Source organism: Corylus avellana, chromosome ca1 (genome assembly GCF_901000735.1).
Source record: "Corylus avellana chromosome ca1, CavTom2PMs-1.0".
NCBI lineage: Eukaryota > Viridiplantae > Streptophyta > Magnoliopsida > Fagales > Betulaceae > Corylus > Corylus avellana.
The window spans coordinates 50,608,747-50,674,627 of record NC_081541.1 but is presented as its reverse complement, the minus strand read 5'-3'; the positions used below and the strand labels follow the sequence as shown (position 1 = coordinate 50,674,627).

Below are 65,881 nucleotides of genomic sequence, written 5' to 3'. Positions count from 1 at the left end.
TTTGACCTTCAAAAGCGCTTTGAATTTTTTTTACCAAACGAGTGTTCTTCTTTTTTTCAAATGAACTTTTAGGGTATTAAACGCACTTTTGAGGTCCATAAACGTAATCTTAAACAAGTCCTAAGAAATCTTAAGTTGTGCAGGAACAAATCAGTACACTTGAACTTACCTTTCTTGGCTTTACAGGGACATCCAACAAAATCTCTGATTCTAAGAGCAATTCATGCATTAAAGACCCACTCCAGCAACCAGCTGCAATTATAACAGCCTTCTTACTGTACAAGGTATTTTTGGAAGTAAGAACAGCTTCAACCCCCTCATGGCTACCAGACCTGAGTATGAAAGAATATGTAGTTAGCCGAACAATTGGTATCACCTTCATATTGCGTTTTTCACAAGTAATTCTAAAGTCGTTCTTGTGTTCTTCGTAAGGTTTTTCAATGGTGATTTTAGAAGTAATATCATTTTTAGAGTGACACAATAGGGACTTATAACATTACTCTACTCATGGCAATAGTTTCAAATGCATGTCATAATGTGACAACAAACCTTAATAAACATGTTACTGGGTCATGATAGAACTCTGCATATCTGCCTTACGATGCAAAATGTCTGTTGGCCTACATATTAACCATATTATCTCAATAAAAAAACAAGAAAATGTTTGGTATATAGTTAAAAGTACAAAAATAACTAACCTTTTCAATAAATGCAACAGTAAGTTGAGCATCCAATTGGCAGTCATCAGGAAGAAAAGCAGCACTACTATCTTCTCCAACCATAAGGGCAGGTTCCTTTTGAAGCAAATCATGGCCAGACAGGTACTCTGCTTGCAATCCAGCTTCGGATAACTGCTGCACTCTCCTTTTTAATAAATCTGAATCTCCAGGAGTTCTACCAATTAATAGGCTTCCTACAAATTTGAGTACCATATTGTTGTTACTATGCACAACAATGATGAACAATATAGAATCGAAAAGAGAGAGTCGAAACACAGATTTAACGTGGTTTGGCAATGTACTTACGTCTACAGAGAGTGCGGCTGTATTTTGCTATTAATGATTCAGGGTTACATCATTACATATATATATATATATAGAAAAATTATAAACCCTAATTGTACCGACGTATTTTGAAAATCCCCAAAACTCCCGCTCCATGAACGTCGCTATTGTTCACTCTGCTCCCGACTACTTGGCCTTCCACTGGTGTTCTAATATGAGCCACTAGTTCCAACAAAAAGTAAGGTAGGTTGGTCATTCCCTGATCCACACCTTATCTGTCCTATGAATGTTTAGGTAATGTTTGCACCATGGATGATGTTTAAGTGAAGAATTATTAAAATCACATGTCAAAATAAAAAGAAAAGAGTAAAATAAATTTTCCCAGCATTTATGATATTTTTACCATTCGACAAGGTTTAGATATTAATTTATTTTATAGGTAAACAGAATTGACATTGAGAAAAAAAAAAAAAAATCAAAATAGTAAAAATTTCAAAGGCCTATGCATAGAATGGCCTATCCAATCTGAATTGTGTACAACAATCTAAACTCCATTCCCAAAGTGAAGAGTACTTTAAATACCTGTCTTCTTCCAACCCAACACTTCAAGAGGATTCAACCCTTGTTCATGTATGCTCTCTGCCAACAATTCCCACAATTCATGACTTCTCATTGCCAGCTCCCATTTTTCACTTCCTGGTGTTTTGTGTACCCTCCATATATAGCCCTGCCCTAGAACCGGCTCAAATGCCAAACCAAAGATGGAGATATCCTACTACCAATTAGATATTGGGAAGGGAGGCAAAAAAAAAAAACAAAAAGACTCACAAACAGAATAAACGTACTAAACACTTAAAATTCTCATACAATGACATAAGTGGTACACATTTTCCTCTATGAAATGAAAGTTATGAGATAGTTTAAGAAAAATTTAGAAACACAGTAACCATACGAGTACACCATAGAAATATGGAGCATTTGCATCCTTTTAGAGAAGTCTACAAACATGGGAAAAGGTAGTTAAAGTAGTGAGTGACCTTTAAATTTAGACACTTGCAAAGGGTATCAAATTTGGAGTCTTTAAAAAAATGGGTAATTACATTTTCCCCCATTAACTACAATACATTGTCACTTTGCCCCCATGAACTGACAACCCTACTACCTGACCCTATCAAATTACCATTTTGTGCCCAAAACCCCATTTCCGTCAGTCAAAGGCATTAACTCAGATAGTCAACCTGTCATGTGCGTCCCACATGCCATCTTAAAATTTTTTATCCCACTTTTGCCTATAGTAGGGTTGTCAGTTTATGGAAGCAAAATGACAATGCGTTGTAGTTGATGGGGAATTTCAATATGGCATGTGGGGCGCACGTGACGGGTTGACCGTTTGAGTTAACGCCTTTGACTGACGGAATTGGAGTTTTGGGCACAAAATTGTAGTTTAATAAGGCTGGACATTAGGGTTGTCAACTCATGGGGGCAAAGTAACAATGCGTTGTAATTGATGGGAGAAAATGTAATTACCCCTTAAAAAATTTAAGCCAACCTTTTATCCCTAAAGGTGTAAAAACCATGACCTTTTATCACAAAAGCCACAATTTTATTGCAAGACCTTTTTCAAAAGGTCTTGCAAATATCACCCAACCTTTTATCCCAAAAGGATGTACAAACTAAGACCTTTCTTAAACAATCTTTTGCTTAATTTTCTATGCAATCCTAAAGATAAAGTTTTCGAGTTGTCAAATGCACATATTTTTTTTTTTTGTAAATGCTCAATCATCTCAAATTTTCAATACAACTCTTCAACTTTACCCTCTCAATACAATGCTTATACAACAAACTTCTGATAGATTCATGGTCATCACCGCTTTAAAATACGTTTTGTCAAGAAGGATGCGAATATACATATAAGCACATCTTAAGCCTCAAGCAATGTGGGACACCACACTAAACCTACGGGTTTTGATCTAAATTAAGCATTCACACTTATTACATATTCAAGGTGATCGGACTCTATCATTTTTATACTCACATATATATACTCAACACATACCTATATATTTATATGTGTTACGATCATAGTGTTCAATATGAGTTAAATCTGATTTTAACTATGTCTTGAACACATTTTTCTTGCAAGCCAATTTTTAATGGTGAGTTTTACCAAAGTTTGTTACAATATATATATATATACAAGCACATAAAGAATATAAGGAAGTGGTTCTCTTGTTCTTTCCTTTTTCCACATTTGCTCGATAAACAAACAGAGCACAAGGTGAAAGATCAGGATAAAGGATCCGAGAGAGTAGGCTTTACCTGCACCAGTGGCACCGGAACAAGGGACAGCCTTGTCGACCACGGCGACAGACAGGTCCGACCCGATCAGGAACTGCCGGGCGATAGTCAACCCGATGATTCCAGCTCCGATGATCACCACATCAAAAGTACGAGAAGACGCGGATATCACGGCTTCGGGTCGGTTTATTCCGGTGGACATCGAAATGGTCCAATGGAGCCAAACAAGCTTGTGGTTGACCCAAAGGCGAAGCTACCAAACTGTATCCTTGGAGATGAGACGACGCCGTTGGTGCAGGCCGGGGTTGGGATATGGGCGGTACGTTGTCGTCGAAGCCATTTTATAGCTACTTCAGTCAACTCTGCTCATCAGCTTCAATAGTAATATTTTATCACGTAAAAAGCTGCTGAGAGCACCGAGTACGAGTGTACTCCTCAAGCAAAATGTCTAACATGCCCCCGGATATATCTATTATTACTAATTTTTTTCATGGGCATGTTTGGGTGTGCATTTGAGGGATTTAAAAATGCGTTTAACACTCGAAAAATTCGTTTTGAAAAGAAAAAGTAACATTTTGGTAAAAGAAATTGAAAGCGATTTTTAAGTGTCCAAAAAGCTAAAAAATAGCTAAAACGCAATTTTGGCATAAACTTAAAAATAAAGCTTTTACTATAAAGCATTTTTTTTGACTTAAAAGCTTTATTTCTTAAACTCAATCCCAAACGGACTATAAACGATAAACGTCTTATTGTTTGGACAAATAAATCTCATAAAAACTTTCTTACTTGATGCTTGAATTGATAGCAACAAGTGTAGTAAATTGTTAGGGATTCGAATCCCTACCTAATGGGCTTTTTATTTAAAAATAAATAAAATCTCAAAAAAAAAAAAAATTACTTTATTTGAGAGTTGATTTTTTAAAAAATGACCATGAAAAATTCATGTTAGCAACAAGCGTAGTAAATTGTTAGGGATTCGAATCCCTACCTAATGGGCTTTTTTTTCTTTTTTTTTTAAATAAAATCTCCAAAAAAAAAAAAAAAAGATTACTTTATTTGAGAGTTGATTTTTTAAAAAACGGCCATGAAAAATTCATATTTTCACACAAAAGTTAAAGATGATGTGTTTTAAAAATACGCACGATTTTAAAGGCCCTGAAATATTGGTTGGTAACTAAAGTTTCCTCTTTTTTTTTTTTTTTTTTTTTTTTTTTTCAAGAGTGGGTTTGATAACTATGAGAGATCGAGAAAGGGAAATTGCTAAACATTGGCAGCACACTTTGTAAATAGAAATGCTATAAATCACACTTTTATTTTATTTTTATCTTATTTTGTTTATGTGACACTACCAAGTCATTAACAAAGTGTGATAAAAATGAAGTGTATAACATTACTCATTTGCATAACAACATTAATCTACTTGATTAAGTAAGTTGTATTTAGGAGGGAAGGGGAATCCTAATTTGTGATTAATATGTTGTATAACATTGATCTCGTATAAAACGGAAACATATCCTCTCAATTTCAAGTGAAATGGAAACGATTCCTTTAGTATATTTAAGAGGTCAATATTATTCATTAATTTTGGACAAATTTATTTTCTTAAATGCACTAAATAAATTATCTCCATTTCATTTCTTTCTCTGGGAGAACATGGTAATGAAATTCGATAATCAAGAAATGAAGTTTAATAAAATGGTTAGGCTACATAGGTGGTCCATAGGTCATTAGGATGTGTTCCATCCATGGGAAATGACTCGACTTATCCAATTAGGCTTTGGTCTCATCAAAGTATGACCTCCCCAATCCTTTTGGAATAAGAGACAGTTTGTATATGCCATCTATTGGCCATTGATGTAAGACAATGCACAATAGATTTCCAAATATCAATAGCAGCCAAATTGGAGTGGAGGCCAACACTAAGATAAAAGTATAAACATTACCCTAGCTTCAGGTGCGGAAAAAATTTGTTCTCTTTGTAGATTAGTTATGATGATTTTTTTTTGTTTGTTTTTTCATTCTAGTTAGGCGATTCATGTTGTATACTTTCGGTATACTTAAGAGCGCTTTACGCTTTTAATAAGATTAGTTATTACTTAAAAAAACAAAAAAAAACAAAAAAAAACAAACAAACAAAGTTTAAGGTGTGAAAATAATAAGGTAATTGAGGAATCTTGAAATTGGGTCAAATCATACTTAACCCAAACTTGGCCTACTTCCTGAAGTTCATGCCATCCATGGTCCAAGCTCAGTCTGATAAATATGAGCTGCTATCTGCAGTTGAACTGCTACAGAATCAAGGCCAAGGAAAAAAAAAAAAAAAACTTCTGCAGAAGGTTATAGGTAAAAATATGCAGCTATTAGTGCACTTGAGAGCTGGACAGACAGATATAGCTTTTATGCAGATCCTATACTACGATTGAAAGCTGAGGAGAGTAAAGAACTTGGATGGAGAGGACTTGAAAAGTGGGCAAAAAAGTTTATTTTTTTTTATTTTTTTTAATTTCCTCCTACAACTTCCTCATTGATGTCCCAATTAAAGGATTTTGCTTATCACCTATATATCTTTTCCCCTCCCCTTTTGGACATCTCCTCCCTATCACAGTATTACGGGGTAATTTTATTCAATTCCACACTAGAAGTTCCAAAACAGAGAAAGTAAAAAGAACAAAGTTTCTTCCAAACTAGATCAGAGGAAATTCTTCCAACCAAATCTATTAAATTGACATCTGTCTCAAATACACATGAAATATAAAAAATAAAATAAAATAAAATAAAGGGCTTCCAAAACAAAATTGTACAGGCACATTGTCTGGGCAGTGGACACCAAAATTTAAGAACGGGCAATGAGGAAGAAATACATGAGAAACTCCAGCAAATAAAAAGTATTACATGAAGAAATATATAAAAATAGCAAGATCTCATGGCACAGGCATTCACGAACCATTACTTTCATTTGCTTTTTGAGGTTCCCAACAGTTGGAAGCCTATAAACCCACTTCCCATTGGTGACTGAAGTTGATCTCCGAATGGAAAAAGAACAAGTTGTTGCTCTTTGAGATTAAGTTAAAGTAGAATTAATCTCAGGTCAATGTTGATCTGTTGTTCAAGAAACAGAACACCATATATCAAAGTTCATCCAAGTTAATAACCAAGTCACTAAACCAGTAAACTTCTAATGGATTTGTTCCAGAATCAGTTTTCCTAAGGCAATCAGGCTCTTCCAAAGCTTTTTCTAATGACTCAGCCAAATCTGCCTCCCATATACCTAAACTACAAACTCTCTTGTAGGTTGCATAACAAGCTGCTCTTAGGCCTTCCGAGACCAACTCCCTCAAAGATCCACAAATCTCTTTGCTATTCATTACATTGAGAAAAGTTTTAGATAAACCAGGTTTCCAAAATACGACAATGGCACAGCTCTTATCCACTAACCGAACATCAAATTCTTCAGAGAAAACGTCATGTGACCCTTGGAGCAAGCTTTTCAGTATTCCAGCAGTCATCGTACGCTTAAATCCCCACAAGAAAACCAAATGCTCACAACTCACTTTTCTTGTATTGTTAGTCCAAATACTAATGTCCCCATCAGTTGATTCTTGAGGGCTCATGGAGCATGGATTTAAAATGTTTGCATACTCCTCAAGGGCGGGAACCAAACTTTTGTTACCAGATTCAGTTGGTGCAATTTGCAAAATGGAACAGAGCTTTGCAAACAAATGAGCGATGCGTAGAACATTATGCCCATGAATCTTACCGTCATTCGCAGTATCTGATAAACATAAAATTGGTATACAGAATTCAGGTCTGCTCTGAGGTAAATGACCATGATGCAGTGATGTAAATGACCATGATGTGGTTACTAACAGTCTCACAAGCATGAGATTAAGGTCGAGTAGTTTATAACTAGTATTTTTACAAAAGAAAATTTCTATTTGGAACATAAACTTGGTGTTTATTTTTATGAAGTACCGATACCGATGCTGGATGCAGATACGTTAAGATACGGACATGAAAAGAAATCAATTCGTGAACATTAGTTAATTAGTATATGAATAAAATATTTTGAATATAAATACAAAGGCTTAAAATATGTATAAGTAATTAATCTGTTATAGATGTTATAAATAACAAAACAAACCCATCTATGTTTGACATTCATTGCATTTGAAAATTTTGAAAGGAAATGAATTAGCCAAAAGAACAAAGAAGCAACAGATCAGCAAAACAGAAATAAACAAGTTGTTTGCATTATTGCAGCAATAGTTTAAGCCTGCATACCCTTAGCCAAAAGACTGAAAAAGAAAAGAGAAAAAAATTGAGCCTGCCTATGTGTGTATGAGTGCATGTATGTGTTTGTGTTTTAGGCCTGAGAAAGAGTGACCGACCTTGGTGCAGAGTTTCCATATCGATGGGTGCAAAAAAATGATCCTTTAAGTAGGAAATAGCTGTAGGTATATTGGTAACTTTTCTCAAAGGGCCAATTTCCTTCATCAGTTGCTGGACATCAAGTATATGTGGGAAAACCAAGTGCAAGGAGCACATAAATTCATCAACATTAGGAGGTAAAGGAGTGAGGAACTTCGAATGAATAAATGTAAAATCTGCATGAAGCAACAAAATACTGTAAGATGAAGAATTAAAGAAAGCAAGTCATGGTTATTAGTGTTTGAAGGTATTGAAAATTATTTATATAGAGATACACCATTAAGGGAATTGTGGGAGACAACAGGTCTGTGTGAAGCAGAAATCAAGTCGATCACCTCTCGAAAGCCACGGACTTTCTTGGTTTGTTCTTCTTGAAGATTTTGAAGCTCATTCTGTCAATCAAAACCTCAATTACATAGCTTAGTAGAAGCTTCACCATGCATTTAATAACCAAAAAAAATTGATTCTACTTGCTACCTGAAGTAAAACCTTGTCCTCTTTTGAACTTGTCAAAATGACACGAACTGCCTGGGTTGCTCCACCCTTCGCTGGGATTATTAAAGGAACAAGGTCATCAGAGAACTCTTCCAACATCTGTAGCCAACCCAGAAAAAATATTCCACATGCAGCCCCAAATGAAAATCAAAATCCGCACTAATTATACCAGCACTAAGGGAGAGAAAACCTCAGCATCACTTCAACCAACGGATATAAAACTTTATTAGATCAATCTACCTCTAGCACGAGCTGCACTTGACGTTCGCTGCAAACATCAATATTCATGCATGGTCTTGATCCATACTCTTCAGTCCCTAAGACCAGCTTTCTTAGGGAACTCAATAGAGGCTCTGCAAATTACAAGTAAATGCACCAAGGAATAAAATTGAACATGAGTTACTAGATGCTGAAAGAAATAATCAAAGTAGGAGCATTATCCTTACCATCTCTGTTTCCACTAGAATCTTTGCATGCATTTCTCCAATACTTAACCCGTGATTTAATCCTCTCAATGAATACTGAATCAGCAACACTAGGTGTAGAAGAAGATTTCACAACATGAGTGATGGGAATTGGATTCCTCATCTGAAGTATGGCTGCAGACTCTTGTGCCCTAGATAAATATGATATTCCTGTCACAAGAAAATTAACCTTTTCGTTCAGCTTGGTATAGGACATTTCATGAGATATTAGCCCCAAAACCTAAATAGCATTTTATCTGCCTTTGGTTACAATATCCTTAGTAAAATCATCAGCATCTGCCACTTGCACCATATCCTTAACTACACACTTCTTTTATTGAAGATAATATTATGAGTAATGCTATTTAGTAGATTATCATTCAGCTGTCATTCACCTGAGATAGTGTGCCACTGAAAATTAGCCTTTGTAATTTTTTTTTTAAAATGATCATCCAAGAGCTGATTTTTGCTGTCAAATCATCAAGTTGTATGGCAATTGGCAGTACTCTAATATTATTAGACAAGATTATGGTCTGAGATTAAAAATTTTAAATCTTTGGAGTTCTATATAACTATAAGGCTCACCATCGTATATGCAGGCATTAAAATCAAAACCTTCTCGAGCCATGGACGTCAGATATGACGTTTGACATGAAAAACTATAAGATGGCATCCCTATCTTCAGTTCATCCCTAGGAAACAAATGGAAGTTATATCTGCACCAGAAGCAAGAAAATAACGTCATCAATCAAGTTTTGTGTATAAGAAGGCTGTTTGAATCTTAGGATTCAAAGTTTTCTCCTTTTTATGGCCTTATTTCCACACCCACAAATTGGTTTGGAGGTCAGGTGACATTTCTCTTTTATTTTATTTTTTTTTCCTTTTCCCAAATGTTCTCGGAAACCAAACAGAACGCAAAGAAGAAACAAGAAATTGATTGGACATGTAGCACCAAGCAGGGCAGGACAAGCGGTGATGAAGCTGAGGACTTTTCATTTTGTTTGTTATTTTCCCACATTTTCTTGCAAACAAAACAGAACATAAGGATAAGTACGACTCACGGGTGAGCAAGTAGCTTGGAGTCTCTAATGGAGAAGGGGCAGACGGCGAACTGGAGGAGCTGGAAGCGCTCGGCGGCGCGCTTGGCCTTGGCGTAGGCGGTGTGGGACGTGTCGAAGGGGAGGAACCGGTGCCACGGCGCGGACACGGAGCCGGTCCTCTGCAGCGACACGGCGATGAAGTCGGAGTGGGCGATGTGGGTCTTGATCTCCGAGAGAGATTCCTCGAAGTTTGTCTTCGTCACTTGCTTTACGCTCCATTTCTTGTGGGATTTTGTGCAGAGGCAGCGTCTCTGCGGCAGCAGAGAAAGCAGAGCTGCCATGGCTGGTCGCCACTCTCTTGGACTCAACAGACTACGGTGCGCAATATTGCCTTTGTGACTTTCCAAAGGAAATGTCTTATTTCAACATTTATTGCAAAATGCGTCGTAATTCCAAAGGCTAATATATATATATCACAAAGACCGATCAATTTTTTATTTTCATTGTTAAAAATAATTAAAGATTAATTTAAATTATTATACCAGCATTATGAGATAATTATGAAATATATAAAATTATTTCTTTTGTTTAATATTTTAAGAGCATATATGAGACTCATATCATACCGATTAACTTCACGTGTTTTAAGTAACTTTTTATATTAATCACTTAAAATAAGCTTCTTAAAATTTGACACGTAAATTGGTATAACATAATAACATATATATGATAGCATTACTCACATTTTAACGATAGTAAAAGAAAAATGACAAAATTTTCCTTCAAATCTAGTTAATTTAGTATATTAGATTGATGAGTTCATCACACTTTTATAGTTTTATTTCACTTCAACGTGACACTGCCAATCGGCCTTTGTTTCAACAAAAAAAATAATAAAAATAAAAATTCAAGGTTGATTGACGATGCCAATTCAACAAAGTGAGATAAAAATCGGATAAGAGTGAGATGTATAGCATTACTCTGACATGTATCTAAAATGCATACGATTATCATATACTTTATAAAAACTGAAAAAATATTTGGGGTAATTCAATTGCTTTTATGATTAACATATATTTTAAACAAGTGTCAATTAAATAGATTAAATTGAAAGAAATTATTCTAATCCAATTTGAAAGAAAAGCTTATCTGAAAAATTATTAGGAATCAAGCAATTCCCAATGAAGGATTTTTTTTTAAAAAAATCTCAACTTTTAAATTAAAGATTGAAATTTAATTAAAAGTTATTATTTTTGAAATATGAATAAATATGATAATTGTTATAAAGAGTGTCACTCGGATTTCGGGTCATAAAAACCAATGATTTTTTTTTTTTAATTATTTTTTAAATATCATATTCCTTCGTTTAAGCCACATCCAACATATTGAGAGACATTATCAACTTAATTAATTGATACCCATAATAAAACTGTTCAATCAAAATTTATCAGAATAAATTTTCTATGATATATTGAAGGGGAAAAAAGAATCAGAATAGAAAGACTCCTCTCTCATCTGCGTCTCTCCCACACATGAAACTTATGTGCTGCAAGCACTCAACTATAATTTACATATTTCTTGCTCATAAAAGTAAATTAAATTAAAAAAAAAAAAATTGCATATTTCTCTCATATTGGTTTTCCAGCCAATGCCACACAAAAAATTGAATAATTCAAATTAAGGTGCAATTCCAATGGAAGTTTCAATAATCAGAAGATCTGACCTTTATGGTTAAAAGGGTCAGATTGTTATCATACACTTGTGTATACCTGCAGAGAAAACAAAGAGTAATTTAGTAGCAAGTCATATGGGTCTTTTCAGTAATGTATTGAGCACTTGGCTGAAAACCATTGCTTTGAAAATGTGTAGAAACAGAAAGAAAACCATCCATTTACTGCAATGATTATGAAACATAGTTCTTTCATGTCAACATACTATCCCAAAGTTCTTGAAGGGGAAGGAAAAATGAAAATAGAAAAAAGAAAGGGAAATGGAAGTACCCAGCAACATTTCCATTTGAAGTTCAAGGCCTCCATTCATCCCCAATCTTCTATGCAACTGATCTCATCCATCTTCACTCCCAGTGTATGGAAAACACATATCATGATCACCACTGCAGAAAAGTGAATAGAAATGCTTATCCAGTGATCAGAAACCACATTTTAGAAAGATATCAACTAAGTCAAAAGCATGTACATTGTCTTATGAAAAATAACAGTGGGAAGGAGTTTTTAAGTAGAAAACAGTCTAGAAGCAATCCTGTCTACTTATAAAACCTCTACGTGGCTGTAAGAAGAGATCCGTGGGATAGCTTGGGGGGATGACGGGAATCCATATTTCTTTCCCATCATCATCTACATCACCGGCCATTCTTTGTATGTGAAGGAGATATTTCTTTCCTTCTGTTTCTTTTCTTTTTCTTCCTCTATTTCACTAGTGGAAATACAAAGAGACCATAATGTACTTGCTGAATTTAGTTCCATCTAAATCTGTTTTCAAGATACCTGTCGAGCTATCTTGAAATATATATATATATATACAGAAAAAAAAAAGAGCATCTAGAATCTTATGATAATTGTGGAACCAAACAGTATAGATCCCAACTATTTTCACATTCTTTCATTTTATTTGCAATCCAATAAAACATTGAGTGAAAACAATACAAAGCAACGTAAAGTTTCTTGACAGGCACTTAAGTTATTATGAACAATCAAAGTTGGAGATCTACCTGAAAATAAGTGCCAGATATCCCCTGGAAGTAAGGTTCTTGTGGTGTAATTGATCATGCTTCCAGCATCATGGCCATCACTTTTTCAAAATTGTTTGATAAAGTTTTCTGAAAAGTGTGTTATAGTGTTTGAGAGGAGAAGAGTTTTTGAGATGGTTAGAGAAACATAGCCTAGAGCTTTTAGCCCTTCATGACAATACATGTATAGAAACCAATAATACGTACGTCCAGAAACCAGGGATTCAAATTTAAATTTACATAAAATATGCTGCTTTATTTCATAGTAACACATAGTCTAGTTTGAAGTCAAATGCTGAGATGCCAAGAGGATGAGTTCGTTACTAGTCCAGCAGAACTAGTCAAATGCTCGACAACAGTATCCTACCAGTACAAAGAAGAGTAAAACACTTACTCTACTCTAGAAATGGAGCTCTATTTAATTGAAGGGATGGAGGCATGGAGCAAGCAAAAGCACAAAACTAATTGCTATGGGCCTCAAACTAAACTCCATTTGCTGTGTGGCACAGAACTAAATAACATTAGCAATAAACGCATTCTTACCTAAAAAATGTAAGACTCGGTACAATCAAATAAATCAAGGTTCAAGCATCCTTACTAACACCCTAGAAAAGCAGTAAGTGTAAACAGAACAAGGATCAGAAAACCATGAGGGTTGGACAACTCAACAAAATGCTCCTGAGTTTTGGCTGAAGACAATCAAAAGGATGAAACAGACTGTAACTTAGACAGGTTAACGATTCAAATGTCCAACAGTTCAGTCTATTTTGGTTTTATAACAATGGCCTAACTTGCAAGCACCTAGGTTCTGCATTAACACCGAATCTGACCAGCAAATTATAACCCAAATACTTTTATAATAAATTAGGCCAGTAAGCATCTATGACACTCATGATCACCAAACTATCAACTACTTTTATAACAGACAACAATGAAAGATGCTTACCTTCTAGTGAATAGACAAAGAAGCAAATATGATTATCAGAAACTTTCTTTAAGTTGACAAGCTATTCAGACAATGGTAATCTAAACTGGTTCCCAATCCAATGTCCAAGAGCTTAGGAAAGCTTATAATACCTAGGCAAATTCAGGTTAGAAGCACGGGTTACTTAATTGTTGCACCTAGTTAACAAAGAGTATGTATTCACATTTGAGCATAACATACATTTCTATTTAACAACCTTTGACATGCAGCTCACAAATTAATTTCAAAAGAAGGAACATTTAAAAACATCCACTCCAATAGCCAATGGACATAAAACTACCAAAATTCTAAACTCAAAAAGATTATTCTACAATAACTCCGTATCAGCCAAACTTTGAAATAAATCTTTTATGAATATAAGCTGCCAGTAGCAATTAGGGAAACAAACAATCTTAACTCATAGAAATATTTCTGAACGAATCAAATCTACTCAAAGCAAATAATTACCCTTTAGGGTTGAGTAGTGATGGGTCAAAGTGTGAAAGTACTTTTTGATGTTGAAAAAGTAGAAAGCCCTCACAGAAACTTCTAAACCTATTCTTGAATTGTTCTATCCGTTTGAATAGCTGACAACAAGTCAACCAACATTGCATTGGTCATATTTACAGAAAACCCCTTCGCAACCATTATTTGGAGGTATTTTACAGCCCTGGATGTCTCATTATGCTGCAGTGTTCCTCGAATGATTGTCTCATATGTGAAAGCATCAGGTGAGCAACCATTTCCGTCCATTTTTTCAAGCAGCTCACTTGCTTCATCTAGTAGTCCCTCTTTGCAAAGCCCTTTGATCATTATAGTGTAAGTCCGAATATTAGGTTGCAAACCTTTGGAAGGAAGACTATAAAAGAGTTCTCTAGCAGTCATAATTTTCCCGGCATTACACATACCGCCAATAAAGATGTTGTAAATCACAATATCAAGGCAAAGCTTGTAGTCTTCCATCTCTTGAAACAATGCCATTGCTTTGGAAAAATTTTCATTCTTAAACAGACCATCTAACAAAACAGCATAAGTTCGGAGATTTGGACGGTTGCCCCAAGCTTGCATCTTATGCAGTAGCTCTTGTGCAGCCTGGGGTCTCCCCACTCGACAAAGCCCACCTATAAGAGTGTTGTAACTTACAACATCGAGATTCATTCCCTTGTTAGACATTTCATGAATGAGACTCATTGCCTCATCAATTCTTCTACTTTTACAATATCCATTGATCAATATGCCATAGCTAACAACACAAGGCAACCAACCGTCCTCAACCATAATATGAAATGCTTTGACTGCCTCATAAATTCTGTTTTGCGAACAGTAACCATCAATCAATGAATTATACGTAACTGGGTTAGGCTCTATACCTCTCCGAATCATCACACCAAAAACCTTTTCGGCCTCTGTCAGCATCCCCTGTTTGCAAAGTGCGTCCACCAATATGCTGAAGGTAAATATATCAGGGCTATGCCCATTCTTGTCAATCTCATCAACCAAACACATAGCTTGATTGATTTCACCCAGAAGACAGAGCCCCTTGACAAGAGTGGTTAGAATGTTACAGTCCGGTTGATGACCAAGTTTCAAAATTCTTGCCAAGACAGAGAACCCAAAATCCACCCGGTGTAAATGGCAGAAGGAATTAATCAAAATACTAAGAGTATAAACATCATGGGAAATTCCCAGAAGTTCCATTTCTTTAATCAGAGTAATAACTGTGGAGTAATGCTTCATTCTCGCAATCGCACACAGCAATTGTGTGAAATCGACAATGGTAGGCAAAGGGTGCATGCGAACCATTCGACGAAAGAACCCCAATGCATCATCGAGACTCCTTAAGCTTCCGGATTTGCATTGAGCTCTCACAGAAGCCAAGAACTGAATTGGGGTTTCCACATTCTCTCCGGAACAACAAGAAGAATAGTTCTGAGCATGAAATGAAAGCCTTACATGATAATAGTGATTCAGTAGGAAAGCAAGAGAGTTTCTCAATTTAGCAGCACTGCCCATTCTTCTCTCAAAATACTCGATAATAGCAGAGCGCTTCTAAAAGCATCCTCAAGCTTTCCATTACTTGGATTTCGCCCAAATTTGAAGGAAATCTTCAAAAACCAACATTTATCAAACTCTTATCTTTTTTCCAAGTTGGTTCTCGTCAGATATATATATTCTCTCTAAATTTGTTGCTCAATTTTCCTTAACTATTCAATTTTATTATTTATTATTATTTTTTTTTTACAGCATACGTAAATCGTTAAACCCTAAAAAGAGAGCATAGCAAAGTGGGGGGAGTTACGACTCCCTCCACCAGCCCCCTCTCTGGCTCTCTCCCTCCTTTTTCTCGCCTCCACCGTAGATCGAAGAGAGCGCGTGTGTCAATGGTCATCGGGGTGCATTCTAGTGACGCGTGAAAGTGTGTTGGGTTTTTGTTATTGTATTTTCATTGTTTTTAAATAAAAATATATCATCACTATATCTGTTTTTAGTAGCAATCGATAAAGTGGAGTTTTATTCATTTTCTTAGGTTTTGTTTTCACGAATCCTTAAGAATAACGGAATTGGTTTCTGGTTGGTCTTTTGTTTTCTTATGGTTCATTTTCTGAGAGCAAACCATACACCAATGATGAAAGAGTTATCAGACATAAAGAAGAATTGTCACTATGATAGAAGCAGCAAGTGGGATTGCGATTGATAAAACACTAATAGTAGAGATAAAAAAGCTAGGAAATCAATGACTTGGCAGCGAATAGAGACATGATTCGTCGAAATTTGCTATAGCTCTAAAGCTAATTAGGACAGTGACTTTTCATAAATATTGTTTTACAATAGTTCGAGAGACTATTGTTTATATCATAGATAATATTTGAGTTGTGAAAATTTCAAATTGTATCTTTGGCATTGTATTTGTACGGAGCATTTTACCTAATTTGATTGTTATATCAATAAAGAAATAATTTGTTAAAAAAAAAAAGAATATCATATTTTAGAAAATATGAAGGGATCCGAATGACATTGAACATCTGACTCATGAAAGTATTGCATTGAAAAGAAGCTATTGGAAATCAATAAAAATAATATTTAAATGAAGTATGGAAATATTTAGAGAGAGATTGATAAATGTAGCATTGGAAAGTGGCTAACTAAAATGGTAAAAGTAGGTTTTTTTAGCGAAAAATTTTATAGAGCTTATTGAGAATGCTTTAATTCGGCTAAGCGGCTCAAAACAAGCCAACAAGCCAATTGGGGTCGGATACAGGCTAAAACGGCCAAGGTCCAATTTATGAATAATTTAAATTGGCTAAAACAGCAGTTGGAGTCAGAAACGATTTTCATTTTACAAGTAATTTAAAGGCCATTATAGTTTGAGAATTTAAACTGAGCCCTACATTTTTTATCTTTTTCTGCTTGCTTTTGTTTTTCTTTTACACGCTTTAGGGCAAGTGCATTTACAAATTCAAATTTACATTACAGCAAGTATTAGATTTCACAACTGTAAGGTAAAATCCAAGGTGATTGTCCAAATCAAAGGAAGTTGTTCAGCCACCAAATCATATCATTTTCCAATTTCTATTATATAATCAAGTTTCTCACATACTCTTAAACTACATATATTGAAGGGGGGAAAAGAATCAGAATATAAAGACTCCTCTCCCTCTCTCTCCCACACATTAAACTTATTTGCTGCATGCACTCAATTATAACTTACATATTTCTTGCTCAGAGGGAAAAAAAAAAAAAAAAAAAAAAAAAAAAAGAAAGAGAAAAAAGACCTTACATATTTCTCTCATATTGGTTTTCCAGCCAAGAACCGTCTATAAAAATCTAATGCTTCTTTTGGTTTGTATTCTGGGACAGTATGTCCAGATCCCTGCACCAACACAAGCAAACGAACATATGATCTTCAAGAATGAAAGCCGCAAATAATTGCATCCTTCAAATTAAGGTCCAATTTCAATATAAGTTATAATATAATCAGAAGATCTCCATGGACTGACCTTTACGGTTAGAAAGGTGAGATTGTTGTCATACCCTTGTGTATACCTGCACAGAAAACAAAGAGTAATTTAGTAGATAGGGACGACAGTTCATGTTCATGAATCCAGTTCGGATCGTGTCAAGGCATGAGTATAAAACTATTTAAGTCAACCCCAACTCAATCCATTTAATTAAAAGAGTCCAACCCTAATTTCAATCCGCTAATTTTGTGTTGGGTTCGTGAGTTGTATAAAAATTTTTCAGCCCTATCGATATGGGTATTTACAAAAATGTATTGAGAACTTCGCTGAAAACCATTGCTTCAAAAATGTGTAGAAGCAGAGAGAAAATCATCCATTTAATGCAATGGTTATTGAAACATAGTTCTTTCATGCTAAGATACTATTCCAAAGTTCTTGATAGAGGAAGGAAAAATGAAAAAAAAAAAAAAAAACAGGGAAACGTAGAAAGTACCCAGCAATTTGTCCATTTGAAGTCCAAGGCCTCCATTCATCCAAAATCTTATATCCAATTGATCGCGTCCATGCTTGACTCCCAGTGTATGGAACACACATATCATGATCACCACTGCAAAAAAAGAAATAGAAACGTGTATCCCATTATCAGAAACCACGTGTTTAGGAGATATTAACAAAGTCAAAACATGTTCGTATCTCATTAAAAATAACAGTGTGAAGGAATTTTTAATTAGAAAACAGTTTAGAAGCAATCATGTCTACTAATAAAACCTCTAAGTAGCTGTAGTAGAGACCATGGGATAGGTTGGGCGATTTACAATATGGTGGAGAGCTATCTTGCAATAGTGTATTACAATGCTGACTTATCACCAAATAGAAAAGAGACACAAGCATAAACATCAGCAATTACTGAATATGTTCAAAGGAATAGAAAACTCCAGGTCAGCGCTTCATATTAAATCAAATGTCTCAAGGATCAGATTATGAGAGCAAATACTACATTTCAACAGGTCAATGGAAATCTGAAGGCCACAAGCAACGTAAGTTGTAATTTTTCTTTTTCTCTTCACATAACTACTATAATAGTAACTTCAGTGCCAGCAGGCATTCTTGAAGAATTATACCCCACCAACTTAGGTTCTTGCCACTGCCACAATTAAAAGAACCCAACCTCTCAAACAAGAAAATTTTTTGCAAGGATTCCTTGCATTTTATATCAGTATATGTAGGCTGCAACAAGCATAAATCTAACTTGACCATATATGAAATGTCAGTATTCAAAAGGAGAAAAAAAAAAGAATGTCATGGTAGCAGTAACCAGATTTTAATCAACTGATTGCAGTTAACATTTTTCCATGCTCTATGCCAATGTAGAGCCACATTATCATTCCGAGATTCTTCTTTTTCCAAGGTTTTTTAACAGTCAGATGAGCTTGAAGAAAATGCAGCCTCAAAAGTGTTCTTAAAGTAGGTCAACAAAAACATAGCTGAAACATTAATTATGAAAACTATAGAGTTTAGAATTAATCAATTGTGAAAACCAAACTGTATTAAGAGTAGAAATCATCTCTACTTTGAATATGGATTTACTAAAAGACTGGAGGGGAGTAATGAGGAAATGTATGTGAGGTTTGCCTTAAACGGATTGGGGATTGATGAAGCTAAAAGGATATATATATATATATATATATCAATCAGACCAACGAAAAAGAAAGAGCATTTAGAATCTTAAGGGAATTGTTTGACCCAAACAGCATAGATCCCAACAATTTTCATATTCTTTAATTTTATTTGCAATCAAATGGAACAATGAGTGCAAACAATCCAAAGCAAAAGAAAGTTTCTTGGCAGGCTCTTAAGTCATTAAGAAACATCAAAGTTGGAGATCTACCTGTAAATAAGTGCCGGATATCCCCTGGAAGTAAGGTTCTTGTGGTACTTGATCATGCTTCCAGCATCATGATAATATGAGATTCTGTCTGTGCATAACTCCCAACTACCCGCCACACTTTCCTGTTACACAACATGGATCGTAATATTTACAGCTTTCATAATCTAGTGTGAATTAGTAATATTTAGAGAACCATACATCTTCAGCGTGAATAGCTTTCCTGAGTGCTTTATCATTCAACCATGATGTTGCAACCTCATCATCCTACAGAAAATAAATAAATAAATGAGAGAAAAATTTTCTGTTAAGTAAAAGAGAGCAAGTTACTTGAAGACAATCCCAGTATTGTGGGCAAAGTAGTCCAGAAAAAACATAAGCAAGAAACTATTTTATCAACAATTTAAATAAACCATGGCATCACTGAGAACACCAATTTGATCAGTTGTTGACAAAAAATAGTGAAAAGGAAATGGCTTGGAGAATCTATACCAGAAACTAGGTGATGGTAAAGTTTTTGTTTTTGAAAAGAGTACTTTTTTTATTGTGTTTTGAAAAGAGTTTTTGAAGAGGTGAAAAGCATTTTCAGTGGGGTCCACATTTAAAAAAGTGTTGCGGGATCCACAAAAGAAAATTGTTGAAAAGTATTTCTGAAAAGCAAAAATCTGGTAAGTGTTTCTAAAAATTGAAAAAATTAAAACAAAAAAACACGCATATCCTTTGTTGCTCGGCCACCCCCTCTCCTATGTTTGGGGTGGTTGCTCAGCCACCTTTGTCTTATTTGGGTGGACGCGCATCAACACCCCCCTTCTCTTTGGTTTTGAGGGTCGTCGTGCAACCCTCCCCAAACCCAAAGGGTCATTGTGCGGCAGCCACACCCTCTCCTCTGTTGGAGGTGGCCTTGTAGCCATTTTTTTTTAATAAGTCAGCCTCTACCCTCAAGAAAATAAGTTAGTGTTTTCAAAATATTCTTGTAGGAAGGTGCGAGAAGTTTTCTAGAAAGTATTTATCTTTTGAAAAATGGTTCGTGATTTTTTTGAAAATCATGTTAGTGGTGAAGGCCACTTTTCAAAAATGTTTAGTGTAGAAAAGAGAAAAGAGTTTTTGAGCAAGTCAACAAACATAGCCTAGAGCTTTTAGCCCTTCATGACAATTCATCTATAGACCCAATAATAGGTCCAAAAGGCAGGGATTCAAATTTAAATTTACAATATGCTCCTCTATTTCATAGGAGCATAGTCAAAGAATGGGAGTTCCTAGAAATCCTAATGTGGCTTCCAATCCTATCCCTAATTTGAGTCAAGTCTTTGTTCTATTGGTGTGCTCATGATGTTTGTTCTACATGACAAAAACTTGGTCAAATTTCATCTCTTCTTTCACTAAATAGTGTTACATCTAAGTACCCATGCTGCATTTAACTTCAATTTGACCTACTTCATATCTTGCCAATCATACATTTTCATCTCAGCCACAACAAAATATCCATCAACGTGCTACTTAGTCCAAATAGATAAAGGTTATACTGTTGCCTTTCCCATTATAGTTGATTGCTAGGTATTGATCTCTTAGGACTCCAGAAACATCTTTCTACTAGATTTTCTCCCAAAAATAACAGACTTTGTTTTGTTAGACCATTCTTCTCCTCATTTTTGTTTTCTATTTTCAAAACAAAAACATTAACAAACAACCCAAAATACAAAACACTCAACTGTTTTCACATTTATATTACACCAAATCACTTTTTCAAACCAAAAACAAAAAGCACCCTCCAAAACACATTAACAAACGGAGCCAACTTTTTCATAACAAAGCTCACCTCCTATGATAACTTAATTGAAGCATCTAATCAAAAGTATATAGCAGTCTTATATGACAAGAAAGCACCCAATATTATCACAAACTCTATAGCAAGTAGAGAAAGAAAAAAAAAATCAAGAATGGACATGATCTATAGAAGAAAAGGGCATCATAACTTGAATAAGAATATAAGAAATCACCTCTTCATCAACAGTAATGTCGGAGTACATGCCACAAATGAGTAATTTATACTAATGCATCTTATACAACTAATAGTAGCATGAAAGAAGATATATATGAAATGAGAAGAAACAGCATTTCAAAGTTGGCTTCTTTCAACTTTCTCAGAAACCTAGATGCTAATACCCATGTTTGAGCAAATTAAGCAGTGCCAAATCACCAGTAGAGAAAAGGAACAAGAGAAAAAAAAAAATTAGATGTATAGTAATATACATAACTTACCGTGCATGGAACATTGTTGCTATTTATTAGCTGTGGCCAAGTTGGAACATATCCATCTCTCACAGGAGCTCTAAGAGGCCAGGCACGACCAAACATTCTTTTTCTAACAGCAAGAGGCCTCTCAGTCTCACCTAGTCGGCGGAAGCTGGATGGTAACCTAATGTTATCAGTTGCAATCTCTCTTATATCTGTGCCATGATAGCATGGTTCTAGAATGTCGTATATGTTTAAACCATCTATGTCCTGTGGATTAATAAGAATGTTAAAGTAAATGAATGGGCACATAATTCAAATTTCAATTTCTTCTATAAACCGTCATAGTAGATAAGTTATTACCTCATCAACTTTTGCAAGCTTGCTCTGACAGGTTTCATCAAGTGAATTATAGTAGTTTCCTTTACACTCATTGTTAACCTCCTGCAATATGTAGCATAGGTGATTGGAACCATGTTTGGGGGTAAGGGAACTATAGTTAGCCTAGCCATATTTGATAGGAAACTTGCATTTTTTGAAAGACGAATTAAATTTCAAATGTTTTTTTGTTCTTCTTTTTGTTATGCAATTTATATCCCATAAATGTATATAAACCAACAATATTTTAAATGTTACAACCACATTGAAATTAGTTGCGTCTCTTTTAACTAATCAAAATAGCTGGAAGTAACTTCCAAGAAAGTTAATAATAAAATTTTATCAACTAATTAATACAGAATAAAACATAACTGAGAATAGACATTCCTGACAAAAAAAACTAGGGGGAAACTACATAATTTAGAAAAAAAAAAAAAAATCAGAAATTGAAAGATTGAGGGGACATTGTAAATTTGTTTGTAGTTAGGGGGGGTAAATGTACTTTCCCCAAAAAACTACTATTATGCAATATGAGCTTCAACTTGTTTAAAGAGGTAACAGTAGGGAAATTATGTTTGTTAACAAGAATAGTTTCCAGGACCATGTGAAGTCAAAGACTGAAATTGGTAGATATCCCAACATCAAAATTTTAGATATGACTTGGAAAATGGAATAAAAGGTCAAAATGTTGATATTTCATAGTCTAGAACCCTAGTCAGTGCAACATATCTTTTTTTCTTTCATTTTGGGCTAAGTGAGGCTGATGAAATTGGCATCACTATATACATCAAAATTTAGAGGCTCCACCGGTACCTCAAATAGGTCATCAGAGATTAGGCCCATCCCATGTGCAAATGGAACAAGAGCATTGCCATCAAAGTCCTCATCTGCAACTCCATTTCCCACCAAGTAACCCTGTATACAATGAATTCAGATTGCATTCATAACTTTCAAAATTAACAGACAAAAAAAAGAAAAAAAAAAAAAAAAAGAAAAAAAAAAAAAAAGAGAATAGCTAAAGATACACACCTTGAAGTTCAGAATGGGCTTTATACCAGCATCAATTCCTGTAAAAATTTTAAAACTGCCGTTTAGTTTTGATTTTAATTATTGCAAGTTCAAATATCAGAAAGAATACCATTCACTACTTCAAAAGCTAGAGTCGGCACATATACTCCAGCATAGGACTCTCCAGCAATAAAAAATGGGTTGGAGAGGAACTCTGGGTACAACTCAAACCACTGGTTGCACAACAGTAAAATGTAGACAATTAGTATCCGAAAATTAAGAAAAATAAATAAAAATCTATCAACTAGTTTGTAAGGCTTTTAAAATTTTTTCCTTTTTACCTTAAGGAGAAATGTGTGTGTGTCAGAGGCAGTCTTTAGGTCGCCAGTTTTATAATCTGTTTGATTTTTTGAGTAAGAAAATCCAACACCAGCAGGAGAATCCAAATATATAATGTTGGAAACCTAAAATGTAAAGCAGAATTATAGATGAGCGATTAAACGTGGATATGAAAAAAAGGAAACAGTACAAAATCAAACTCATTACAGTCATTTCTTAATGTTTGCATTAAGAAAAAAAAAAATCTATTTTCTTTTTTAACTTAGAATTAGTTCAACAAATTCAACCTTTGACCAGCTGTACGGATTGAGGTGCAGTTGGGGAAGGCCTCCCTTAGTCTTTGCTGCTTCAAAATTGAATGGGCCTGCAAAAATCATAGAAAAAATACTTTACAAATCAATTAAATTCAAGCACATAATTAATATTATAAGACTTTTAAGCAGTACCTAGAAGTAGAAAGGCATAGAAGTACTTGAAATCAGAACTATCTGTTTTAGATTCATGACTATTCAAAGGCTACTACAATAGACTGCCCACTAACCAGTAAATAAGATCATGTTATAGAATTTATGATTCTAATTTTGGTATAAGAGAGTAATTAGCACAATTCAATAATAATAATAATAAAAACACTGAAACACAATCATTGGAACTGTTGGTGAACTTATCTTAGGTGATACTCAGAACAAACTATAATCAAATAAAACACAGTAAGAGTCAAAGCCTTTCACTAGTCATGAAAAATCAATCTCATTATCATATGTCCCACATGCCCCTTAATGTTAATGATACTAGACTAATCAAACATGAAACACCAATTTGGTCAAACCTTATCATCTTCTTAGTCTTCAAAATACCCAAAACCACACTCATATATGCAGAAGCTCTAATCTAATTTTTTTTTTTTTAAATGACGGAACAAATAAGGAAAGGGGAACTTCCAAATTCATCAAAAACTAAGAAAGAAATGAAAAAACTTTATGACAGAATTGAAATGATACCATGTTCATATACAAATCCATCAAAGCTGGAGCAGCCTGGTCCGCCGTTAAGCCACAAAACCACCGGATCCTTTGATGGGTTTCCTTCGGATTCAATAAAGTAGTAAAACAGATTCTTACCATGACTTTGGTCGATTGTCACATACCTTAAAAAAACCCACATAACAAGAGAAACCCAACAAGGATTAATCCAAAACATTAACATGAAAGAAGTTATGGGAAACAGACAACTCCCAGAAAATGGGAAACCAAATTGGATAAAACAAAAAGAGAAATGGTAAATGTAAAGGCATACCCAGAGTAGTGATTGGAAGGGAGAGTCCCAGTGAAGCCAGGAATCTCTGCTATAAGAGCAGTATTTGGGGCTGACTGGGTGACCACAAAGCTCAAGAAGATGTACACCAACACCTTGTAGATGATAAGACAAGCTCCTGCCATGGCGTGGCCTGAGAGTATAGACTAGTTTGTGGGGTGGGATCTGTTGTTGGAGATGAGACTTGGGAGAGACGTCAACCACACAAGCATGCCATAGCTAAGTTGTTTGGTGAAGAACATGGTTTCATTTTTTTATGGTATTTATTGACGGCGATGCATAGGAGAACGTGCCAAGAATGCAACTTGAGAGATATATGATTGCGGGTTTTTCTCCTTTTGCTAACAACCGCTTGCGATTGTGGTTGCTTCCAAGGCAAGATCAGAGAGAGAGAGAGCGAATGAAGAAAAAAGTGCTGTGGACCTGTGGCTGTGGCAGTCTTAATTGACAAGCGGACGCTGGGAAAAAAATGGCAGGATTGTGGGAGGGCCAATTATAGCTTTACACGTTGTTCACATAATGTTTCTTTATTCTTAAACATTGATGGCAATGAAAAAAAAAAAGAAGGAAAAAGAAAATGAAAAGGAGAAGGCTATTGTGAAGGTGGTTTCATCTAACTATTCATAAACTCTTCTTGGTTTGAAGTATTTGTTGATGTGATGAGGCAAATGTGTCGCTAATTGCTCTATCTTGATGAGGTGATTCTTTGTAAGAGCATTACTTGGATAAGATGTAATCAACAGTTCATATTGAATGCATTAGATATAGAAACGGATTTATGGGAGGACTTACAGTAGCCCTGAACCCCCTAAATTACAAGAAAAAAAAAATTAAGGTAAAAAAAATTAATTTAAAGTATTTTTTTGTCAATTGGTCCATTTTCAAAAAAGACTTAGCCCTGAGTCCCCTCGAAATTCAAAGCTAGCTCTGTCCTGATTAGAGATAATTTATTAAGAAAACAAGTGAGTTTCACCTATTTGGACAAGTGCTTGAGTGCTTGCTAGAGTGGGCGTAGCCACGTACCCTTTTCACAAGCAATACGAGTTATTCATTGTACTTAATTTCCGTCCATGAAGTAGTAATGATTTTTCAATCGTTGCTTTAGGAGAGATGATATAATTTGGGCAACCCAATAAGTATGGCTCAATTATTCTTATCATATGCAATACGCACAACTCATTACATCTTATCCCCGTTTACCGAGCACTTGTCCAATCAGGTGTAGCCCACTTACCCTTTTCACAAGCAATGCTTGCAAATCTCATTATATTTCTTCCCCATTCATCGAGCACCTGTCCAGTCAGGTGTAGCCCACGTACCCTTTTCACGAGCAATACTTGCAGTTAATTACACTCAATTCCCGTCCCATTTGCTTTACGAGAGATGCTATAATTTGAGTCGCTCGAGCATATATAACTCAATTACTCCTGTCATGTGCAATATGCATAGTTCACTTACATTCCGTCTCCATTAACAAAGTAGGAATGATTTTTAGACCTTTGCTTAAGGAGAAATGCTAACTATAATGACCATAATTATCCTCGACAGCTTTACTAAAAACAGTGGGAGTTCAATTAAGGAAGAAAGCATTGAAGTTGAATGATCATTGTCCTCGTCAGCTTATCCTGAAAATTATCCACACATTTTGAAGGGTTTTTAGTGGGTTTTACACGTTTCACTCTTATCTCCTAAGAGAAAGGGGAATGTATATATGGTAAATATGAGAAACTCTCCCATCAAACTGATTCAGAATAAGAAAATAAAAGGGTTTTATTAGTAAAATGGACAAAAATGGGATGAAAACTAAAGGAATGCCAAAAGAATAACAGAAAACTAAATAGGAGCCCATCAGGACTTCTTACAACCCTACAATCACATGTGCAATTGGAGTAAACATATACAACGAATTTTGGAAGAAAAATCCATTTTTTTTTTTTTTTTCACTTTGAATAGAAAAAATAAATAAAAAAATAAATGAAGAAAATGGTGGCTGGTAGAAAAGTAACGTAACTCATAAAAGTAATGCAAAAAAATAACTTGTGTTGTTGATTTAGATTGAAGTTTTTGTGGATAAAATCATACCATTAGTTTATATTGTAAAAAAAATAAAAGAAAAAAAAGAATAGCTACTACTAGGAATAAGAACAAAAGAGCTATTCATATTTCTTAATTTTGTAACAACATACATAAAAAAATTAAAATTGAATCAAAATTTCGAAAAACCCTATATATATATATATATATATATATATATATATATGTGTGTGTGTGTGTGTGTGTGTATTTTCAAATCCCATATTAAAAAAAAAAAAAAAAAAAAAAAAAAACCTGAAATAAAATGGGTGAGCTCATCTGGGGACCAGGGTGGCTGCGACCACCCCGACCTCTTTTGTGGGTGGCCGACCACCCCAATGGGTGGTCAAGCCACCCACTTTATTTTTCATATTTTTTATTTTATTTTATTTTGTTTTGTTTTAAATTAAATTTTTTTTTAAAAAAAATTGTATGAGTATTTTTGAAAAATGTATTACATTCCTTAAGGATTAGCTAAGCTTTTTTTTTTTTTGACTAAGCTACTCATTCTTGAGTGGCTTAGCTAGTGTGTATGAAATTAGTAGTTCCATGAGAATAAACTATTCACAGAAATAATGTGTTACCAAACAACGGAATAAGTATACTTAAGATTAGTTAGAGTCTGCTTGGAATTGCGTTTGAGGGGCCTAAAAGTGCTTTTAACACTCAAAAAGCCTGTTTAAAAAAAAAAAGGTACTCGTTTGGTAAAAAAAATTAAAAGTACTTTTAAGGGTTCAAAAAGCCTAAAAATGGTTAAAAAGCACTTTTGGCAAAAACTTCATTTTAAAGTTTTTGCCAAAAAGCTCTTTTTGACTTAAAAATTTTATTTCTCAAACGTAATTCTAAACAAACTCTTAGTCAATTTTAAGGGTCAATTTCGCAAATGCAAACGCAAAGCAAGCGAGAAGTAAATGTGGTGATTGGACGTTATTTTGCAAGTATTGATTAAGTTGATGAATTACTTTTATTGAGATTTTGTTTTTGGTGGTGGCGTACTAGAATATTTCCAAAACAAAAACGACAAGCGTAGAGAGAGCTCATTATAAAGAAAACAATGGACACCACGTGTTTGTTTCATTTTAGCGACACCACGTGGTGATATGTCATTGTTCAACTAAAAGATTAAAACAAAAGAGAAAAGCCGGATATTTTGGTGCTTTTATGAGAGAGAGACAGAGGAAGTTGGGGAGGAATAGATCGAGCATGATGTGTGACGACGCCGTTGGAGGCAAGTGTGTTTGGCATGTTGAATAAGTAATGTGAGAGAGTTTATATTAAAAGAAAATATAATTAACTTTTGTAAGAATTTTGTACAATTTTTTTTTTTAAAAAAAATCCTTTTCAATGAGAGAAAGACACATCAGCTTGAAATATCAAATATGATATTTCAATTTATGATAAAACCCCTAATCCCCATTAAAGACCCACCACCCTCTCCTCTGTCAAAATGCCACCGCTCTCTGTTCCTCTGCCGGGCGCCACCATAAAAAACAACCCATTTACTCAACATTTCAACCAAACCCAATTACTCTTTTGGGTTATATCCATGTAGTTTTCTCCTATGTATTCTCTTATTTCTTCTTCTTTGTAGCCCCTCCCCTTCTCTTGTATTGCTCATAGAATACAAGTAGCCCCTAAACCCTATATGTATATACAAACAACTAGGCTTATGTTAAGTGCCCATAATTTATGGACATTTTAAAAAAAAATATTGATCCATAGTTTATGAGCACTCCACACCAGCCCAATTGATCAGGAGTTATATAAAGCTGAGTTTGTAGCATTGCTCATATATATATATATATATATATAGAGAGAGAGAGAGAGAGAGAGAGAGAGGAAATTATGGTACACGCCATTTGCAATCATCCCCAAACTTAAAAATTAACAACGGACCCTCTTAATCGATCAGGTACTCTTAGTTTGCCCTCTCTATAGAAGCATATAACAAGAGTAATGCTATATACCACAACTATTCAACAATGATAACCTGAGAGTTCCAACCAATCACTAGATCAATATTTTTGAAAAAAAAAAAAATCCAAAGATTGATTGGGACTTACACATTATCATTGTAGAATAATTGTGATATATAGCATTACTCATATGTAAAATATATAAAGTACGAAAGAAAACAAGAATTAGGGCTATATCTTGTTTCAGCTCTAACAATTCCATCTCGATCCGTCTACCAAAACAACCATAAATGTTTTTAAAAAAAGTAGGCATACGATGTACAAAAAGTTCATGCGACAATATTAAATTATGTATAATTATTTTACAATGTGTGGTATTTATAGAGAAATTTAGATATGGTAAACAAGGGAAGGTAAACCAAATACAGTAGGAGATTAATGATAGACAGAAGAAAACTAAATCATAGCTAACCATGGAAATTATTCTAACACCCTATCAACATTTGCTGTTAACTATTTGAAACAATATTTCTGTACTAGCTTTATTGACAGTATATATATATATATATATATATATATATGCTTTTCAAATCATTTTATACCCAAAATATGTTTCAGAAGTAAAAAAAACATAGAACAAGGAATAGCAATTTTTTGTTTCCTTTTCTTATGCTTCTTTTGCTTATGCAACTACAATATCATTACCATGTCTTTGCTCTTAGGTACACAAAAAATATGCTCATCTATCAATTACACCACAATACTTCCTAAACACAACGTTGTGTTTAAATTACAATGATACAAGTTACAGTTACAATGTTACATACTTTCACCGAGGGAATATTCTACACTCCTTTTACTCATTTTCCTTTCCCATGGAAACAGATAAAACCTCTATATTTTGCATTCCACTATTTCCTCAAACTACCAATCAAATAATTTTTTTTTCGATTAGTTGAAACATATAGCTTGCTTATCATACAGCCACAACTTGATTACCTGATGGAAATTCCAACTAAAGCCATCAATAATACAACCAATATTCTTCTACGTGAATCGGATAAAGATGGTGCACTGGAGAACTTGACTCTCTGAGCCTGATCACTGCAGAAGAAAGAAACAAACATGAACTCCTAGTAAAGATGACAAAAGGGGTTTGTAGTGTTGAAGATCTATATAATAATAAAGAAATAGGAAGTAACTTTCCAGCATCATTCATTTCAAAAGCAAGGGTAAATCTGAAAAGGGTTTTGGCATTTGGATATCCACTGACCAAAAATAGTATATTAGACAGGATATAGTTGTGTTTGACTTCTTACCCTTGTAAGGATGAAAGTAAGCCACAGTATATGGTATTCTCAGGCAAAGGAGCCTCAGTGTTGTCATTCTCCGGGTTTATAACATTCATGTAAACTTCTTGTCCCAGATACCATGAGTTGAGATTCTCCGCTCGAAGGTTCCAAATGCCAGAATTGTCAAGAGAAACTAAAATGGCTGTCCAAGCTCCAGGAAAGACCTGTACTCAAGTGAGAAATAAGTAGTTATTCAACACAATCTCTCATTATTTTTTTCCTTTTATTTTATGTTTTCTTTCTTTCTTTATTGTTTATAGCTCATCAATTATCAACAACAAATCAAACCTAAACATAATAAATTTTTTTGTTCTGGGTGCATGTAGCACAAGTACTTCAATAACAGCCACTAAGAAAGTAACTAAAAAGCTTTCACATATAAGCTTGAAAGCCGCAAAAGCTCCCAGGTTAAAGGATAGATCCGTGCAATGAAATTACGGAAATGAGTATCTACTTATTTTCCATTTAAAATTATGCGTTCCCATCCAAAACATATCCGTGCAATGAAATTACGGAAATGAGTATCTACTTATTTTCCATTTAAAATTATGCGTTCCCATCCAAAACATATCATATAAATGAAAAGGTTGAAGGGAGTCTGAGAATTAACCCAAAAGTACATAAGCAACCATGGCAAATAAACTCCTAATTTGTCATTGATCGCCATGTGAGCATCCTTTTTAGTGTCAAATCAATTATTTGATTTTGAAAATGTTTTGATTAAAATGTGTACTGTCATCTATGATGATTCTTTTTGATTTTTTTCAAAATTCTGGGTGTATGCAAAATTCCTTATTATCTATGATGATGGATTTCTCCGGCCACTAGATTCCGGTATGCAACTTAAGGTATCTTATTATGGCTTAGTGCGAAATTTGCTTAAAGTTCGCTATTGAAGTGGTACCTGACAAATGCAACAGCACCTATCTCAGGAAGAAGTTAATAGTGCTCATTTATTAGATTTTGAGAGAAGATCTTCTCAGCATGTAAAAACTTGCAAGGCATTGCATTTTATTTCATTTTGACAACATGCCTAGTAAAGGGTCCTAGTATCTGGGAGCATCACAAATCCACAAGCACTTAGAACCACTCTGAAATTCTTCGATACATATATTTAAAAGAAAATTAGCATCCATACAGATTGTAGAACTCTTTGGCTTTTAAAATAAACTCTAGTTTTCTTTTTCATAAAATTGATCTTGTATGCCTTTCTTATCATTGTCTATTCTATCCCTTGTAGCAAAAACTTCTTAACCAATTGATTTATACAAAAGCAATTAGGGTCAAGATTATTAGATGGGCATACCTGTGTAGTGCTGCGAGCAACGCCATCCCATTTGTTATAAGTGCCTCTGCTATTCTCCGTCCACACTCCAAAATCCATACTACAGTTCAAATGGAAAATTGTCCAAATCAATTTTTGAATTCCACAAATTAGAATCACTCAGCCGATAATATCATAGCTAAAGGCTCACCCCACAACAAAGAATGCATAGCCATCCATGTGGTAGCTCTGGACAGTGGTATCATTGTTTTGAAAGATGATTTCCATAAATCCTTTGAAAGTACCATTAATTAGAGATGTATCAAATTTGGGAGGTCTGTTCATCAATCTGTTTGGGAAATCTAGCTTGTACACCCCTGGAATGTTGAACTGGTGGGCAAGCTTCAGGGGTGTTGAAGGTGGTAAGTATGAAATACCATTGAGGGTAGTACGCCACTTTCCATCAATAAGCTCTGGAGGTCTATTGAGGATCACATATACTTCTGTGACAGTAATTTGACCATATCTGAAAGATCCCTGAGGGTTTGGACGAGCAGCACCAGCAGAGACGTTCCATCTGGAAAATGCACCACCGGGACAAGAATGTAAAATAGTCAGCCCAGCATCCATGATTACCTACGCAACCCACTAACAGAACAACAATGTTGCAAATATTTGACTTCAAGGAGAGCAAACACGAAACCGAGCAAAATAATAAAACCCTTCTTTAGTGTCTGTTCTAGTTTTGTTTGCTTCCCTTCAGATGAAACTGTTAGTTATAAGCAGTTGAAAAGATAAATTTATCCCAGATCATAAAAATTATTAATATACAGAAAGGGATGAAGCCATCTTTTCAACCACACACATTCATGCATAGGAAATGCTACTTATTAATGAAAGACTGAGAATCTTCTTGAGGTCTAGAATATGTCCTTTCAGGATATTTATATCAACAATCCAAAGAGAGATAAAAACTTAAACTACAACCTTATGGATCTTGCTTGATTCATTGAGAAATAAGTGTCGTATTCATTAGGAAGATCAGGAAGAGGACCTGAAGCAGGTCCTAGAGAATTGGAGTAGCGCAAGATGGCAACTCCAGTAGCTCTAACCCAAGCAGATGAATTGACAAACCGAGAAGTTGCAACAATGTAGTAGTCATGGCTAGCATTTTGATCCATTGTGACCAAGAATGAGTATGACTGACCCACGTGAATATCCATGTTTGTGTAGTTCTGCTGAACTGTGTAAGATCCTTCAGTCTCCACAAGAATTAAGTTATGATCTTGTATTCTGAAATTCAAGCTAGTTGAAATACCAACATTGTGCACCCTGAGGCGGTATGTTTTTCCTGTAGCAAATTAAATTGAAAACATTCGGCTATCAGTAAAACTGCAACAAAGAGAAACTGAATAGATACAGCATGTTAGCAGAACATTGTACACGTAAAAACCACCATGAGGGTGATCAATTACAATATATTGCAGTTGTCATGTTCTTGGGAAGAAAACCTACAAGAGTTTATTTAGAACTACTACGAAAGGGAGCCCTTGCAGGTTCAAATACCTCACCTATCAGGATAGAGAAGTAGTATACCTCACAAATTTCTTTTGAGCATACATGAGATTCTCATGAAAATGAGATAATTTCCATTCTGCTATCATAATATTTGAAGGCACACAAACATCCCCTTGAAAGGGTTGGCCAAACAAGCTTGATAAGACAGAGAGCATGCACAAAAGGAAAAAAGAAAGAAAGTTCCAAGCGTAATTTCAGAAGTTCTGGAAAGTAATTCGGACATCTTTCAAATTCTATACAATGCAAAAGAATGATTTGAATCTCAGAACATTTAAGCTTGCCTTAACAAACAACAAACAGATTTGAATGGTATTTTTGAATGTCATACAAAATTCAAATGAATGTATTGCCTTTCAGCAAACACTCAAAAAGGAAACCATATCCTAGAATGAGGCCAAATATATAATGGAGATGATGCACCTATAGAGCATCTTGCAATTAAATACTATCATTGCAGGAAGAAGAAGGGGCCCCCATGATCCAAATTCCTATGCCATTTTTCTTTCTTCTGAAATCTTATTTGTATACTTTTTGCTTCATTTCTTAAGTGGTTAGAATATTTATAAGTCAAAGAATTATTTGTGGATTAAAAAGTACAGAAAAGGAGTTTATGCATATCAGTTTTTAGTGTTTTGAGTTGCCGAGCTCTGCAAGCTGTCTAGGGTCTTGAACGTATCTTATCGCTTTTGCTACTTTTTTTTTTTTTTTTTTCTCATTAATTAATTGCAGTTGCTTTTTTTAAAAAAACATTTTTTGGGGGGAACACTTGTGTGGGGATGAATATGTAGATATCATATTTCCCTAGTTATTGCTGGTTAGGTAGCTTCTGCTCTATATTTCATGTGTACATGGGGGCACCTTACGCTTTTAATGATATCTCAATTACTTACAAAAAAAAAAAAAAGTTGTTTCCTCTTGCTGCATCAAAAGGGGTTTGGTCAAACTAGCACTTCCAGCATTCAACCATCATTATGAGAGAGCTGCCATTTTCCATAATCGCAGAAATCATAACAATGGATTTTTATAACTTTACCTGCTATTAACACAAACTGGAGTCATTAAATTTGGGACAGCTAGATCTGCCCTACATAAAATTGTAAATCAGTATACTCTTGGAATATGTGTTTAGATAAATTTTAGATAGTTCCAAAAACTAGTTCATTTGAGCATGTTAATGCTACTTAATCAGCACAAACATTGCAAGAAGTTACCTGGATCAACATTTATTATCTGGTAAGCAATACCATCTGGAACAACCGCGTCATCAAAGCGATAGGGACCCAGTCCATTTATAAGGATACCGTCAGGAGCTCCAAGGTCGATTCCTTTTTCAACATCCTTCCTTAGTTCCTGTTTCCCCATAAGCATTGTTCAATAAGGAAATCAATAAAAGTAACTAGTTTTCACTAGTCACCACAGTCAGTGAGCCAAACAAGATTTACACCGACCTTATGACTCTTAGTATACCAGTCACTAATGAAGATTGTAATATCTCCATCTGGCATCCCGAATGGTACTGCAATCACTTCTCTGTTGTTTATGACGATTCCTCCATATCCACCCGCAGCTCTTTGGAAGCCTAGGGAAGGGAAGTAAAAGAAGCTCCCAATCTGATCTTTGACCTGAAACTGATATGTCCAGTTCCAACCAGAAGGAATTGGACAATTCGTCCCTGAAACACCATCTTGCCAAGAGTTCTTCCTATGTTGTATGCCATTCCTGCATTAAACGAAGCAATGTTAAAATTAATAAATCAAATGTGCTAATTTTTCTTACTCTTGAGGAAAATGTATATTACCATGTAAGAAGCAATGGTTCATCAAGGTCATTCTTGACATTTACAACAACATTCCAATTTGTAGTGACATTGAGAACCGGTCCTGGAAATTGCCCATTAATCGCAATCACCTGAAATTATTGGTACAAATTAATTGGCATGGGCGAAGCAGCCAAAAGATTTAAGAACTTTTTGGTATATAAACTACCAACATATAGATAGTTACCAAAATAAATAGAAGTAGAATATCACAGCTAAAAAGATAAACAAAAACTTTTGATTCCAAAACTAGGATCAGTATGAGAAAGAAATAAGGGGTAAAAAAATAACAAGATTGGCCATGCTTAAGTAGCCAGCAGGTAAACCTCATTTCCATACCAAACCTTTGCCCAATCATTCATAACTCATGGCCCAGGTGAAACAGGAAGTACAGAGGGCAAGACACAATTGTCATGTTACAGCATATTTGAAGAAGCACGAGTCAGTAACACAAATTTATAGGGAATTGAAAGCTAATGGGTAGAACAAGAATAAATCCCTAGAAGTAACATAAAAAAGTAGCGAAAATCACATGGCAGGAAGAATAGTACCAAACAATGGATTAAGAAAAGGTGCCCATCACTAGAGTCAATCTCCAGATGTTAAGCAGATTTTGGAAATTTACAAAGGCAATATTTATTATCACAAGTATAAATTTCTCATTTTTTGTTCAACGACCTATTGTAGCACTTTTCACGTCTAATACCATAAAATGTGAGATGAGTGGTACCAGTTTCACATGAGAAAAATGTGATGTAAAATCTTTTAATACAAGAAGGTTAAAGGATTGAGATAAATTGAAAAACTTATTCATATGGCTGTTACATGCTTCATGATTAGATTACTCAATAATAGGATCACAATTACTACAGTCTATAATTCGATACTAGTATCTAAGCCTACAAATTGGCTCACGTAGATCGTGACTGTTTTGAGACGAAATTAGTTCAAACTTATTCTGTTCAGTATGGATTTTATCCCATCTATACGGTACAGAAACTCAGGAAACAAGTGGTTCACAGATTTCTAAAGAAAAATGTTACTTGATTCAGCTTCAGAGTCTAGGTAGCCAGTGATGAAAGCAACATCAACAACAATAATACTCAAGTAAGTTTGCATGATTGAGGAACTGGGAATACACATGTTGGCCTTACGGTTGACCCCAAAAAACAAAACAAAGAAATTGTCAAATGTCGAGCTACTGGCAAACAAGATTGTATATGGACAATACAGACTTTTTAAGATTCAAACTCTACTTAGACTTTTATACAATTTTTTTAATTGAATAAAAAAGCTTCTACTTCAAAGCAATGAATTTTAACAAAAAGTCTGATAAGGCTGTTACTGGGGGGAAAAAAAAGGTTCTAATTCTAGGAATTCAACACAATGGAGGTAGAGTTCTGGAAAGTTTAGATAAATCCGTCTTCTCTAAAGTGAGTAATGGTAATGCAAATTTCTATCTTTACTTCATTAATGGCCTAAGTCTTACAAGATTTACAAGTAGGAACTTTTTAAAGTTAAATTACTACATAACTTTTCAATATAATCCCTATAAATGATTTTTGTGTAGTCCCTGTCATAATATTAATTAAATAATTAAATCAATAATTTTTTATTAGCTTAACCTTTTAAGACAATTGATGATTTAATATGGTAACAAAGGTCTTGAAATTAAACTTGTCTCCATCATTTACCTTTCATTTTAATAAAATATTTGGGGTAATTACTTTTTTCCCCCATCAACTACAACACATTGTCACTTTATCCTCATGAACTGACAACTCTACTGCCCGACCTTATCAAACTACCATTTTGTGTCCAAAAACCCCATTCTGTCAGTCAAAGGCGTTAACTCAGACGGTCAACCCGTCACGTACGTCCCACATGCCATCTTAAAATTTTCTATCCCACTTTTGTCATAGTAGGGTTGTTAGTTCATGGGAGCAAAGTGACAATGCGTTGTAGTTGATGGGAGAAAAATGTGGGATAGAAAATTTCAAGATGGCATGTGGGACGTACGTGACGGGTTGACCGTCTGAGTTAACGCCTTTGACTGACGAAATAGAGGTTTTGAGCACAAAATGGTAGTTTGATAGGGTCGGACAGTAGGGCTGTCAGTTCATGGGAGTAAAGTGACAATGCATTATAGTTGCTGGGGGGAAAAGGCAATTACCCCCAAGTATTTTACATAATAGGCCTCATTTATTAAGGAGAGTTTAAGTCCACACCCGAAGTGAAGGAGTCATTTAGAATATTAGTTAAATAATTATGTTGGGGAGAGAAACACAAGGGAAGTCAAAAAAGAGTAAATTAATATACATATTAGGACACCACTTCTAGCCCAAAAGCCTAAGCTAATGAGCTTGGGTCCACTTACGTATATTAACCACTCTTTTTCTTTATACTTTCTTAATGTAGGACACAAACCTTACAAGTGTAGCCAAAGCTAACCATGGACTCTCATACCAATTGTTGGTGAGAGAAACACCAAGAAAAGTCAATCAAGATTCAAGAGTAAATTAATATACATATTAGACACTACTTTTATACTTTTAACCCCAAAGTCTAAGCTAATGAGCTTGGGTCTTGTTACGTACATTAACCAAATATACGTAATTAAATCAATAATTTACTATCTGCTTAAATTTTTGGTACAAATCATGATTTACCGAATCAAAATTTACTAGAAAGTAAGCAACTAGTGTCCAACAAACTAATTACATGAGCATTACTTGAAATCTAACGTGAACTACTACTAAACAGTGTCCATCTAGTGCTAAGAATCAGAGTGACAAAACGTGAAGTATAGATACGAGATCAACAAGTAAGAAGAGAATTGAAGAGAATGGGAGTGAAGAAATAACCCGTTGTTTAGCTCCAAGCGGGGAGGCAGTGATGTAGGAGACAGTCCAATCAAAGAACGCAAAAGGGTCACCCGCCAAAGCAGCAGTTGAGAAGCAGAAGAGAAGGATAACAAAGAAGAAGGAAGAGGCTGGCATTGGATTCCGATTCTTCTTGTGTTACTACTCTTCTTTATTTCTTTTCTTTTCTTTTCTGGGTGTCTTCTGTTTTCTTAATTTCTTTCCTCTACTTCTTTACTGAAAAAGAGAAAGAAAGAGAAAGAGAGAATTGGGTGGGTGGGATTTGCCGGTAGAGTAAAGAATGGCAGTAGCATATCATCTTGACAGAGAGAGAGAGAGAGAGTTCTCACGTGGGTTCTGGAAGGGAAACAACTCGGGCCGTCAGAGGTGCCTGTTGGGCAGTATGATGGGTCCCATTTGTTGCCGTTCATGGAGATTTGAGCCAGAGCTATGGTGTTTTCCACGACTTTTCAAATCAGAAATCAAATTGCGGGCCAATAAAGCGTGTAAAATCGATTTGGGAAAGTTGGGTAATTTGGCGGTGGCATATCTTTTTGACCCCAATGCTTCCTCGTTACCATGATAGTACAATTACTAAATAATCTATGGCATCTCTCTACGAGGATAATTATTAGCTCTTAGAATCTTGTCTACAAGAAAATTGTAGGCCCTCATCAATTCTCAAACGACTATTAATGCAAACCAACAAAGAAAATCATGTTTTATTGATGTCATGTTAGACAAAGAATCTCTCACATAAAATGGTCACACTGCCTCATAATCAAGTACGCGCATTCTCTACCATCAAGGGTGGTGGCTTAATAACTTAAAAAAATTTGTAAGTGGTTAAGTAAGAATTAAGGTGTGTGTTCAAATCTTCGTAATAGAGAATTTTTATGCCTGATTATTATAAATCACCTTGATTATCATTGATACTTTAGTAGAACAAGCAGTTAAACTATGGTTCGGTTGCTCTTTAGGGTGCGTCTGCGATTTTTGTTGTGTAGGTTCCTCCTCAGCAGTCCGCAAGTTGGTAAAAAAAAAAAAAAAAAAAAAAAAAGGGGTACACACATTCTCTATTTCTCTCTTTCTATTCAATTTTCTTCAAAAAAAAAAAAAGATGGCTCCCCGTCAGTCTTTCACCCAACTGACGTCACCTGATATTCTTCCCTTATTTTTCAGGTGGACCGTTGGTAGTTAGTCGTCCTAAAATTTTCTTAAGTTGTTAAATGTCATGCCTATTTATTTGATAAGGATAAATGTTTTTGTACGTTTGAGTCCACAAATGTAATTATTAATTTATAAAAGAGATAGACCTCAGATGTACATGTAGGTTGTAGTAGATCTCTATGATAAGTGTATGATATCAAATCGTGTATTTATTTTCATAAGTAATTAATATACATGTGCTCAAAAAAAAAAAATAAAGGAATTTATTATGTACTTAAATTTATATATTGTTGAGATTCACAAAAAATTTGCAAGTGTCATCAATCTCATGGTAAAATTTAGTTGGAGAGTTATAATTCTCTAAAATAAACTTTTCAATTTTTTGTAATATTTCCTTTAGAATTTTTCGTTAAATCTTGTCAATTTTCAAAATGCCATTTTTTTATTCTAAAAAATTGCAAAGATTCATGCAATTTAACAGAATTTGCAAAAATACTCACGCTTGAATTTTTGCAAATTTTTATATATATAAAAAAAAAGAGTATTTTGGAAACTTTGACAAGATTTAACGAAAAATTCTAACCGAGATGAGACATTGCAAAAAAAAATTAAAATTAAAAATTTGATACCATAAATTAAGAGTTCTTAAACTTTGGGGGGTGGGGTAATTTTAAAATGCGTGAAAATTTTGTGATGTTTCCCCTAAAACATCATTGCCGGCTCAATTGGGTTTAAAATTCTCAGGGATCCTTTGTATCCCCACAATCAGTTGATTTTGGGAGATGGGGCAAAAATAGAAGGCGTTTCAACCCCAGTTGAATTTTTCAATGGCCTTTACTTTTTAACACTAGATGGCATTAGCGTGGGAGACAAGCAACTTGATATTGATCCCCAGACATTCAGAAGAACAGCATCAGGCAATGGTGGAGTCATAATTGACTCTAGAGCAACATTAACTTACCTAGCCAGAGGTGGGTTCGAGCCACTTAGAGCTGAAGTGCAAAGATTGGCAGATGGGTTGCTACAACCTGTGGAAATGCCTGGCTTAAAGGTCCCCTGCTACAATGGTGTTATTGAGCGTGATCTTGTGGGGTTTCCATGGGTGGTTTTTCACTTTGCAGGGGGGGTTGAGTTGGGGTTGGACACAGAAAGCATGTTCGTGGAGATTACTTCAAATCAATTTTGTATGGCTGTGATGCCGAGTGAGGGAGGAGTTGAGTATTATTGGAGTATTGGCTCAGCAGAAGTATAACATTGGCTATGATATTCTTGCTGCAAAAAAGATTTCCTTCCAACGGATAGATTGTGAACTCTTGGAGAGATAAATATTGCAGCTGCATTTTGTTAAAAATATATAATGAAAAAGAAGAAATCAAGTCTCCATATCGTAACGACGGTATCTTTAGAGCGTATTTTCTCCTATTTTCAAGTGCTAAGGGTATATGACAAAAGTAACAAAAAATCATCCTTATGGAGAATTATACAAAATAAATTTAAAAAAAAAAAAAAAAACTAAATGCTTGTGTCCTGGCACTTCGCCAAAGGGTCATATTTATCTATATGTTATTTATCTCCCGTTCGTCTTTATATATATATATAAATTCACTACTAAATCTATAGGACTCACATATATTCCATAGCGAATTTGAAAAAGAGATTGATGAAAGATGGATGAGAGATGGAGGAATTGGTCTCTTCCAAAATATGCTCATAATATTCTTATAGGTGCCGTTTCTTTATCCTTTGGTGACGTGTGAACAGTGCAAAACGGTACCTTTTATAAAAGGTGCCGTTTCGCACTATTAAAACAACACTATCCCATTTTCTAGTTTTTGCACTTTTTGCCATTTTCAAATAGTCACAATTTGAATGTCACTAAGCAATTAATGATGTTTAATTAAACGACACTATCCCATTTTTTAGTCTCTGCACTTTTTGCCATTTAAAAAAAGTCACTATTTGAATGTCACTAACCATTTAATGACATTTTTTGGGCACAAAAACGCCATTATATGGCGGTCACAAAACCAAAGAATTTTTGTTGATATTTTCTCATAATATTATCCCTTAATATTCTCTTATATAGTTCATAAGGGACCTGCTATTCCTCTAACTCTTATCCTGTCTCTTTCAAATTTACCATTGGATCTATGGAACCCACACAATTCAATGGTAGATCGATTTGAAAAAAAATATGAATGAAGTTAGACAGAAGATGGATAGGAGAAGTAAAAATAGCATTTATCTTTTCATACTCAGAATGATTATGTATTTTTCAAATACATTTATTTTATGCATTATCTAAGATAATTATTTTCCTAAATAAACGGCAATACTTTCTACAAAATGACGTAGATACCTAGGCTACAATTCAATTATAAAACTCTAGCTATGATTCCTATCACCAGTACTCCAATGGAAACGAACAAGGCCAAAGATGATGAGCTCATCGCCCCCTCTCCTTTCAAACCCTTTTGCAAGTGGCGTAAAGAAGAAGGATGTAACGTTCTTGAGGTTCATCTTCAAGGTATTATCTAATTTTAGTTTTCCGGATTAACATGTGATTACTCAAGGGCTTGTTGGGATGATTTTCTTTTAGTCTATTTCGCTCTGCGTTTTAAAAAAAACTGCGATTTTACCAAATGGGCGTTTTCAAATCGTTCTCTTTAAATTGCAAATCTAATCTGACCATAAGTTGTATAACACTGGTTCTTCTAATTCAAGAGTGACAATGCCTTGTTTGCAGACATGGACTTACATGCAGGCGGTTGGGCGATATGGCCATCCCCAGTTTTGAAATTTTTTTTTTATTAAATATGCTTTAAAATGTGAATTTGAGCCAAAATACTACCTTAGCTTGGCCCCAAGTTTGGTCGTGGACCATAAAAAATAGTTCAAAAATTTCGAGTTTTAATGCTCTTTACATTCGTGTCGTGTGACTAATACACTTTACATTTAGGGATTAAACTGAAAATTGAATTATATTAATTTTTTATTTTTATTTTTTATTTTGTTTATATTTTCTTAACATTGAATGAATACTGATTTTATTTTTTATATATTAATTTATCCTTTAATCTTAATATATTTCTCATCTATTATTTGGCTCTCTATTTAAATATATTTCAAATTCATGCTTTGGCTCATGTCATAAAAATATCTTATTCCGTCTCTGCTTCTTTGATAATGTGTTTTAAAGAGTACTTTTTTCTTTTTTTTATGATTTTTCTTGTGTCATTATTTTGTGTTCGAAAATATTTGTGTTTTTTTTTGTGTTCGAGAGTAGTGGCCTCATAAAAACGATCAATAATAAAGTGAATAAAAAAGTTTCTTTTTGCCATTTTGTAGGGTTCAAAAGTGAAGAAGTTACCGTTGAACTTATGAGTGAAAATCTTTGCATAAGGGGAGAAAGCACTAGTCTAATCAATAGCCGCTTTCACAAAGAAATTAAAATTCCAAGAGATTGTACAATATATGAAATTCGTTCAAAGTTTGATGGCGGAATTCTTTATATAACAATGCCTACTAATGATCCTTGGTCGAGTGCTGGAGAGAGGATTAAGGGAAGGTTAAGTATAAGAGAAAAGTTGCCATTAGCGGTGCCTATGATTCTAGCGATGGTTCTAATTATTATATATATAATCTTTATGGTAATATACATCTGGCCGAAAATAGAAGCATCACAACAAATCACCACGCAGATGGGCCAAGCGGCGACACTTGATATGCCGATGGAAGACTCAGCAAGCATCATGAAAGCTATGGTGCAGGCAAATGTATGACAAACCTTACTAATTTACTTGCATTGTAGGCCAATTTAATCCATTTGATTCAGAAAAATCTCTTAGACTTTCGGCGTTGTATGTTTTGTAGGTCAGAGGACAAAATGCTCCGGACTCCAACTCCCCGGTCGGCCAACCAACTAGTCACCCAAGTGATGGTAAGTTGCTTGGTGTAGCGTGCACTAGTAAAAAAAATGCAGTTTTATGTCGTTTTCATAGAACGACATTATTTATACCATTGAAGGGAAAAGTAAAAAATATTTACCTTTTGGTAAAAACAGAGTCAATTGTGTGGTTGTTTGACATCAAAACTTGATTGCACCTTATAATTTTATTATCACATGTAGAATTAGGGCAGTAAATTAATCGAATTGTTCGTGAATATATAGTTTTGAGTATTGATTTTTCTTTTTTTTAAAAAAAAAAAAAAATTAAAATACTTGTGGGGTTGTAGATTTGTATTGAACTAATTGTATCAGGTTAATTTAGAGAAAAGTTGAGAATGAATTGCAGTTTCGGGTTTGCATTTCATTTCTATTTGATTTTTTTTTTAAGATCGATATGATATAAAAATTATAAAATATATTTTGATTGGGCAGGTGAGATTCCAAATGGGATGAAGATGATGAATTTGAGGATGAGGATGATGGGTAAGACCGTAAGAGTGACTGCTTGAAGGGCTAACTAGACATATTTTGGCTGCATGCATGATTTAATGGACCAGATTTATGTTATGTTTTATTTATCTGTTTAATTGTGTTTTTTAGATAATAATTATGTTTTCATATTTTTTGGAGTACTACATTATGTAGCTTATATTGACAATTAATATTTATGAGCCTTCAAATCGCCTCCTTTCACATGGAAGGTGAGGCACTGGTTTGGTTCCAGGACTTAGATGAAACAGGTCAGTTCCCTACTTGGGATATTTTTCTTCAAGCTCTGCTCACTCGATTTGGTCCAACCTATGATGATCCCATGGAGTCCTTGGTCAAGCTTCGACAGACCTCTACGGTGGCAGAATATACAGCCCAGTTTGAGTCTCTCTCTAATCACCTCCGTGGACTCTCCGATGCATATAAACTGAGTTGCTATCTCAGTAGTCTTAAAGATGAGGTTCATCTTCCCTTGAGGATGTTGGCACCTTGCACTCTAGTAGCAACCTTTGGCTTGGCTAAGTTGCAAGAGGAGTATCTGTCCAGCTCCCGCAGAACCTTTAAACCTCAAGGTTCTTCCTTTTCCTATAGTCGGCAACAATGGGGACCGCCTGGAGCTTCTTCCAGCCAACATGGGGGGTCTCAGATGTCTCAATACTCCTCTACATCTAAAGCTTCAACTCTGGTACCTGTTCAGAAAATTTCACTAGCTCAAATGCGCGAACGAAGAGAGAAAGGCTTATGTTACAACTGCGAAGAAAAGTGGAGTCCCACTCACAAATGTAAGGCCCCTAAACTCTATCTTTTGCATGGAACTGAAGTATCTGCTGATGACAAGACCGAGGAAATTTTCTATGATACCTCTGATAAGGTAGAACCTTTGTCAGAACCTATTATTCCTGAGATGTTAGAACCTAAAATTTCGTTAAATGCTATATCTGGCTCCTTGAACCCTAATACTATGCGAGTAGTGGGGGTCATTAAAAATCAAAGGGTAATGATTTTAATCGATTTGGGTAGCACTCATAATTTTATCGATACATCTGTGTTCAACAAGGTCTCTTTGGGTTTAATTCTACCACACAATCTCCAAGTGAGGGTAGCGAATAGGGCAACAATCTTAAGTGAGGGTATGTGTAAATCTGTTTCTCTCAGGGTGCAAGGTCATTCCATTACTACAGATTTTTACCTTATTCCATTGGGTGGTTGTGACGTTGTGTTGGGAGTGGAATGGTTAAGAACCCTAGGACCTATATTGTGGGATTTCTCTCGCATGACAATGCAATTTGGTCATGGTCCTAACCTCACATTGTTCAAGGGTTGACACCCTATGGGTTTAACTATGGAAGATGGCCACCAATTTCTAAGGTCCTCTAATTCTGAGAATATGGGGTTCTTCTTACAACTTTTGACTCAAGTAGTGGGCTCTAACATTCCAGATTGCCCTCTTCAGATCAGGGAATTATTGGAAGGGTTTACGAAGGTTTTTGAGGAACCTAAGGAGTTACCACCACCTAGAAGTCAGGACCATCAAATCCAACTTAAGGGGACACAACCTATTAGTGTAAGACCCTATAGGTACCTTTACTTCTAGAAGTCAGAAATTGAAAAGATTGTGAAAGAACTCTTGTAGACAGGGGTTATTCGACCTAGCCAAAGTCCTTTTTCCTCCCCGATCTTGTTGGTTCGTAAGGCGGATGGAAGTTGGCGTATGTGTGTCGACTACAGGGCTTTAAATCAGGACACCATCAAGGATAAATATCCTATTCCCGTCATCGATGAGCTGCTGGATGAGCTTTTTGGAGCTCAAATTTTTTCTAAGTTGGATTTGCGATCCGGGTATCACCAAATACGAGTCCGACCGGAGGATGTGCCTAAAACAGCATTTCGGACTCATGAAGGGCACTATGAGTTTCTTGTCATGCCCTTCGGTCTCACCAATGCACCCTCAACATTCCAAAGTTTAATGAATGACCTATTCAAGCCTTTCCTACGGAAATTTGTCTTGGTTTTCTTCGATGACATATTGGTCTATAGTAAGTCATTGGAAGAGCACCTAACACACTTGGAAACAGTTTTGGGTGTGATACAAACTAACAATCAGTTTGCTAAGGCTTCTAAATGCAGGTTTGGCGTCTTGGAGATTGACTACTTGGGTCATTTGATACCTAGCCAAGGTGTACGGGCTGACCCATCTAAGCTTAACTCTATGCTACAATGGCCACTTCCTCATTCCATCAAGTCCCTACGAGGATTTTTGGGATTGACGGGCTACTAACTAAAGTTCATTCGGGGTTATGGGGTGATAGCTGCCCCCCTCACAGATCTCCTTAAGAAGAATTCTTTTTCCTGGACCCCCTCGGCTACTGCAGCATTTAACAAACTCAAGGAGGCTGTCACAAGTCCTCCTGTATTGCAACTCCCGGATTTCACTCAAACCTTCACTATTGAGTGCGACACATGTGGTACAGGCCTAGGGGCAGTTTTGATATAGGGTGGGCATCCTATAGCTTTCTTTAGTAAGGCTTTGAGGCAGGCTTTGTATCTTTCCACATACGAAAAAGAGTTCCTTTCACTGATCTCGGCTATCCAAAAGTGGCGTCCTTACTTACTCGGACAGTCCTTCAAGGTAAGACCGACCAACAAGCACTCAAATTTCTCTTGGAGCAGAAAATAGGTACACCTTCCCAACAGAAGTGGATTTCTAAACTCTTAGGGTATGACTTTGTGATAGAGTATAAGAAGGGGAAAGAGAACTTGGTGGCTAATGCCTTATCAAGGAGGTTTGAAGAGCCAAACAAAAAGGGGGAATTATCCATTTCCCTCATCTCCTTTCCAACTCCATCTTGGGTTGATGAATTGAAGGAATCCTATTCACAAGATCATGAGACAAAGGCCTTACTCATTGCCTTACAACAAGGCCACTCTGTGCCTAAAGGTTACTCCTTACAACAAGGGCTGATTTTGAGGAAGGGGAGGTTGTGGATTGTTAAAGGTTCTCCATTCCAACTACAACTCCTCGACTATATTCACTCTAATCCCACGGCTAGCCTTTCTGGTTACCACAAAACTGTTCAAAGAGCCAAGATGGATTTTTATTGGAAGGGTATGCGGAAGGACATCAAGAAGGTAGTCAAGGAATGTGAGGTATGCCAAGTCAACAAACATGAGACAATTCATCATGCTGGGCTACTACAGCCACTCCCCATTCCATCTAGAGCTTGGTCAGATATCTCGATGGATTTCATAGAGGGGTTGCCGCCCTCTTATGGGTGTAATGTAATCCTAGTAGTGGTGGATAGGTTTACAAAATATGGCCATTTTCTATCTCTCTCTCACCTCTATACAGCTTCTAAGGTGGCCCATATTTTTTTGACTCACATCTTCAAGCTACACGGCATGCCTAAGACAATTGTTTCTGACCGAGACCCTACATTTACTAGTACTTTTTGGAGAGAGCTCTTTCATCTTCAGGGTATATCCCTTGCTTTTAGTTCTGCTTATCACCCACAGTCTGATGGGCAAACCGAAGCACTAAATAAATGCTTAGAGACATATCTAAGGTGCTATGCAGAAGCCAAACCTAAGGAATGGAACACATGGCTTCCTATGGCGGAATGGTGGTACAATACCAATCACCATTCCTCTACCGGATTGACCCCATTTGAGGCTGTCTATGGGTATCCTCCACCCTCCCTATTATCTTATGTTCTTGGCACCTTAGCAAACATGGCAGTAGACACTCAACTCAAAGATCGCAACACTGTCATTACTATTCTGAAGGAACATTTGCAGCAAGCCCAAAACCGTATGAAGACCTAAGCGGATAAGAAGAGAACAGAGAGAGAATTCCAGGAACAGGATTGGGTTTACCTTAGATTGCAGCCTTATCGACATAAATCAATTGCTATGCGAAAAAATCTGAAGCTATCTCCTTGATTTTTTGGCCCATTCCAAATTCTGAAAAGGATTGGTTATGTCGCATATAAACTGAATTTACCCCCTAATGCATGCATCCATCCCATCTTCCATGTTTCATGTCTTAAGAAAAAATTGGGCAAACACTCCACACTACTACTAACACTGCCTCCTGTTGACATACATGGAGAACTCAAGCCAGAGCTTGAACTAATCCTGGATTGGCGTTTGATAAAAAAGAAGGGCAGGGCTGTTACCGAAGTTTTGATTCACTAGAAGGATGCTCCGTCTGAGGATGACACTTGGGAGAACCTCTGGAATTTACAAAATCAATACCCGCACCTTGTGGGCAAGGTGCTTTGAAGGGGGGGAGACTTGTTACGGGTGCTGTTGGTGGAGCTAGGTCATGTTGGTGAGTCACTCAGTGGCAAGACACGTGTGAAGAGGAAGGGGAAGACTCTAGAAGATTGCTCTGCACAGCTGGCATCCCTTATCATTTAAATGCTTTATTTTATTTACCTTGTCATTTTACCTTGTATTTACGCTTTGTGTTCACTTTGCTGTGTTTGTAATATTCCCTCAAGCTATCGTTTGTTAGCTTGTGTGAATAGGTGGAATTCTGTTAGAATCCTTTCTAACAGAATGCTGGATATAAGGGCTAGGCTAGAGGGGTAGAAGGGTAGATTTGAGAATATTTGTATTACCTGAGTCTATGGAGAGTAGCTCTCTCGAAGCAGCTTATCTTTAATATTATTGCACTCTGTGTTTTTTTTTTTCTCCATTATCATCTTCAACCTTCCTTCATTTTGCCCCAATATCCCCTGTAAATCTGCACTGCCAGTAAACACCCCTTACATTGGTTGTTGAAGGATTTTTATTTCTCTATTTAAATGAATATGATTTTGATGTACACATCAATTAATGTTAAATTTAACCTTTTTTTAAACATAAAATAAAATACAAACTAAGTTTTTGGTGCTTGTACGTATAAAACTATGCACCGATAATAATAAGAAAAACTTGCAAGAGTGGAGGGGTAAAACTATGAAGGCATATCTTTGTCGGTTAGTTTTTGATTCTATAATTTGTAACATTTGGAGGAATAGAAATACATTGAGACATGGAAATAATCCTTGAACCAAAGAGAAGCACGTACAACATATATATATTAAGTGGTATAACTTAAAATGAATTTTATCATCCTAAATTTAGTGCGAATACCTCAAATTTGAATTTCTCTTTAATATCTCTTTTCTTCAATTTAAAAAACAAATTTTAAAAATAAATTTGCTTTTGAGTTTATGAACTTGTTTGTGTTTTATTTTATTTCCGTGTGAATTTATGAACTTGCTTGTGAGTTTATGAACTTGTTTGAATTTATGTATAAGACTACATTTGAAGTGATGATTTTGTTGTAATTTTATTTGTATATTATATGATGTGTAGATTTGTAGAAGGTGACCAACAAGATTTTATATAGATTGAGCTATGAAAGGGGCAAAAAATTTAAGATGAGCAAAAAAAATGTTTAAAGTAAGCCAAAAACTGATCTAAAACCAGCCCAAAATCGGTCTTAAAAAAAAGCTAAAAAAAAGGCTCAAAAAAGCGGTTAGAAAAAAGCGGTTATCCCAAAGCGGTCAACCGCTACTCGGTTAGGTTAGCGGTTAGTGGTTAGCGGGTTTTGAAAACTAGATCCTTCTTATTAGGGATTGGATACCTAATTCATTCTAACACATCATTGAGGGGTTTGTAATTAATTACCAACCTAGGGGTTCTTCTCTCAAGTTCAACATTTTTCATAACATAAAAGGCAGCAGAAGACCAAGGGGACTTGCTTTTGTGAATGATTCCTTTAGCAAGGAAATCAACAGTTTCCTTTTGACAAAATTCCAAAGTTTAAGCATTCATTTGGATAGGTCTGACTTTAGTAGGAATTTTGTTTTCAGAAAAATCTTTAATATAAGGTAAAGAAACAATGTGTTTTTTCCTGTGCCAGAAAGCAATAGGAAGGTCATAACAAACGGTATCAATTATCAGAGTATTAAAAGCATTAATCTTTGATTGCAAATATATATATATATATATATATATATCTGTGTGTGTGTGAAAGATATGATGATAAATAATTTTTATTATTTTTATATAAACAAACTACATTTTTTTTTTAACAACTATTTTATAATATTAATATGACTGTTTTAATCAACTATTGGGTTAGTCATTGTTAAAAAAAAAATTGTATTCTACCAATTTTGCAAGAGTATCATCAAATTACTATTTATGACACCTACCCCTCGAAGTATTAATTTACAAAAGGGGCCTTCGATAGTTATTGGCATTAAAATGGACCCAAAAGAAAAAAATGGCATATGCGACATATTTTTCAAATATCAAAATTTTCTTAAATTACTGTTTGCAAAGACACTTCAAACTCCCGATTTGTGACACTTGGTTTGCTGCATCAAATTGTCATTTTGTTGTAATTTGGCCCCTCTTATCAATGATGGTGTCAAAATATACCAAAAATGGCTTAAATTATCTTGATTTTGGAAGAAAATGTAACAATTTAAAAAATAAAAAAAATAAAATTGAACGAAAATAAGGGTTTGAGAGGTTGCTGACCACTAAGTAGTGGATCGTAACCTCAAAAGCTTGTACAGCGGCGATCATCAGTTTTGGGATGACCGAACCACCTCATGATAAACCAATTTCAAGAGTCTTTTTATGATGGCCTAATTAAGGGGATGTTCATTCACCCCTAAAAACAAGGGAGAAAGATCATCTCCATTTTTCACTTGAAGTGGAGATGGTTCATTTAGTGTGCTTAAGAGGGCAATATTGTCCATTTAATTTTTGAACAAATTTTTTTAGACAATTATGCTCTTCTAAATGCACTTAATGGAGAGGATCCGTTTCCCAAAATAAGAGATTATCGCTTCACAGTCCACAGGCTTAGGCCTTGGGCTGCCCGCTACTTTGAAAGTTTTAACAATTGGTAGAGGGCTCCTCCATTCTATATTTATGTTTTGGGCCCAAAAAAAGATGTAGATAGGACCTTGGCCCTTAGAAGAAGGTCCAAACAAGCCCAAAAGTTGGAATACATCTCAGAATTTGAAGCAGCCAAAAACTCTTATAATATGGCAGCTCATCTTTTGGCAAAAACGGCTCTTCAAGTCTTTAATGGATAGCTCAATCGGCTATAAACCACATCTCATAAAGTGGAGGTTACTAGTTCAAATCTCCCTCTCCCTCTCCCTCTCCCTTCCCTTGTGTGAACATGTCAAAAAAAAAAAAAAAAGCTCTTCAAAGCTCATCTTTTGAAAAAACGACTCTACAACAAGTTAGAGAAGAAATTTGAATGAAAGATTGTCATTCACTCATTTGTTTCTCAATGATATTGTAATTTTTGAGCGTTGTAGTATTTGATTTGGTATTATTGAAAGTCTAATACTCACATTTTCATAAATAAATAAATAAATAATTGTTTTGAGGTCAAGACACCTAATAAAGGGTTGTTTTTTTTAAAAAAAAATTACTCATTTATCAATTATAAATGGCATTCCCTTATTTATTATTAAACATAATAACTTTAATATTATTCTTCTGAGTTTTTATTATGGAGAATATTATGCACCCTGTTGTTTTAATTATGCTTATACGAATGCCAATACAAGAAATGGCACTAAATTCTGTAATTTAACAAGTGATTGATTTAAAAATTGAAATATCTTTTGAAAAACAATTACTCTTTGTTTTAATCTTCAAACTTGATACATTTTTCATTCATGTCTGACCCATCGATAAAAATTTATGGTTCCGTCGTCCATCTCCAACTTACTAAAAGGGTTAGCTTTCTTGTGGCAGCACCTCTCTCTTCCAGTCTCCCTCTTAGCTCTCTCTCTCCCTCTATCGCAGCTTCTCTCCCTCTCGGCTCTCTCTCTCTCTCTCATCTTTGCCAATGGCATTGGTAATTTGATATATTATTAATTTATTATTAATATTAAATTATTTTTTCCATTTTTTATCAAGGGTTTTTTAACGGGTCGTGTCTACCCGATATGACTTGGTAATTTTTAACGGGTTAAACGGGTCGTGTCGGCTGTCGGGTTACCCGGATATTTTTCGTGTTATAATCGTATTAGACCCGCTAAACCGTTTAGCTAAACAGGTCGTGTTCATGTCTATGGTAATCGGGTCGTGGGTCTTAACGGGTCGTTATTGGGTCTACCCGAGTACCCGTTTTGCTGGCCCTAATTATGTGTTATTTGTGGGCTAACTAAGCTTAATAACAAAATGAACTAAAATAACAAACTAAGTGCAGTTATATATATTATTATATACGAACTAGAAATTCAAAGAAAAAGATGGCTGTGAGTTACATTCTTGGAATAGTAGGTAATCATCCTCCGCATATATTTCTTGGAGGGCATTCATGCATGTTAATTAGGGTTCTAACTTGATCTTCCAAAATACCTTCGTTGCAGGAAGCATCATATCAGTTTTACTATTCATTTCCCCACTGTAAGTATTCCATCAATCGATCTTTAGATTTCTTGTTTTGGGATGAAATGAGAAATTCAGACATTTTTGCAGACAAACATTTTGGACAATTGATCATCAAGATCAATCACAAAAGTTCGACAGCCTTCCTTACATTTTTATGCTACTTAATACAGCACTGTGGATTTACTATGGAGTTGAAAAGACTGCTGTGCTTGTGGTGACTGTTAATGTCATTGGTGCCACTCTGGCTTTTGTTTATGTCGTATTATCCCTTGTATATGCACCTCGAGGGACAAGGGTATATGTTAATTACTCATCATCATTGTAATGTGTACATCATACTCATCATCATCACCATATGCAATTTGCTTTTCAGGCAAAGACAGCCATATTTGCTGCGGTTTTTGATGTTGGGGTTCTGGCAACGGCAATGGCTATCACTCGCTTTATGTTGCACGGAGATACACGGATCAAAGTCCTAGGAGTCTTGGGTGCATTCCTAACCATAATCATGTATGGTTCTCCCATGGCAGCCATGGTAAGTAATTTTGTCTTGCTCCATGTTCTTGATCATCTGATATATATATATATAGAGAGAGAGTTCTAGTTGTTAAATTATTGATGAATTTTAATTTTATATATATATAATTGCAACGTGTAGATCAACAGCAGTGAGCACGTGCCTTTCCTTCCCCCCTTCTTCACGTTCTTGAATGGAGGGATTTGGACTATTTATGCCATCCTTGCGAAGGATTTGTTCATGGGGGTAAGTAACTCATTTTCATCTTCATGGTCGGCATCTTTAATTGTATTTAATTTTCTGATTATATACAGTATAAATTAAATGATTTAATTACAACATGATATTAAACAAAAGGTTTTAAATTTGAACTTTGTTAAGCCAATACAAGAATTGATGGGTGAGTAATTGCAGATACCAAATGGGGTTGGGACTGTTTCGGGAGTAGTACAACTGGTTCTATATGCAAAACGCAAGAACTCCAACTCCTCCCAGATAACATCCGAACATTTAGAGGATCAATCGCAACGCCAGCCTCTTCTCTCCTCCCCCAACGACTTGGAGCATGCTCCAAGTACGGATCAATTGCAACAGCAGCCCTGTCTCTCCTCCTCCAATGACTTGGAGCATGCTGCAAGTACGGATCAATCGCAACACCAACCCCGTCTCCCCTCCTCCCAGATAATATCTGAAGACTTGGGAGATCAATCGCAACACTAGCTAGCGGCTGCTCCCCTCTTAAAGTACTCCTTTCAGGATAGAGATCTAGAACTTGCTATTTCATTGATTCATTTGTTTGTATACCATGTATAAAAGATTGTTAAAAAAAAAAAAAAAAATTAGCTGCTGAGTAGATTCTATAAAAAATGCTTTTACTAGAGAAATGTAATACGAAAGAAAGTGTTTTTCTCATGTGTAAACAATTTGCTACAACAAAGACCCATCTGCCATAAATGTATGATTTATGGTCTGTCCTTTGACACGAGGAACCAGATATAAATTGCAGAGCTGATATCGGGAACATGATGGTTTTCGCCTTAAAATTAAGAAGAAGAAGAAGAAGAAGAAGAAGAAGAAGAAATGAGACTCATATTCACTAATCAGAATTCCTAAAGCTCCGATCTTAACTAAAAGACTGTACGCCCATGTTCAGTTTCTTTCATTTAGCACTCCACTATCAAAGAGTAGCGTTCAAAAATCCATCTGAATATCCTACTGACAGATATAACATCTGCAAAAAATTGAAGGCACTATTCCCACTAATAGTCACAGAATCATAATCCACCCTAAAGTTTATTTCATCTATAAATTCCATACTTCAAAGTAACATTCAAAATTCAACAAAGTGAAACCCCGTTTTCATTATGCTACCACCCAACAAAGTATCCCCGTCATCCTAGGCATCCTTTCTATTCAAAATACCCATCACTCATCCTAATCACCCCCAACGAAGCGTTATTCAAACCAAAAAAGAAAAAAACACATACGCACAAACTGAAAAGTCAAAATTACGAATAATAAAAATTTGTTATCTCGTACGTTATGTGGGGGTCATTGATGTACCTTTGAGTATAGCAGTGAGCTCCTGCTCCTCCCTCTGGAGCCTCATAGGCATAGCCTCCTCAGCCCTCTCCTTCTCAGCGTCATCACCCCCCAGAAGTAGTACTGTAACTACTCTCAACCCCCGGTTTCACCGACCTCCCTTACAACCTCCTCCTTGAAACCGAACAAGTCGTCCTTGTCCTCCTCCTCCACCAAGCTCCAGGGCTTGTACCCCTCCGCTGTGGCCCCACTCCTCATCGCCACGCGTCTTTCCCTCGCTTGCTCTCAGCCAAGACTCGTCCTTCTCGGCGGACGGAGAGGTCCCGGCAAGGTCTCCGGATTCCTGGGTGAAGAATTGGTCGAATTTTCCAGGGAGTCGATGCGGATTGGTCAAATTTACCACTGCTGTTGTTGTCGCGGGAAAAGAATTTGGGGAGGGGAGGGAAATAAGTGTTTGGGGGGAAATGGATGTGATTTGGAGGAGAGTCGGGTCAGGCGACGGAAATGTGAGGATTTGGGGAGGAGACGGGGGGAGAGCATTGTAAATGACAGAAGCAGATCGAGGAGAGCCGGATGACAGGGTTTGGGGGAGGATTGGATTTTCGGTAGGGTTTTAGAATTGGGAACAAAGATCCGGCCCGGTTCAACTCAGGCGGGTACAGGATCGTATATTATGTTATATATATATATATATGCATTTTCGTGGTACGTAGATCATAGATTATAATATGCATTTGTATGTCTAGAGACTAGACATATTTCAGTTGTCCAAGGTAGTTCCTCCCATATTGTATATAAAAGAAATATGCCCATAACTAGGGATGTTTATGCCCTTAACTAGGGATGTTTGCACAATAAACGTCCTATTCCAAATTTTGCGACCCTTGAAGGAAATTGTTCTAGGTGTTGCATTTTAAAAGGTAACGCTTTTTTGGGTAAAAAAACGTCCCCATTAAGGCATCACTATTTGGACCTATTTTGTAGTGACGTTGAGAATTTGTCAATGCTTAAGCCGACAAATATATATTTTATTAATATTTATTGCCCTACAAGGTGCAGGTAAATATTAGTGGTCGTAACCAACTTAGTTTGTATTTTATTATTATTATTTTTTAAAATGTTCACATTTAACATTAATTGATGTCATTCATTGATTCAACAACACACTATTAAATAGAGAAATAAAAATCCTTCAACAACCTTCATAAATATTAATTGTTAATATAAGCTGCATAATGTAGTACTTCAAAAAATATAAAAACATAATTATTGTCTAAAAAACACAATTAAACCACAAAATTGACTCCATTTTTACCAAAAGGTAAATATTTTTTTACTTTTCCCCGGTATGTCAAGGTATAAATAATAACATTCTATGAAAACGACATAAAATTGCATTTTTTTTTACTAGTGCACGCTACACCAAGCAACTTACCATCACTTGGGTGACTAGTTGGTTGTTTGGCCGGAGAGTTGGAGTCCGGAGCACTTTGTCCTCCGACCTGCAAAACATACAATGCCGAAAATCTAAGAGATTTTTCTGAATCAAATGGATTAAATTGGCCAACAATGTAAGTAAATTAGTAAGGTTTGTCATACATTTGCCTGCACCATAGCTTTCACGATGCTTGCTGAGTCCTCCATCGGCGTATCAAGTGTCGCCGCTTGGCCCATCCGCGTGATGATTTGTTGCGACGGTTCTATTTTCATCATAGATAAAATCACTATAGTAATTAAAGCCAAGGATAGAATCACACCCCACACAAGTGACACAACTACCAATTCCCTTCTTTTAACTAAGGTGTCCTCAATCCTCTTTCCAGCACTGGACCAAGGATCTTCATTAGGAATTGTTATATAAAGAATTCCGCCATCAAACTTTGAACGAATTTCATGCAATGTACAATATTTTGGAATTTTAATTTCTTTGTGAAAGCGGCTATTGATTAGAATAGTGCTTTCTCCGCTTATGTGAAGATTTAAACTCACACGTTCAACAGTAACTTCTTCACTTTTGAACCCTGCAAAACGGCAAAATGAAATTTTTTATTCACTTTATTATCGATCGATTTTACAATGCATATATTTTATATATGGCCACTAATCTCGTTTGAAAACGCTTTTTGACTTTCTAATAAAAAACGCAAAAGCATTAACAAACAATATTTTCAAACACAAAATAGTCACACAAGAAAAATCATAAAAAAGCAAAAAGTGATCTTTAAAATGTGTTACCAAACAAGCAGAGATGAAAAAATAAATTTTTATCGACATGGGTCAAAGCATGAATTTGAAATATATTTGAATAGATAGCCAAATAATTGATGAGAAATATATTAAGATTAAAGACTAAATTAATATATAAAAAATAAAATTAGTATTCATTCAATGTTAAGAAAATATAAACAAAATAAAAAATAATTATTTTTTAATATAGTTCAATTTTCAAAGTGTATTAAAACAGATCATCACACACAGTCACACAACATAAATGTAAAGAGCATTAAAACTAAATATTTTTGGACTATTTTTTATGGTTCACGACCAAACTTTGGACTGCTTTTTTAATGGGAATGGGGCCAAAGTAAAATATAAGCATATTTAATAATAATAAAAAAAATAAAAATAAAAAAAATAAAAATTCAAAACTAGGGCCACCCTGTAAGTTCATCTCTGCAAACAAGGCATTGTCACTCTTGAATTAGAAGGACCAGTGTTGTACAACTTACGGTCCGATTGGATTTACAATTTAACGAAATCGTTTGGTGAAATCGCAGTTTTTTTTTAACAAAGAAAAAAAAACGGAGTGAAACATACTAAAAGAAAATCATCCCAACAAGCCCTTGAGTAATCACATGTTAATCCAGAAAACTAAAATTAGATAATACCTTGAAGATGAACCTCAAGAACGTTACTTCTTTCTTCTTTACGCCACTTGCAAATGGGTTCGAAAGGAGATGGGATGATGAGCTCATCATCTTCGGCCTTGTTTGTTTCCATTAGAGTACTGGTGATAGGAATCATAGCTAGGGTTTTACCACTTCGATCCACTGAATTCTATTTTCCAATTTATAATTGAATTGTCGATTTCTACCTCATTTTGTGGAGAGTATTGCCGTTTATTTAGGAAAATAATTATCTTAGATAATGCCTAAAATAAATGTATTTGAAAATATAAAATCTTTCTAATTATGAAAGATAAAGGAGGAATTTCACTTTAGACCGTTGAACTACTTTGCGTTTTAAAAATACTCCCCAAAGTTCGAAAACTCTCAATTTGAACCCCTCAACTTTTAATTGCAATCAATTTTAATATTTTGTTAGTTTTTAAACGTTAAAAGTGATACAATAACCAGTATACCCCTGACTTTTTTATAAAATTATATATTTTCCCTTAATTTCAAATTATTATTATTATTTTTTTTAAAAAAAAAAAAAAATTATCAAAAAATAAATAAAAATTCACAAGGTGACCCACGGTTGGGCCACCTTGTGACCCTTTTTTTTTTCATTTTTTTTCTTCATATTTTTCAATTTGTTTTTTTTTTTTTTTTTAAAAAAAAAAAAATGAAGGGTAATTTTGTCTTTTTAGGGGTTTTAAAGGCAAAAATTGACAGAGGGAGATAAATTGCAGCAAATTGAAAGACCAAGGGGTAAAATTGAGAGTTTTTAAAATTTATGGATGTCTTCTCAAAACGCGCAGTAGATCACAGGAATCCTTTGTGAAGTTTCCGCAAAGATAAATTTTATTTTTGCTTCTCATATCCATCTTCCGTCCAACTTCCTTCATATATATATATATATATATATTTTTTCAAATCTACCATTTAATCATGTGGGTCCTACATATCTAATAGTAAATTTAAAAAATAGTTAAACAAGAGTTCGAGGAATAGCAAATCTCTTATGAACAATATTAAGCGGATATTAAGGGTTGAGGAGTACTACACATCCAAAATTTGTTTTTCAAAAATTGATTCCCAAATGATGTGTCACCATTTCATGAGATTTATTATTTTGGGAAGCGTGTCAGAAACTCATGAGATGGTGACACGTCATTTGGAAAACAAATTTAAAATATGTAGCATTATCCTTAAGGGATACTATTATGAGAAAATATCATACGAATATTATGAGCATATTTTGGGAGACCAATTCCTTCATCTCTCATCTATCTTTCATCAATCTCATTTTCAAATTCGCTATGGAATATATGTGAGTCCTACAGATTTAGTAGTGAAGTGAATTTGAAATATATATATATATATATATATATATATATATATATAAAGACGAACTAGAGATAAATAACATATAGATAAATATGACCCTTTGGTCAAGTGCCAAGACACAAGCATATATATAGCTTATTTGTTTCTCTTAAGGTTGATTTCTTGTTACTTTTGTCATATGCCCTTAGCACGTGAAAATGGGAGAAAATACGTTCTACAGATAACCGTTACGATGGAGCCTTGATTTCTTCTTTTTCATTATATATTTTTAACAAAATGCAGCTGCAATTATCTATCCAAGAGTTTACAATCTATCCGTTGGAACGAAATCTTTTTTGAAGCAAGATCATAGCCAATGTTAATATGTTATAGTTCTCACTTCACAGTGTCCAACCCCAGGTCAACCCCCCTGCAAACTGAAAGGCCACCCAGGAAAGACTACTGTGTTTTGTTTTTCAGAAATTATTTTGCGGAAACAATTTGCCAAAGACTTTTTTAATAAAAAATGGTTTTATGTTTGGGTTAAATTCCTTATTCACCCATGGGGTTTAACATCTATATTTTTTGACCTCTAAGATTTACTCTTTATCACAGAAGGTCTCTCTTGTTTGCATAAATACCGAGATGGTCCTTCCAACCATTTGCCGTTAGTAGACTTACAGAAATCTACTTCACTGACACTTAGACCAATTACATTTCGACACGTGTCCTAATTGCCAAATCATCAAATATGACTGGATTTACACCATTGCCACGTAATAATTTTATTTTTTTTACAAGTAATAGATTAAACAGACCCCTTCCAGCTTCCATTGTTCTTCCACGCCAACCTAACAAAAACCCCGAACCCATTCGAACCCAACCCCAATCTTCGGCCACGGAGCCTCCACACTCTCCAGCCACGAAACTTCCCTAATCTCTAGCCATGATGCTCCCCCAATCTCCGTTCAGACCCTAATCTTGATACCCCAAACCTATTCTAACCCAACCCCAATCTCCGGCCACAAGCCTTCTTCCTCAACCTCCGGCCACGAAGCCTCCACACTCTCCGGTCACGAGCATTAGTTTTATTAAAAATTGCTCAGTTTGATTAAATTTTCCCATAAAAAGCCGGGTTGTTTTCTGCATAAAATTGTAACAACATATGTCGTTCCAATAAGAACTGATTTGCTTTAGTTTCCTTATACTTGCTGGGATATTAAGGGCAACAATGCAAACTAAATCTTTCAAATTGAAAATTGAGAAACCAAATTGATCACAACTCTTGAGTGACAGATATGAAATTCAAACGAGCCGAAGGAAGATTCTGGCAATAGTGATGGTGGTTGCTTGAGTTTGGATAGTGTGGAGGCTTCGTGGCCAGAGAGTGTGGAGGTTTCGTGGCTAGAGGTTGGGTAAGAAGGCTCGTGACCGAAGATTGGGGTTGGGTTTGAATGGGTTTTGGGTATCAAGCGTAGGGTTTGAACAGAGATTGGGGAAGCATCGTGGCCGGAGATTGGGGAAGCTTCATGGCCAGAGAGTGTGGAGGCTTCGTGGCCGAAGATTAGGGTAGGGTTTGAATGGGTTTGGGGTTTCTGTTAGGATTAGGGTTGGGTTCGAATGGGTTTGGGGTTTCTATTAGGTTGGCGTGGAAGAACAATGGAAGCTGGAAGGGGTCCGTTTAATCTATTTTCCCATTATTTTAATCCATTACTTCTAAAAATAAAAAAAATAAAAAACTATTACGTGGCAAAGGTGTAAATTCAGTCATATTTGATGATTTGGCAATTAGGACACGTGTAAAAATGTAATTGGCCCTCGTGTTAGTGACGTGAATTTCTATAAAGTCTACTAACGGCAGATGGATGGAAGGACCATCTCGGCTTTTAGGCAAACTAGAGAGATCTCCTATGGCAAAAAGTAAACCCTAGGGATCAAAAAATAAAGATGTGTAAACCCTAAGGGTGAATAAGTTATGTTATTTACCCTTTATGTTTTTGTTCTCGAAAACAGATCTCAAAAACAAAAAACAATACTACACAAATTTTGGTGTTTAATGACTCACAATAATGACGTTTTTGGCCCAAAAAAATTTCATTATTTGTCTAGTGATGTTCAAATAGTATTTTTTTTTTTTCAAAATGAAAAAAAGTGCAGAGACTAGAAAAGGGGCTAGTGTCGTTTGAACAATGAAAATGACACTATTTGGTGCCATTTTCAGCAAAACGGCACCTTTTAGAAGGTGTCGTTTGAACAGTGTACGACACCTTCTAAAAGATGCCGTTTTGCGCTATTCAAACATCACTACCCTTTAAAAAATTATTCGAATAAAATTACCAAAATAATATTTATAATAATAAATATATATAGTTATATTAAAAATATGTTGGGAGTGGCCTTTCGAGCCACCCCAAGGACATCTGGGGTGGGTGTTCAAACGTTAGCAATACTATTCAAACACCACTATTTTATGAATAGTGACATTTGAACAGTTAAAAAAAAAATCTCAATTTAGTGACATTTTCTAAAAACATCACTATTCAAATGTCATTGAATGTTGAATTTTTTGTAGTGAGATCCCCAAGTGGTAGCGCAATATCATATAAAAATTATTGGTTCGAATCTCCATCTCCCTCTTGCGTGGACATATAAAAATTAAAAAATTAAAAAAAAAAAAAAATCAGTTGGACTTTTGTTTTGTTGTGTGTAATGGCATTGCACCATTGGTAATCTTTTTATACGTAATGTTGTAGGGCTAGTTCTCTCATTTTTTAGGCGGCCCTTGGCTTGCTACCCTTATTATGCTGTTCGATCTTCTTTTTGGTTAATTTATTATTCATTCATGAAAAAAAGGGGGCTAAACATATTTACCATTTTCAATTTAAAACTATATTTTCATTTTATTTCTTTTTATTGTTTAGACTAGGTTATTAAAAACTCATGTGCATCTCACATGTTATTAAAACTAGCTCAAAACCCGTGCAATGCGCGAAATTATTCATTATAATTTAATTTTAAAACTTAAAACACATCTCCATTGTATTTTTTATCATAGGTCAAAAAAGTTGTGTAAAAAAAATCTATCACGCCTATTTCAATAATAATAATAAAAATAAGAGTAAAGTCCACATATCCCCTCAAACTACCACCCAATTGATAATGTCCTTCCAATCTTTCAATTGTGACAATGTTCCCTTCAAACTACCAAAACATCGTCAATGTCCTCCCCCAAGACTAGCAATAAGATAAAAATGCCACTATAAATTTCTCAATAAAACAAAAATACCCTTATAAATTCAAAAAAAAAATTGATTTAAAAAAAAAACGAAAAATTTTAATTTAAAAATAATATTTTCTAGAAAAACAATTTTTTTTAAACAAAAAATTTTAATTTTTTTTTTAAAAAAAACGGAAATTTTTATTTTAAAAAAAAACAATTTTTTTTATTTAGTTTTAAAAAAACAAAAAAATTCATTTTATTAAACGAAAATTTTATTTTTTTTAAACGTAAATTTTTATTTAAATAAAATTATAAAACAAAAACAAAAATTTTAAAGAAAAAAAACAAAAATTTTCAATTTTTATTGAAAAAAAAAAAAAAATTGGCCAACGTTTGGATTTTTTTTTTTTTGTTAGTTTTAGTTTTCTAAGAGTTTAAGTTTTTTTTTTTTTTGAAATTTTACTAAGGGTAATTTCGTCATTGGGGGGAACATTGTCACAATTGAAAGTTTGGGGAGATATTGTCAATTGAGTGGTAGTTTGATGGGGTTATATAGACTTTCCCCTAATAATAATAATAAAAAGATATATTGAAAGTTATACAACAGTATATTACTGAACATAGTGACACAATTACACATAAGATTGCATGAATATATAAATCACATAAAAATATACTATCATAAGAACCATATACTATCTCTTTCATAAATAAAGAGATAAAAAAATCATGGAAGGAATATTGGAACACAAAATAATAATAATAATAATGAACAACAAAGTCGATTAAATTTACAAAAGAAAAATAAGAAATTTGAATGAAAAATAATATATAAATTAGAACAGAAAATAAGGAAAAAATGAAAAATAAAACAACATGAAATATCTCTTTCTCTATATTTTTCTTAGATCTAATGAAATTCAGAGGTATAGGAAAAAAAGTATTATCAAATAAAGTTTTTGTCCTTTTTTTTTTTTTTTTTAGACTATCCTTCACATATATGAACTACTTTTAGGACAAACCTAGGAAAATATATATATATATAAAATGAACAACATGAAATAAATATCCCTTTCTCTATATTTTTCCTAGATCCAATGAAATTCAACTATCCTTCACATATATAACATAAAATGAACTACTTTTAGGACAAATTGAAGAAGAAGAAGAAGAAAAAAAAAAAAAAAAAAAAACTCAATGAACATCAACATAATCTAAAAATTCATACCTCATACCTCATGCCTCTTTTTCACTATCAATTCCTTCAATTCAACGTAAAATTTACAAAAGAAAAATAATTAATTTGAATAAAAATATATATAAATTAGAAAAAAAAATATAAGGAAAAAAAAATTGAAGAATGAAATAACATAACAATATATATAACGTAAAATGAACTACTTTTAGGACACATAAAAAAAAAAAAAATAATAATAATAATAAATAAATAAATAAAAATAAAAATAAAAAAACTACCCAATAAACATCAACGTAATAAAATAAAAAATAAAAAAAAAGTTATACCTCGTACCAAAAATAATGATAGAAAACTCTCTCTCACTATCATTTCCCTGAATTCAATGTAAAATTTACCAAAGAGAAATAATCAATTTGAATAAAAATAATATATAATTTAGTAGAAAATTTAAGGGAAAAACAAAAATGGAAGAACATAACCATATGAAATAAAGATAAAAAACTAAAAATAAAATTTTTAATATAATTGAAAGTATTGTCTTTTTTTGCAGTATACGTTTCTCGATTCCAAAAAAAACCTTGAAAACCAATGTCATCCATTAATTAAGCATGTAAACAGAAAAATGAATTACTCAATGAACAACAACGCAAACTAAAAATCATCAACTAAAAATAACATAGAGAACTATTTCTCATTATCATTTCTTGAATTCAAAGTAAAATTTACCAAAAAAAAAAAAAGTAATTAATTTGAATAAAAATAATGTATAAATTAGAATATATATATATAAGGAACAAAAACAAAAATGGAATAACATAACTACAGGATAAAGACAATTAAATATATTACAAATAAAACTCCTATGTTTTAATTATAAAATTTACAAAAGAGAAGTAATCAATTTGAATAAAAATAATATATAAATTTGAAAAAAATATAAGTGACTCAAACGTAGAACATAAAATAAGGAAAAAAGGAAAAAAGTATTATCAAATAAAGGCTTTTTTTTTTCCGACTATCCTTCACGTATATAACATAAAAAGAACTACTTTTAGGACAAACTGAAGAAAAGAAAAAGAAAAAAAAATCAATGAACATCAACATAATTTAAAAATTTATACCTCATACCTTATACCTCTTTTCACTATCGATCATTTACTTCAATTCAATGTAAAATTTACAAAAGAAAAATAATCAATTTGAATATATATATATATATCTCGTAAAATGAACTACTTTTAGGACACATAGGAAAAAAAAAACAAAAAAACTACTCAATAAAGATCAATGTAATAATAATAAAAAAAAAAGTCATACCTCGTACCAAAAATAATGATAAGAAACTCTCTCTCACTATCATTTCCCTGAATTCAATGTAAAATTTACCACAGAAAAATAATCAATCTGAATCAAAAATAATATATAATTTAGTAGAAAATTTAAGAAAAAAACAAAAATGGAATGACATAGCCACATGAAATAAAGCTATTTCTCCCAGCAATAGCTTGGACCACTGTTTTTGAATCCCCTTCTAATATAATATTTTGGAAACCCAGATCTCTACCAAATTCCATTGCACATCGGGCTCCCATTTTTTCTGCTACTGTAGGGTGTGGACTACGATCTAAGCATAGGCAAGAAGTTGCACATACGAGCCCCATATAGTCCCTGATTATGATACCAACTCCCACCCTTCTAGCATCCGATTTCACTGCCACGTCCCAATGACATTTATACGTGTCCATGACAGGAGCTTTCGACCTCACATATGGAACAGGCTCGATAACTGGAAAATATAGTTTTAATCTATATAGTTTTGCGGGGTTTGGGGTTTCTGTTAGGATTGGGGTTGGGTTCGAATGGGTTTGGGGTTTTTGTTAGGTTGGCGTGGAAGAACGATGGAAGCTGGAATGGGTTCGTTTAATCTATTTTCCCAGTATTTTAATCTAGTACTTGTAAAAGAAAAATATATAAAATAAAATTATTACGTGGCAATGGTGTAAATCCAGTCATATTTGATGATTTGGCAATTAGGACACGTGTCGAAATGTAATTGGTCTAAGTGTCAGTGAAGTAGATTTCTGTAAGTCTACTAACGGCAAATGGTTGGAAGGACCATCTCGGTATTTATGCAAACAAGAGAGACCTTCTGTGATAAAGAGTAAATCTTAGAGGTCAAAAAATATAGATGTTAAACCCCATGGGTGAATAAGGAATTTAACCCAAACATAAAACCATTTTTTATTAAAAAAGTCTTTGGCAAATTGTTTCCGCAAAATAATTTCTGAAAAACAAAACACAGTAGTCTTTCCTGGGTGGCCTTTCAGTTTGCAGGGGGGTTGACCTGGGGTTGGACACTGTGAAGTGAGAACTATAACATATTAACATTGGCTATGATCTTGCTTCAAAAAAGATTTCGTTCCAACGGATAGATTGTAAACTCTTGGATAGATAATTGCAGCTGCATTTTGTTAAAAATATATAATGAAAAAGAAGAAATCAAGGCTCCATCGTAACGGTTATCTGTAGAACGTATTTTCTCCCATTTTCACGTGCTAAGGGCATATGACAAAAGTAACAAGAAATCAACCTTAAGAGAAACAAATAAGCTATATATATGCTTGTGTCTTGGCACTTGACCAAAGGGTCATATTTATCTATATGTTATTTATCTCTAGTTCGTCTTTATATATATATATATATATATATATATATATATATATTTCAAATTCACTTCACTACTAAATCTGTAGGACTCACATATATTCCATAGCGAATTTGAAAATGAGATTGATGAAAGATAGATGAGAGATGAAGGAATTGGTCTCCCAAAATATGCTCATAATATTCGTATGATATTTTCTCATAATAGTATCCCTTAAGGATAATGCTACATATTTTAAATTTGTTTTCCAAATGACGTGTCACCATCTCATGAGTTTCTGACACGCTTCCCAAAATAATAAATCTCATGAAATGGTGACACATCATTTGGGAATCAATTTTTGAAAAACAAATTTTGGATGTGTAGTACTCCTCAACCCTTAATATCCGCTTAATATTGTTCATAAGAGATTTGCTATTCCTCGAACTCTTGTTTAACTATTTTTTAAATTTACTATTAGATATGTAGGACCCACATGATTAAATGGTAGATTTGAAAAAATATATATATATATATATATATGAAGGAAGTTGGACGGAAGATGGATATGAGAAGCAAAAATAAAATTTATCTTTGCGGAAACTTCACAAAGGATTCCTGTGATCTACTGCGCGTTTTGAGAAGACATCCATAAATTTTAAAAACTCTCAATTTTACCCCTTGGTCTTTCAATTTGCTGCAATTTATCTCCCTCTGTCAATTTTTGCCTTTAAAACCCCTAAAAAGACAAAATTACCCTTCATTTTTTTTTTTTTAAAAAAAAAAAAAAAAACAAATTGAAAAATATGAAGAAAAAAAATGAAAAAAAAAAGGGTCACAAGGTGGCCCAACCGTGGGTCACCTTGTGAATTTTTATTTATTTTTTGATAATTTTTTTTTTTTTTTAAAAAAAATAATAATAATAATTTGAAATTAAGGGAAAATATATAATTTTATAAAAAAGTCAGGGGTATACTGGTTATTGTATCACTTTTAACGTTTAAAAACTAACAAAATATTAAAATTGATTGCAATTAAAAGTTGAGGGGTTCAAATTGAGAGTTTTCGAACTTTGGGGAGTATTTTTAAAACGCAAAGTAGTT

At 34.5% G+C, this 65,881-nt stretch overlaps 5 protein-coding genes and 1 pseudogene across 5 annotated transcripts; 1 reads left to right on the top strand and 5 right to left on the bottom strand.

Annotated features, from left to right (window-relative positions):
* Positions 1–3,642, bottom strand: part of LOC132167800 (uncharacterized) — a 5,562-nt pseudogene extending 1,920 nt beyond the window's left edge.
* A 2,340-nt stretch (positions 3,643–5,982) lies between these two features.
* On the bottom strand, positions 5,983–10,134 carry LOC132184967 (poly(A)-specific ribonuclease PARN-like). Its single transcript, XM_059598777.1, has 8 exons — positions 9,751–10,134; positions 9,275–9,405; positions 8,672–8,860; positions 8,466–8,578; positions 8,208–8,324; positions 8,008–8,122; positions 7,691–7,906; positions 5,983–7,074 (listed from the first exon to the last, which is right to left on the bottom strand). Exons 1-8 carry the CDS (start codon positions 10,068–10,070, stop codon positions 6,431–6,433), a joined length of 1,845 nt encoding a protein of 614 aa, XP_059454760.1. The 5' UTR covers positions 10,071–10,134; the 3' UTR covers positions 5,983–6,430.
* Positions 10,135–11,162: 1,028 nt separating this feature from the next.
* LOC132192194 (putative pentatricopeptide repeat-containing protein At1g12700, mitochondrial) lies at positions 11,163–15,603 on the bottom strand. Its single transcript, XM_059607461.1, has 4 exons — positions 13,908–15,603; positions 12,458–12,565; positions 11,730–11,842; positions 11,163–11,498 (listed from the first exon to the last, which is right to left on the bottom strand). The coding sequence occupies exon 1, from the start codon at positions 15,450–15,452 to the stop codon at positions 13,995–13,997; it is 1,458 nt and encodes a 485-aa protein (XP_059463444.1). The 5' UTR covers positions 15,453–15,603; the 3' UTR covers positions 11,163–11,498; positions 11,730–11,842; positions 12,458–12,565; positions 13,908–13,994.
* Positions 15,604–16,985: 1,382 nt separating this feature from the next.
* Positions 16,986–24,988, bottom strand: LOC132166195 (serine carboxypeptidase-like 20). Its single transcript, XM_059576978.1, has 14 exons — positions 24,537–24,988; positions 24,242–24,387; positions 23,528–23,604; positions 23,243–23,365; positions 23,032–23,134; positions 22,923–22,960; positions 22,707–22,808; positions 21,879–21,959; positions 21,543–21,785; positions 19,485–19,550; positions 19,287–19,408; positions 17,892–18,005; positions 17,438–17,483; positions 16,986–17,310 (listed from the first exon to the last, which is right to left on the bottom strand). Exons 1-14 carry the CDS (start codon positions 24,677–24,679, stop codon positions 17,227–17,229), a joined length of 1,488 nt encoding a protein of 495 aa, XP_059432961.1. The 5' UTR covers positions 24,680–24,988; the 3' UTR covers positions 16,986–17,226.
* Positions 24,989–29,182: 4,194 nt separating this feature from the next.
* On the bottom strand, positions 29,183–37,954 carry LOC132167277 (monocopper oxidase-like protein SKU5). The gene is made up of 10 exons (XM_059578191.1): positions 37,765–37,954; positions 37,418–37,651; positions 34,536–34,645; positions 34,186–34,456; positions 33,949–34,087; positions 32,147–32,510; positions 31,371–31,736; positions 31,202–31,280; positions 29,863–30,059; positions 29,183–29,647 (listed from the first exon to the last, which is right to left on the bottom strand). The coding sequence occupies exons 2-10, from the start codon at positions 37,550–37,552 to the stop codon at positions 29,539–29,541; spliced, it is 1,770 nt and encodes a 589-aa protein (XP_059434174.1). The 5' UTR covers positions 37,553–37,651; positions 37,765–37,954; the 3' UTR covers positions 29,183–29,538.
* Positions 37,955–38,735: 781 nt separating this feature from the next.
* On the top strand, positions 38,736–39,836 carry LOC132174449 (aspartic proteinase nepenthesin-1-like). Its single transcript, XM_059586106.1, has 2 exons — positions 38,736–38,743; positions 39,329–39,836. Exons 1-2 carry the CDS (start codon positions 38,736–38,738, stop codon positions 39,834–39,836), a joined length of 516 nt encoding a protein of 171 aa, XP_059442089.1.
* Positions 39,837–65,881: the final 26,045 nt, after the last annotated feature.

Bases quoted from the DNA above. Each gene is read 5' to 3' on its own strand.
- LOC132184967 (XM_059598777.1), bottom strand. From the start codon at position 10,070: ATGGCAGCTCTGCTTTCTCTGCTGCCGCAGAGACGCTGCCTCTGCACA. The intron at 8,123-8,207 runs GTAGCAAGTAGA...TTTGATTGACAG, and splicing joins AGGACAAGGTTTTACTTCAG to AATGAGCTTCAAAATCTTCA. The intron at 7,075-7,690 runs GTCGGTCACTCT...TATGTTTATCAG, and splicing joins TATGGAAACTCTGCACCAAG to ATACTGCGAATGACGGTAAG.
- LOC132166195 (XM_059576978.1), bottom strand. From the start codon at position 24,679: ATGGCAGGAGCTTGTCTTATCATCTACAAGGTGTTGGTGTACATCTTC. The intron at 21,786-21,878 runs GTAATAACTTAT...ATTAATCCACAG, and splicing joins AGCTTGCAAAAGTTGATGAG to GACATAGATGGTTTAAACAT. The intron at 19,409-19,484 runs GTATGGTTCTCT...GTTGTGTAACAG, and splicing joins AAGCTATTCACGCTGAAGAT to GAAAGTGTGGCGGGTAGTTG.
- LOC132192194 (XM_059607461.1), bottom strand. From the start codon at position 15,452: ATGGGCAGTGCTGCTAAATTGAGAAACTCTCTTGCTTTCCTACTGAAT.
- LOC132167277 (XM_059578191.1), bottom strand. From the start codon at position 37,552: ATGCCAGCCTCTTCCTTCTTCTTTGTTATCCTTCTCTTCTGCTTCTCA. The intron at 34,646-37,417 runs GTTATTTCTTCA...CAATAATTTCAG, and splicing joins CGCTTGGAGCTAAACAACGG to GTGATTGCGATTAATGGGCA. The intron at 30,060-31,201 runs GTATGCCCATCT...ACTTGAGTACAG, and splicing joins TTGCTCGCAGCACTACACAG to GTCTTTCCTGGAGCTTGGAC.